Raw genomic sequence first — 71285 nt, forward strand, 5'->3', positions numbered from 1 at the left:
TCCATTCCTATGTGTTAAGGAATTGCATTTCTCCATTCCTATGTGTTAAGAATTTGTATTGCTCCATCCCTATGTGTTAAGAACTTGCTTTGCTTGCTGGATCTGCTCTGTGTGTACCCCTCTAGGGGGGTTTGGCTGCTGGCATCCCGGCCTTATCCACGCGGGCTGCGTGGTTGGCGGGAGAGCTCCAGAACAGAGCCTAACCCCAAACATAACTGTATTGCCTTTATTGTCAATAAAGTTCTACTTTGATGACAGTGGTCCTGACAGAAGTCAGTTCGTGAGTCCACTGGGGTTGAACAATTCAGTTAATTACAAATTAGGATGGGAGAGAGAGATCACATTTATGCGTGAGTTTACAGTTGTATACATATATGCAGGAAAGTTTCAAATATGAATGTACAAATGTTTCACTTGTGTGTGAGTATTTTGTATGTGTGTGTGCGAGTGAACAGCAGTATACATGTATTTGTGTGTTTCATATGTGCGTATGTGAGCAATGTTTGAATAAGATATAACCGTGTTAAAACAACTGTACTATCCCCGCATTTTATCAGCAAATTTATATTGTAGCGAAGCCAAAAAAAATATGAAGAATTATTCTCACAAAGTTAGCTACTAACTGCCAGATCAAATGCGAAAGAATGCTTTCAGGCAATGACACAGAAAGGTGCATCTATCGTCGGAAATAACTAAGCTATGTATTGGTCAAAAATCATGAAAGGAGAATATGCAGGGCTCCAAGAAAGAATGTAAGCTATGTAGAATTAACAGCCCTACACGCAAAGGAGGGGAAATCTGGCATGGAGGTGAATTTTAGCAGAACATCTTGTGCTGAATCTTGTGACCAAGGCAGCGTTCATGTACACATTTAAACAAATTCTTAATACTTTATTTATGTTAAGGTTTACTTACAATTGCAAAAGCAAAACGTCATGGTTCTGTGGTCTGTTTCCTTTTCCGTTTTTGGGCCGCCAGATAGCGGCACTTCAGTTTTTTGTTCTGTCCTTGTACCCCGTCTAATTGTATTATTGTTTTCAATTATTCTATTATTGTTTTTAGGTTGTCTCGTTTTCCCTTCCCTCTCTGTGGCCTGATTGTTCATTGTGCCCTCCTGTGTCTCGTCAGTGTCGTATCTATTTAGTTCCCTTCTCCTTAACTCAGGTGCTGAATCCTTGTTTGTTTTTTGTCTGCGTATTGGATTGTGTTTCGGTTTGTGCTCCTTCTTGTGACTCAGTGTTTTGCCGTGAGTGTCTTCTCTGCCCGTGTTGTGTTTTTGCATTGGTTTTTTTTTTTTTTTTTTCTCCATTGGTTTTTCCCCCCCTGCATTTTCTCCGTTTTTGCGCAGTAAGAACCTTTGTCCTTTTTTGACTTGCTCTGCGCGGCTTCGTTTTTGTTCCATTTTTTGGGTTTTAATTAAAAGCAACAGTCCTGGTTTTGCTTTTACTCTGTGGATTTTTAGTGTTTTGACTCCGCGTTTGGGTCCATTCCCTAGCCCACCCTGACACAAGCTAAAAAGCTTCTTTGAACTCGTCTATGCGAAACGTCTTGGTGCAATTAGTCATTCATATCTGCAATAGTAGGCAACACTAGAAAACAAAAGATGCTTTATTTTGAGATGAGAAAAGTAATGCCATTCAAATGTTCTCTTAAAACATATGTGGTTAACATAAGTTTACATGTAACATTCGCGTAAGACAGCATTGTGCAGCTGGGCTGCCGCCAGCCAGATCAGGCAAGGATCACGCTAAGGTGGGCAGCTGTAATGCGGGGACAAAATGTCCTGTTACCTGAGACCTCATGAATCATTACAAAATGGTTGTAATGCATCATGTATCAAAAGAGAATATGAAAGCAACAATTTAAAAAAAAAAAAAAAAAAAAAAAAAAACCTAAACTATAATACATGGGTCAATCCAAAGACAAGACTGGGCACTCAAAGAGCGATCCTTTCTATTTACTGGCATGACCAGAATGCAGACCCAGAGATAAATAACTACGGAATTGAGATGCCTGTATTATGCGAGACTTGGCCTGTGTCAGAACCAGGAGGAATCACATTTGTCTAAACTGAGAATTATTGTATCTAATAGCACCCTCCATAATACAATACATTTTATACAGATTGTAAATGCGTGAAAATCCCAGGAGAGAAGCTGCTTCTGTGCTGGAACCACCACATCTGGCACAAACAATATCATATGGTAAAACTTAGATCACGCATCTTGCCCATTATAAAGCGTGGTTGGACAAAAAAAAAAACCTCTTGTCTGCACGCTATAGGTCACCCTTTAATTTTTCGCCAAGCATACAATTATGGGACCCCAGGGCTTCGGACTGCAATACGGTCATGTAGCCCAAATTATTGGGGGCTATATGACCGTATTGCCCGAGATTATGAGAAAGACCATTAGCGTGTGCAACAAAAGTCATATAGTTTCCTTGCCTACCAAATCGCCATGCGCAACACAATGCCAAATTTACTGGATTTCCTGGATGACTTTTCCTTTGTAATTCCCTGACATGCGAATGCTCTTCGCAGTCGGTCTGCAAAACTTCCGCGTTGTTTGAGGGAGGGACAAGAAATCACGGAGCATAAATATTAGCTCACAGAGCGTTTGGCGGCAGTTGAGGCGCTGACAAAAACACGCAACATCGGCGGAAAGATGTCTGATACACTGTCTTCATCTTCATCTTCATCTTCACCATCAAGTGATTTCTCCGGCACATGCAGCATTCATGGAAATGCTGTGGTCGTCTACTGCAAAGACTGCGAGGTGACGGTCTGTGGCACCTGCCTGACCGACCGCAGTCATCACAAGCATGAATTTGATACGCTGAAGAGCGGCTTTGAATTACAGATCGTAAGTATTTCGCCATTTACATTCGGTACTAGCCAGTTCATATACTATATGAATGCACACAAACACATCTAAAATCGTTTTTGAAAACGCGTTGATTAACTCGTTTTAAGGTAATGTTACTTTTTGTTGTTTGATATTTGCTGATGACGGTTATATTTTCCGTTATAAATGGTATCTGTGTTGATCATATATGAAGGCTGTTTCTTTGCAATTATGAGTTTTATGTGACTTTCAGGAAGACATAAACCTACAGTTGGTTACAGAAGGTGAAAAACGCACAGTTAAATGTTAGCTATAAAAACCAACTTAATATGCAATGCCCTGTGTTTTTATAGGAGGCAGTAAAAAAACGAGTGAAAAGCCTTAAGACTAGCCTGATGAAGCAGACTGCTATCAAATCTCAGGTGGCTAAAGCGAAGAATGAACTTGAGGTAAGAAATTGAATTCTTCAGACATTCCTATTTGCTGTTCTCTTCAGATGGTTATTTCAATTTCAAGAGCTTTAGCCTTATATCTGAAAAATATTTCTTTTTCCAAACAATTTTTACTCCTAAACTTTTTGTTCATTGTCAGATAGACAAGTTATGTGAAAGTTCTGATAGTTAATGGAAACAAATACTTTTGCTTGATCTTCTACTGCCTGAGATGGTAAATGAAGAATGCCTACGGCAATCTCCTCACTCAAAATACTTTTTTATTATAATAGTAACAGATCATATTGTAGCTAGGTCTCACAGCTACCTCATACATGAGTTTGTGCGAGCCAAAGAACACGTATATTACTGAGAATGTAAAAGAAGCAAAGAAAACAGATACCATGCATTCTGACATCCTCAGAACCTAGACAATTCCTCTTTGGCCTTGTATCAATTAGAGCCAGTCTACAGTGTAACAATTATGTCTTAAAGGAGCAGTGACATGAAAATGACTGTAACAAATTGGTGACTGTGGACCTTCTGACTAACAGTGCATCTTATTTTTTGCTGCAGGAGATGTTCGCCGTGGCAAAAGAAAATGTAGCAGAGCAGTACCGGGAGATACGGGAACTGATGGATCAGAATATGCAGCAGGCGTTCCTGCTGATACAGGCCCTGAACCAGAGCATGATTCAGGACATGGATCAACTAGTTCGATTTGGGGAAGAATACGAGGAGAAGAAGAAATTCGTTCAGCAGACTGTGAAACAGCTCCAAAGAACGCAGGACACAGATGATGCTACCATAATCATGGTGAGGCTTTTCCCTTCTTCATACGCAACCAATTCTTCTATGTAGATCACTTATCTCTCGTCTAGCAAGATACAGGGGTGATACCCCTTTCTGAATCAAAGTGTTTGTATACTGTGCCGTGTGCCATATTCCTCAGCAAATAGCTTGTTTTCAACACAAGCAATGGAGAAATGAATGTGAAGGAACTAACAAAATGTAGTTTTCTGTCCAAAATATTTTTGTAAAGATGTGTGGTCACATTTACATATAAACATGCCAACAGCTCCTGACCCCTCAGGCTTAACTAAAAGTTTACATGTAAACTAAATTTACTGTATGGAATTACCTAATTTTTTAATCCTCACTTTTACTATCACAAAACATTTAAAAGGTTTTTTGTTCAGCTCTTAGCTAAAATTATTTTTTTCTTATTTCACAGAAGATTGAGGAAGTGGATGCAGGGTAAGTCTTAATTTAATCATGCATCTTTTCTTGTTTTTTATTGTAGCTTGAGCCAAGCTTTGGTATAATGTTCTGACAACATATCTATGACATTGTAGAATTTTGGTAGAATTCTTAAAACAATAGGCTATATGTTCACATGTTACTGTTCATTTTATGTGTTTTATGTGTAATGAAGCTGATGCTGATGCATATATACAAACAAACTTTATAATACATTCATTTTGGCTGAATTATGTCTGTAAAAGCTAGCATGATAATTCAAATATAAAATCAATTATATATCATAATTTTATAAGAAGAATCTTTTGTTCAAACATTTTTGAAGATGAATAGATGCATAGAATAGATCTCTGGTTGAATAAATTGTGCATATAAATATTTGGATTTAATGTTATCACAATTGAAAGGAAAACCAGAATAAATGTATTTTAGTGTTTCCGTACTTAGTAAACAAAATATTTTCTTGCCATGTTTTCCTTATCAATCTCCCATGTTTCTGAATTCTGTTTATCCAATAGAATTGAAGAAATAGAAGATTATCACAGAAACTTTTTGGATGTAATAACGTTTGACAACAGAAGACTGAAGGCTCTTGAAGATTCCATTTCAAGGATTGTGCAAATGAACAAGGATCTGCTGCCCCGGCCATGGGAATGTAAGGGACACTTACCACCCGCCTCTTTTTGTAGTCATATGTCATTCCACCAGACTAGATGGTGTGCATTTGCCTCACAGTATAATTCGAAATAATTCAGTCATTAAAAGGTTTTGAGATTTAGCATGAGACATTGGTGTTGGTATTGAACAAGAATGCAATTTGTTTCTCCTTTGTGCTTACAGTTGGAGAGAATATCACTTTTGATGATAGTAGAACTCATGAACACCTGAGGATTTCTGGAGACAAGACCAAGGTGCAATACGGCGTATCGCTTTACCCCAACAAAAGGCAAAAAAGGAAGCAAAAAGAGACTGTGGCCAATGTTCTGGCTTCCCAGTCCTTTACTGAGGGGAGTCACTACTGGGAAGTGAATGTAAGGAACACAGGGCGCTGGACTGTAGGTGTGGTAGATCAGGGCTGGTTGAAGAAGGGTGTCCAGCAGGCTCTGGGCCAAGACAGGCTGTCATGGGCTCTGCAGATGGATGGGGACTCGCTGGCAGCCCTGCACAATGATGACACCATCATGATTAGAGAGTCAGTGATAGAACGGCTGGGAGTCTTCCTTGACTTCAAAAAGGGAAGACTGCAGTTCTTTAATGTTCTCAGCGGAACTGTCCTGCACACGTTTGCGAGTAAGTTCAAGAATCCCCTTTCCCCTGCCTTCAGCATTGAATCTCAAGAAGGCAGCACAGCTGTGATGAGAATTTGTGCCCTCATGCCAAGGGATTTAGAGAGAAGTTATAGCAGAGAGGACCGGAGAATGTCATCAGATTCAGGCATTGGGAGAGCTATGAACGTCCCCATTGGTGCTTTTGTACAAAGCATGGGCGAGGTGAGAGAGGACGGTCAGTCCATTACATCTACAAGCGACGATCCCTCACAGGCCTCAGATCAGTCATCTGACCATGACCATGCCTCTGCCATACTCTGACCCTAATCCTAACCCTAAATTGAGAAGGTGGATGTTTTCAATAGTACATCATGCATTTTAAATAGTAACGGAGATTGAACCAAAATTGAGGCCTTACGTTTTCATCTTGTCATCTTATCTGTAAATCCATTGTATGTGCTGACATGAAGTTTACTGTGTGTGAATGCACGTGACCCAAAAGCACACAAAAAAAGCCATAATTTTGTGTTCATTAAGTTTAAAAGTGTAATCATTTGGTATATTACATGCATATAGAAACAAAGTGATTGTTAACTTTATTGCTCAAACTGGGGTATAGTCCTGTATTTTGCAACTTTAACCCTCTTTTACAGAAAGCACATATTATTTACATTTATATATATACATATATTTATTTTGCACATTGGGGTATTTTGTATCATTTGGGGGTTAAATTCACCATATCATGAATATAATTATATTTGTATTTATTATAATTATTTGTTCTTTATTGGATTTGTATTACAAATATTAATAAAATATGCACTAAGGTATATGTACAATCATATTTACATAAGGGCTGGGAATAATAAATGTTTTTAATTTTTGATGCCCATATGTTTGTCTTGAGGTTTAACCACTGAATTCATCTGCAAATATGTATTATGAATGTCATCTAAAATTAATCACATGTTGAAATAAATTTTACTTGAAATGGAATCAATGTTATACATTTCTAGACATCTGATTTTATTGTAATAATTGTACTGGCTAATAAAATGTTTAATTCACAATTGCATTTGTAGTAATATTTTTACAATAACTGTTTTATGTGGTATATTTATGATTTGGCCAAGGTCATTTTCAAAACATAGTTGCCAGAACTAGGTTGGGTACTAAAGTAAATCTCACTGAGATTTTCACATTATTAATAATATCAAACAGAAACACTAGCCTACAAAAATAATTAAGTGGAGTAACATATTTCTTTGTCTTTAACTGTGAGGGTTGCACATTGCTCTTTGGGCAGGTGGTGGCACATACTGGTGGGAACAATATAGTAATCAAACTGGGTAGGGAAAATTGTTTTACTTTGGAATTGTTAATGAAGCTAAGAGTAAATCAGAAACACTTGAAATCACATTTCTCCGAACGAACTCGAGTAAATATCAGATTTAGTTATTTTCCCAATACGTGAAATCACTTGTCTTTGTCACAGTGAAGTAGGATTTATGAGCTAACACATCTACACTACGTGAAACTACAATTACAGTATGTGCTTATGGCTCTGTTTCCCTGCAACACTTGCGCGCCAGGATGCACATCACAGATGAGTATTCGTAGTCATTGTTTTGGTTCGAGCAGAGCTAGCTGAATTCGTTTTTGCAGTCGGCGTGCAATTATATCGGAGGTAAGGACGTGCAATTTATACAGAATACAGATTATTCTGTAAAAATGACATCGTGTCTAAGTGCTATTAGTTTTTTTTTTCTTCTCCTACCAAATGCTTAGTTTTCCACGGGAATTGTGCGGCCGATAGAAAAAATATCAACCTAAGCTAGCTACCTAGCCAGCACTGTCAATTGTATGTAGCACACTAGTAGCTTCAGTTAAATTTAGCTCTCTTTCGCACTTCGGGCTTTCGAAACATCATAGACGGAGCTTGAAAGTAACCTTGTCTGGCTGCTTATTTCCTAAAATATCGCCATCATATTTGCATATAAGGCTTAAGCACATTTTGCGCAGCAGTGTATTGCTATCGTTAATTCATATTGGAGTAGCCTACTTGTGATAATCGACAGAGTATTTAATTAATTTGCCTTATTTTTCTTTATTTAGTATTGCTTGTTTGCTCCAGGCATTTGAACGTATTACGGTGTGGCAAGCGGAGGAATGATGCTGACGAGATAGCTATCCAATAATGTACACTTCCTGTCTCATGTCCATGGATCCAACACAACTGTAGTGTTCAACCTCGAAAAATAGGATCTTTGCAGCCTAGGCCTTATTTGCGTAATATAGGTACTCATAAAGTAAAACGATTCATTCTTTATGTCTCAGTGACTGTTATCCATAGGAAGTCCCGACTCGTCTTTCCGTTAGCCTGTTTGTTTTGCGTGCTCAGTCTAGCATTCGACAGTTAAGATATGGTTATGGTGATACAGCCCTTGCGCTTCAAAGTTGTACTTAAACTGTATCATAGTTTGCATTTGTATGTAGCCAAAGGCACACAGACGAAATGTCCATTGTTATCACATTTTTAACCTAATGCATGAAAATACATCTGTTTATTGATTTCATTGTATTTGACAAAGTAATCATTCCAGAAGGCTGTGAAGAATCTTTTTTGCCCTCATCTTTCCAATCCAGGGTTATTTACTTATTTTCATTTATTCTTTAATTTTTTGTCTAACTTCTGGCTATACTTCACATTCAACAAACAACAGATGTAAAAGTGTATTATATTTAGCCCCTATGTATAAACCAGTTTACTCCAATCATTATTTAGAAAAGCTTAAAATTACACTGTAAATTACACATTGCAGCAAAAGCTATACACTTTAATATTGTGTTTTGTGTCACTGTGCAGTTTAAATGTATATTTTCTCAATTTTGTTTGATATTATGTTCAGATATTGGCATTTCCCATACCATTAAGCAATAGTGGTGCACAGCGCCTGCAAGAATCAGGAGCGTCACTACACAATATGCACCTGACCGTCACATTTGATTATAGTATGCTTATTTTATTCTGAGGCTCTCATGGTGTGCCAGACGTTGAGCTGTTTCTCCAACGCAAGTGCTTGCTTTATGTTGTCAAGTTTCCCACCGTCCAGCTACATGTTCCCTTTGTACTCTGTTGCCCTTAACTTCCTTTTTATAATGCTGTTCCTGGCGGTGGAAATTCCAAGCAGGAATCATTTAGATACGTACATTTCTAGGTAGGGTTAGGGTTAGGTTAGGGTACGTAACCTGAATTGCTTCTGTATCCAGCTGTATAAATGCATACTATGTAAAAGATTTTAAAAATGCTGAAGTTGTGTAACTCACTGTGGATAACATCACGTGCGGGAAAATACCAGTAAATGCCGGTCAAAAACGAAAGGAAAATGGCGATGATTGATTATGCACATAATAAATCTGATCTCATCATGGGAAGGTAGAATTTTCTTTTGAATTTATCCAGGGTTTGGCCCAATGGCACTTCTTTCAATTGTAAAGCCTCTTAGTCAGAGATGGGTAGTGCAGCTAAAATACATATTGGGAAAACTTGTTTTCATAATTCAGATTTCAAAAGAAATGTTTTATATTGTTAAACAGGCTTTATGTTTCAGAAATCTGTTGTTTTTTTACCATTATTTATTTATTTGTTTTCATGAACAAAGTGATTCACTACAGCTGTTTGCAAAGAATGCGGTCATACAAGTTGTGCATGGGCTTATAAAAAATATAAAAGGCTGTGTTCCCTTACTGGAATCGTACAAGCGTATGTTATTCAACAGTTGTGTGCAGTCATCTGGGGCCCAGTTTGTTCTGTGCGTCTTTGTAATGTGATATCCTTTATCTTAGATTAATTTGCTGCACAAGGTCTAGATTACAGTTATATATTTAAAATATGTTGTAAAGAGTGCATGTATGACAATGACAGTCCTATAGCTGCAATCAGATAATTTACAGACATAAGGTTGAGAGGGCAAGAAGTACTGCTTGAGGAGAAAATAAGAGGGAAGGCAATTTGTCTTGCCTGTCTGTGGTAAGTTCTAATAATGTGTACTAGCAATGCCATTCATTGGAATATGACCCCTATTATGTCATCTACAATGGCTCGCTAACGCATTAGGCAAACATTACACACTGCTTACCGCCACGTTCAGAGGTCTTCTTGATCTTCCTCCCTCGTACCTCTTTGAATTATTCCTTCTACACTTCTTCCCTGAAGAGAGATTAGTCTCAATATTATGGACAAATGCGTGTATCATGATCAATAAATGAGACAAGTCACAAATGTCTTTCACTATCCACAAACAAATATTATTTTGTCTTATTTTGTGTGCATTGTCATTTAAATGAACATGCACTGATTTGTGTAAATGCATACATATTCATGGATACATATTTTCCCTGATGCAGAAATATATCATACTTCGTATCACCGCGTACATTGAAAACCAAAAATATGTTCCCAATTTCTGTGTGTGTTTTTTGCAATAAGATATTCTCAAATGTGAAGTGTTGAATCTGCTTTTGCGGATCATGTGCATTCAGTGATGTAAGTTAGTGAGTTTCCTTTTTTAATTTTTTTGATTTTGAGATTTTCCTCTTCATATGCCCATACCTTTTGGTCCTCTGTATTGGTTTGCTTGTGGTCCCTAAGATGAGGCTATCCACTACAGGCTATTTATTTATTTTATTGTTAACTCACCGAGAGCCAGGCTTTCATTTTTGGGAGTGCCATTTACAATCAGAATTCATTGAAAGAAGCAAAGGGGTCCACACTAAATGGGAAGAAGTCAAATACAATTCCATATCTTTTATATTACAGACAAAAACAAACAATTTATCATTTATAAGTAAAATATAATGTCAAATATATATTTTCAGATAATCTACAGATAAAAAATGTAATTACATATTTAAAACAGCTTTGACATATATACAATTGCACAGAGACTATATAAATAGACATGAAATTGAACATGATGAGTTTAAGAATTATTGAAATAATATTGTGCCTTAAATTCTGAGAGAGGGATAAGAGACTAATTTAAGATGACTATAATTTAAGCTATTCTATCTGTGGGGGGCGTGGTGGTGGAGTGTGGTTTTACCCAGTTTACTGGCAACAAAAGGGGCCTCTAATGTCCAGTAATCCTGAGAGAGTGTTTTGTAATTTGAGGCTTTAATTGTATTTAATTTTAAAACTAATGAATTGAGGTAATGTGGTCACTTCTGTCAGAGAACTTTATAGGTTAAAAATAAGATGATGCTTTTCTCTTCTTAAATGTAAAGGATTGCATCGCAACGACTGGAAGAGTCGAATATCTAGAGTTAGTAATTAACCTTAAATCAGAGTGGTAGAAAAACGTTGTCCGGGGGCATTAATATGGAGTTGGCCCCCCTTTGCTGCCATAAAAGTTTCCACTCTTCTGGGAAGGCTTTCCAGTAGAATTTTGAACATGGCTATATGGATTCACTTCCATTCAGCGACAAGAGTGAAGTTGGGCACTGATGTTGGGCGTAAGGCCAGGTTCACAGTTGGCATTCCAGTTCAGCCCAAAGGTGTTTGATGGAGTAGAGGTCAGGGCTCTGTGCAGGCAAATCCTAACCTGACCAAACTCCGAAAACAGTTTCTTTATGGACCTTGCTTTGTACATGGGGCATTGTCATGTTTAAACAGGAAAGGGCATTCCCCAAACTGTAGCCACAAAGTTTGAAGCACACACTTCGAATGTGATTGCATACTGTAGCATTAAGATTTACCTGCACTAGAGGCCTAGCCCAAACCATGAAAAACACCCCCAGAAATAGGGGGGCTATGTGGCTGAAATAGCCGAAACCACTAATTAAAATGAGTTTCCACATACTTTTGGATATTATTTGTATTTTGGTTTATGTCTCTTGAAATCTGGATTCTTAACACATTAACTACACAAATATAGGTGAGTTAATGCCTGTAAAATTATGTTTTCTCACGGCAATTCATTAAAACATCACACTGAATAGGTCTTTGTTGGGTTTTTGTTGAGCATTGCTTTAAAAATAATGAGGGAGAAATTTCTGTCCATTATGAAACCCATTATGAAAGATGAAAGTGCTCATATATGGGTGGTGCAACAAGTCAAACATTGCAGAAATAGAAACCCATTCATCCCAGCTTGGTGCAGTGGCTCTTGCTCTCTGCCCTTACCCTCACTCCCTGCTTCCGTGTTCGGCTGTCCTTTTTGTCCGTCGTATGTTTTTAAATGAACTTCAAACACTTTTTCTAACCGGTTCCTAATTACAGGTAAAGGTTGCCTTTTGTGTCATTTTGAAAGTGTACGCCGTATTTGGTGCTGCCAAATTGCTGCATTGAGATACGCCTTGGTAATCATCATTTTACTCACATATTTAAATGTAAAGTAATCTGCAGTAATTATACCACGGTGATTCAGCCCTTGATGAGTATGCAGCCCTACGAAGCAAGGAATAATATGGTGGTATAAATATTGCATGACTTTTGCACCCATTCATGTTAATCCCTGATGTAAGCAATCATATTATTCTTTGTCTGCCTCCTTCAGTGTCCCGAACCATCACAGCCAGGAATCAACGACCAACCATGACTCTTCCGGCTGCCCCACCCAGCTACGCTGAGGCTGTAGCAGGGGACAAGGAGCCGCGATTTGGTGCCCCACCTTACACCACCCAACCACCCCCATTTCCACCCTCGTCAGTGCCCATCCATCCAACCTCCTGGGCCTTTGTACATCCAAGCCCAAGTGAGTGTCCTCTCTCAGTGGGGAAACTATGCTTCCCTGGCTATCCGTACTGTTTGATGGTGATGAAGAAGAATAACATTTTATTACTCCTTTATTGTATATTTATTTTTGTCCAACACATGTATATTTAACGAGTGGCATTGCTATGCCAAATGGATTTCCTTACATTGATCAAATGTAGCTTTCAGAGCCTCTCAATGTCTAAGTGTATCTAAAGAGATGCCATTTTGTGATTAAAGCAAACTAACTTTCCTTTCTTGTGATGATTGACTCCAAATGAAGTATGAAACCAGATGAAGTCTCATGATTAGCGTAAAGGGAAAACCCCAAAAAAAACATAGTTCATGCTTCCTTGATCATGGGTGCGTCTGTGGTGAATAAACGCTTCACAGGTTTCCTGGTCACGGGAGGTCATGAAGGAAGAAAAGTCCTTATCAGTAACCCAGCCAAAAGTCTGCTGCCCCTTCTTTACTCCTGATCTCTGTGTGCCAGGCCCCGGCTACGTTAACCCCTATGCCTCAGACGCGCCGTCACCCTTCTCTGACCCCAGCACCAACGGCAGCTGCGATGGGCTCAGCGGAGATGGCTGGGAGGACAAGAACGTCCGGCGGATGTTCATCCGCAAGGTGAGGGGAACCGCAGGTCCGTCTGTCCTCAGCAACGGGCTGCCCAGCGCTCAGTGCTGGGCTTGCAGTTCAGCCAGATTTATAAAGAGCCTCCCCAGTGCACTTTTTTCCTTCCACAATGACAGGCTACAGAAATGGTTGTGGTAATGTTTTCGGGCTGTGCAGCTCCTGTTACACCCAGTGCCAAGGAGGAATTTGGCTCACACGCATAGGTGCATGATATGGTAGCTTCCTTCCCTGGCCTTTACACAATGCCGTGAAAAAATATTTGTTATTAAGTTTAAGAGATAACTTTGATTAAATAAATTAAATAATGATTTTAAACATTTGTTTTTTGTTTAATCAGGATCCCTTTGTCTGATATTACATGTCTGAAGATCTTAAATCAAACCTCCTTGCAATAAAAGAGGAAATCTTGAAGGGGGTAAATACTTTTTCGTGGCACTGTACATATTAAGAGTGCCACATTGGAAAGGCAGTGCTAAGATTTGTATACTATGAAATCTTGGCCTATTATGCAATTGTATGTTGTATATTTTTTCTGTATTCCATTTATTTTGGTATTTTCTATTTTGGTATTATGAAATAGGCATTATTGAACGTGTATTACGCAATATGTACTGTCGGTACAGTGCTACTTCATGTCACATAATCACTGTTTTATGTAAGATGTATGAAAGCTGAATACCTGCAGTAGGATTGTGGGGGTGGGGGTTGAGATTATAGGAAAAGACATGTTTGAACTACACCGGCAAACAGGTTTTACAGTACAGTACTGTACTGTAAATTTACAGGTATTATGCAATGCGATGCAGAGACATGCAAGAAAATTGTATAAGAAGTTTATCACTTGACTGTTTTTTGTCATGTCGTAGGCAGGATTCTGTTACAATATTAGGTCAGAATAGTACAGTTGTTTTCCAGAGTCTTTAAGAGATAGAGACAGTCCAGTTCTAGGGGATAAAATCCAATAAAGAGGAAGCTAATGAAGCAAAGACGAGTTTGTTGTCACTCTAGAATTATCTCCCTTTTGACAGTGGACACACAACTTGGGAGACTTTGTGATTCAGGGTTTCAGTCCATGGACCACTTATGTAAGAGGACACACGGAACTTAAATGTTTTCCATCACATAACTTGAAATCTGCCATAATCTCTGACTGCTGAAATTACTGCTTCATAAGTATAGGATCAAGTGAAATGAAATTTAAGTAGCTTCTTAATTGCTTGTATTGTTCAGTGAGCTGTCATTATATTGGCATTAAAAGCTGCAAGCAAGATTGGCATCATATGCGAGTGACCGGTTGAGCGTGGTTGCCAGCAATGAGAGATGTGTATTCATTTTGGTTTTTGTTGCTGGAACTGGCCATGTAAAAAAAAAATGCTCAAATGCAAAATGTATTAAGCAGTGAGCAGCTGCACTGGAAAATGTATGTGGAGAAAATGGAGATAGATTGGAAACACGGTGGCAAGTGTATTTCAAATGTAGATAAAATTCCACTTTGGAAGCCATTGTCCATCAGGAAAGATCAGGTGGAGAGCCTTGCGCATGATCTCTTTTGACACCGCTGTCTCGTATTCCTTTGGCAGGTCTTCACGATTCTGATGATTCAGCTGATGGTGACCTTTGCCGTTGTGGCCCTCTTTACGTTCTGGTGAGGAGTCAATCGATTTCACCTGTTCAACTTTGAACCTTGAACAAATGTAACCCAGTATTGGTGGTGTTAATGACTTGTCATTCTGCTGTAATTTTAGTTGATTTTTTAATGTTGAAGTGTTCCAAAACATTTATGACACAATTAAGCATTGGTAAATCCTAGTTATGTATGTAATGTAGCTAGAGCAAGTAAAAACAAAGCAAATAGATATAGAATTTCTTAACTTGGTTAATGCTTGTTCCTTGTCTGCACTTTTCTCTTGCCAACTATGAACATTATGAAATATACATATAGTCAATTTACTGTTACGGTAGTAGACTATGAATACATTTAACAAGTTACACAATGTCACTGATAGGGATGGCCAGCTAGATTCCAACAGAGATATTTATTCAATGTTAGTAGCTTCTTAAAATTTCTGTTGATAGACTGAAGTATTTACTCTCTCTCTCTCTCTCTCTCTCTCTCAGTGATGAAGTCAGGCAGTTTGTACAGTACAATCGTGTCCTTTATTTGGCCTCTTAGTAAGTACTTTTATGTTCAAGTTTCATGTTTCAAAATATCATATTTCTTCTGTAATGTTTGTACTCAGTGCAATAGTTCAGTAGGCCTATTTTCACAAATGTTTCACAGCTGTAAAACCCCTTGAGGAGAATGTATGGTATTTGTTTTTTGGCATTCGTATGGTTTACAGCTCATTTTTTGTTTTAGTGGGGTCATACTTTTAAATCCATTAAACATGAACTTTGTTTATTTACTGTAGTAGCTGGTACTGTGAATACCAGTTCATTTTGGTGAATGAGGAACCAGTATTATGTAGGAATGCACAATATATCAGCAACAATATTGGTATTGGCCGATGTTAATTATAATTTTCATTTTCAGTATAGGTCAGATGAAGCCGACATGACAACCAATAATTATTTCTCTATTCCCATGTCTGGTGTATCATCCTTGCACAAGGCTGTGGCTCGAGACAACATAAGACTACAACACATAAATAAAATTTCCTATAATTAGCTAAAAGAAACAATACTAGTATTGATTATACTATTCTTAAACTGTTATTAAGTGCTAACTCAAACATAAGTGCAGTTGGTGTCATTAAGACATTGCAGGCAAAATTAAAAATCAGTGCACCTATTCAGAGACATTTCCAAAAAACCTTTAAACGTTTATGCCATAAATAGCCTATCAATATTTCACAGCAACTAATAAAAACAAATGGGCCTATTTAACAATAACTGCTCAAAACAAGCAGCAAAGTGAATAATGAAGTTCTGTGAGAATGGCGTCTTATACACACGCTACAAATAATTAAACAGGAACTTTTAAATAACACAATGACAAACATTGCACTTTTTAAGCATTTAAAATTGAATCTAGGTGATTTTAAGCAAAATGTATAAAACTGTAAACTTAGCTTAACCTATAAAAATGAAAGTGGTTGAGGCTTCAGATTGCTGGTGTTCGTCATTTAACACAAGTGAGAAATCACTTCATAAACATTTTGAGGCTTGCCTTTTTCTAATTGAAACAACCAAAGGTATAACTCCTTCATTTAAAAATGATATCAACAAAGCACACACATGTTAAGATAAACTAATGAACAATTTGAATTTAAATGAGTTGAATACATAGAGTCAAATAAATAAAACTAAATTAAGTTTGTATTATTAGATAGACTCACATTAACAATCACTTATTTGATGTATTTTGTGGGCAAATTATATTATTTGACCATTTAAAGTGACAATCTCGAAGATTTCAGTTTTGTTCTCTATGGCGGTGCCAATGGTGAGAAGCGGTAATTGCAGGTGTGTTTTTGGACCTCACTTCCCATAGATCCAACCGGATCCAACCAGTATCGCCTGTGTGACGTCAGTCAGTTGGCAAACCAACTATAACACTTACTATTTTCTGAATAAAAAACGGTTGTTATAAAAGTAACGTTATGTACATACTCATTCGTTGTCTAACATTAGGCTAACTCAAGATGTCTTTACACTGCCGAGCCGGGTTAAAATGCTGTAGCAAACCTGGGGTAGAATTAGTGATGATCAATTTCTGCAGACGTTCTTTATCCACCTTTTGCCCGGTATGAACGTCTTTACACTGCAGAGAAGAATTCGCGGGATTCGCTGTGGCTCGTGCAATTATGTATCTCGTGCACAATAAGCAGTCTTTTTCGTGAATGATTGTTGTGTGGTATTTTTGAAACAACTGCCTTGCAAAATGTTACCCCTGGTGTTTCTGGTTTTGCTAGCTAAACTGTTCGAGAATAAAGCTGAGCTGGGTGTTAAATTAGCAATCAGAACAAGAAGAATAAAACAAAAACAAAGGAGATTTCATAAAAATGGGCATAAGGCTGAAGGAACATATGAGGAAGCGTAATAAAATAATAACAATGCTAATCCATACTGCCGTATTCTTTTATTTAGTTTTCTCCTGCATGACGTCTTCAGAAATCAGACCCGGCTCTGCTCCACATACCCCGGCTTTATTCCGATCATTATAATATATAGATGAACTCGATGGCAATGTAAATAACGGTAACGTTAAGGCCAGTTCAGATCAATGATTCGCAACGAGGCGAAACGGTTTTAGAATGTTGCAGAGAAAATTGCAGCGGTGTGAACTGGCTAGTAGCAGAGCCGTTGCCTGCCCTGAGGTTTTAAAAGACCGTCCTTGTCAAATCGCCAAGTGCCGTTTTAGAACGTTTACAATCAGACGTCTTGGAATTTTGCAAGTTGCACCCAGTCTCATTGCGAATCATTGATCTGAACTGGCCTTAAGTTAGCTACACTGAAACGTTGCAGCAAGGTAGCATTGCATTCGAGAGACGGTTTGCGACGTCGGTACCGGTCGGTAGCGTTAACTAGCATTTTTTTCAAATTGTTAGCCGACATTAGATTGTGTTAATTACATTAGCTAGCTAGCTAACGCAAAGTTACCTGATATGAGAGATGGATACTGTGTGGAACGTTGTCTAAACTAATGTTGTCTTTCTTGGCATGGTCCGGTAGCTAGCGTTAGCTGTGCAAATAGCTATGTAATTTAGTAAAGTTACATTGTCATTAAATGTAATACGAGATCTACATCAACAAATAATATGATCTCTGTTACACAAAACCTTTTTAGGGTTCCATAACTCCCCAACCCCCCCTTTCTCTGTTATTGTAACGCATGCAGACACCGGAAAAAACAGTACGCCGCTCACACACAAGTGAGTTGAAGAGCCTGTTGCGTTAGTTCCGCCTACCCTCTCTGGCGGGCCAACTTTTTTTTACTTTTTCTATCAGCACTAGTTCCTTGGTCCTAAACTTGCTACTCTCTCCTCATTCTCTTTGGTGAATTGTATTGCACTGCAATGACAACCAGTAATTTAGCTTCAAAGAGACACGTGGGGAGAGAGTGTCAGTTTGTGTACAGCCCACTCGCTTCATCTTCTAATGCAGGCTATCTGGCCAGTGTATTTGGGCCGACTGCCATCAGTATAATGACAGGGAAAATACGATAACCCTATTACCCTGTTTATTTATCACCCTGGTGTCATTACCACGGTAACCAGTAATACGAGATACTGGCACAGTCCTTGTTGCAAGTTAGTAAAACTACTCCTTTATGTTGTTTGGCTTAGCCTACCGATGGCCTTGCAAGAAACTTTTTGGCAAAGCTACGGTTTATGTTTTGGCCTGGTCCAAAAGTAGGAAACTATAGAGCTTTTTTTCCCCTTATGGTGATTTGACAGTGATCGTCATTCCTGGTCCTGAAGAGTCGCAGGGATTTAGTTATTATTCAACATCTAATTGACCAATTAAAGCAGTTGATTACTCACCTCAGGCTGGTTTCTTGGGTCTGAATTGGTTGTTGGTGAAAACAAACAAAAAAACAGCAAATCCCACGAAATGCCAGAACTAGGAATGAAGATCACTACTCTAGATTATGGTATGAACATATTTCTCATACAGACCAAATTAATTGACGCAGATTGTCTGCAATTATCAGTATGGGTCATGGCAGGGAGATTGTCGGTTATCGGTATGGTATGTTTATATCAGTGCATCCATAATATTTTGTGTTCCTCAGTATCACTTTCATGGGGACGTACCTGGTACTGGTGTGCAGTACAACTATCAGGTAAGTGCAAGGCCCTCCGGTTTTATTACCTCTGTGACTCATGTATTTTTCAATATTTTTCAAAAGTCAATAGGACAAATATCTCCTAAAAGGACAAATTGTGAAGGACACATATTGATTTAATCCAGGCAGTAGACTGGAGGCAATAATTGTTATCCAGTTGCGTAGGTATGAAGATATTTCACTTGCGTGATGAGAGCATAGCAAGGTTATCACTTAGTGAGTCCTGGCTGTAAAAATAAAGAAAAAAACATTCTTCTTATTTCTGAGGGTGTGCATGGGACCAAATCAGGTAACTAAAGCCTTAGGCAACCTACCTCAGAACTTACCCATGATGCATCACCCAGCTAGGTGCAGTGCGCGAAAGTGACTATGATATACATGAAGGGCTGCACCATAGCTCTTGTCTTTGCTTAATTATAAAAGGGTGCAAATCGTCCATTATCCAGTTTTTTCGGATATCTAAAAGAAACAGTCTTTTACCACAAAGATTCAAATATATACCTTCCCTGTGATTGACATGAAGCAGCATTGGTTCTTACTGGATTCTTCTTGCATTATCACTGGAGGCCATAGATGGGGTCTAAATGGGGTCATTAATGAGGATGAGGTAGTCTATGGTAAGCAGGTGCATTCATTTATCAAATAATAATTTAGACAGTCCTCCTCCAGTGACTAAGAAAAGCATGACATTGCATTTCAAGCATTCTTCTCTGTGACAGCTCCGGTGATGACTTGAAGTCATGGCAGCTCAGTGCTTTTTGGGATGTTTATTATAGCTTGAGCTATTGGTCTTATTTAAATCTTGACAATTTGGTGTTTTTTCTGGTATTTTTGGACCTGCTAAATCAGTCCACATGCTTACAGTAAACCTTAACTTGTATCTCCTCCATTAAGTCTTCTGAAACCAAGGAAGATTTGGCTCTACGTACCTGTCACTGTCTTGCTCACAAATTGACTTGTAATGCTAAGAAATGCTGCCATGCCAACACTTTGTGACTCTCTTTTCTTTTCAGACGGCAATACCCCACAAATCTCATTCTGCTCGGCATCTTTGTAAGTGTCCACGAGCATTTTTTTTTCTTCATTTTTTGTATGTTAAACTGATAAATGGAGAAGTTATTATAATTACTAGGGAGCATAAGAGATGTAGGGCAGTGAGGTGGTGCAGTGAGTAGCACTGTCGCTTCACAGCAAGAACGTGTGAAGGTCGAATCCCGTCCGAGGGCCTTTCTGTGTGGGGTTTGCATATTCTCCCCACATCCGCATGGGTTTCCTTCCCACAGTCCGAAGACATGCAGGTTAGGTTAATTAGAGAGTCTAAGACTACGTTTGCACCGCAGGTCTTGATGCCCAGTTCCGATTTTTTGCCTATATCCTATTTTTTTTGACCGCCTGTTTACATCTACTATTAAAAGTGACCCATATCCAGTACCTTTGCCCACACAGTTCACACTTGAAACAACCCGCATTTGTACACAAGGGTTTGGTTATCGGTATGAAAGCAAACAATCAGGCCGCCACGGGCATATTATCATCTACAATGGACACAAAACGAGGCAGAAATAATAATTCAAGATATTGCTTGTTGAAGCGTCTTGGGTCCTCTACGAACATCCCCTGTGTTTTGGCCCAGACCGATTCTTCGCCCCACAGTCCAAACTGGTTATTGCTGGCTCTTTGTGTATATCATGCCCCGTTTTGCGACCAAAATATTAAAAAAAAAAGTTAACCAAATTCTGTTGTTGATTGGTGCCAATGATCTCCTCATTTTCATTTTAGACTTTAGCAATGTCCTATATGGCAGGAATGCTGGCAAGGTAAGCTGTGAATGCGTGTGTACAATTCCAAATGTACATACTAATATCTTGCATGCTAATTAACTTCTGTGCCTGGGGTCATAGTACAAATTAACATTTGATAGGTGCCACGTTAAAAAAAAAGATAATTCGTGATTATCACTGTGATGCGAGCAGTTTTGTTTGTCACTTGGGCGTGGGCTACTGCTCTGATGGTAGAACTGGTGATTAAGGCTTACGTTCCAAACAGCTCTTGTTTATTTTTGTAGTTACCACAATACGAAGGTGGTGATGTTGTGTGTCGGGATCACGGCTGCAGTATGCCTAGCAGTGACTCTCTTCTGCTTCCAGACAAAGGTCGGGTTAAAAATGCGCTCGGGTAAAAAAGATAAGATCATGTGCTTTGACGTGTTCTCACATGCGTGTAAATTGCTCCTGTCAACCTTTCCCCCTTGGCCATTTAATTCTTCCGTGGTGTGTGCTGCAGCCTATAGCATGAAATTCTTGTTCAGTAATACAGGTAATTCAGCATTCAGCAAGGAGTAGGTCTCTTACTTAATGGTACAAAATCGCATTGTCACTCAACTGAGAGAATATGTGTCTTGTCCTGATCTGTCATTTACCGTTATGGTTTTCCTTTCTACAAACTGACCTCTGCCTTCACCCAGAATACGTGTTACCTCCCGACCAAATGTCATGGCGACCTGAAAGTCGTCTTATGGTATGGTTCTCATAGACTGCCTCAGTGAAACTCCTCCCTGCTGGTTATTGAAGGGTTAACCAATGGCTTCTGTATGGATTGGCGACTGATTAACTGACTCGATGGCGACTGGTCAATTGACTCGATGGCGACTGGTTAACTGACTTGATGGCGAGTGATTAACTGACTCGATAGCGACTGGTTAACTGACTTGATGGCAAGTGATTAACTGACTCGATGGCGAGTGATTAACTGACTCGATGGCGACTGGTTAACTGACTTGATGGCGAGTGATTAACTGACTCGATGGCGAGTGATTAACTGACTCGATGGCGACTGGTTAACTGACTTGATGGCGAGTGATTAACTGACTCGATGGCGACTGGTTAACTGACTCGATGGCGAGTGATTAACTGACTCGATGGCGACTGGTTAACTGACTTGATGGCGAGTGATTAACTGAATCGATGACTTCCTTGCCGCAGTTTGACTTCACCCCGTGCCACGGCCTCATGTTCTCCCTCATGATGGTGCTGATGGTGACCAGCCTGCTGCTCATCTTCATCGCCCCCTTCGGATATGTGAGTGACTCCCCCCCCCCCATTGACGCATGCATTGGCCCCCCAGTCACAGCCCCCCCAAAACACTCCGCCCCTCCAATGAGACGTGCTGTAGGAGGATGCTTCATGCTGTTCCTCTCACATGTTCGACACTCATAGCAACTGCATGGAATTGTGTGAAAACCAGTAATACAAAGCGAAATGTTGAACACGTGTATTGTAAAATAAGGATGCAGGGTGTTGTATTGGAAGTACTATGGGCTGGGTTTTTCCCATTGTGGGGGACAGAGGCGAAAGGTTTAAATATGGCTGTGCTCTGTACGTCTTTACAGATTCCCTGGCTACAGACAGCCTATGCCGGACTGGGGGCTCTGGTCTTCACACTGGTAGGAATCCTTTATTGAAGTCCTGTGTATACCTAGAGGGTTAGCACTGTGATTTAAAAAAAAAATCCATACATAATATACAACATTAATGAGCCTTGTGGGGTTTGTACTGCATTCAAGAATCCCATTAGATCCTTGGAGACTGTTATATGAATCGCTTTCTAAGGAGCAATGGTTTTCCAGTTTTTCCCAAACTGGCTCAACTGGGTTTGTTTCTCTGACTGGAAAACACCCAATGTGAAGCCTTGGATAGCAACGTGTTTTGTAAATATTGCTTAGCAAAAATGAAGATTCCTTCATAGATTGCACGTCAGCAAACTCATCAAAGAATAGGATTCATATATACATCTCACTGTGTTAAATTAGAATCAAAGTAGAACTGATGTAACAGCAAGTGTGGAATGTTAAAGAACAATAACTGCAAGATTTTTGATGAAATGGTAACAGTCCTCTTTCCTTTTAACCTCCTATGGAATTATTTTTTGTAATATGTTGATGGAGAGTTGAGGAGCAGTGCATAGTGTATCTGGATCAGAGTTGACCCATTTATGCCCTTGCTTTTCTCTACAGTTCCTGGCATTTGATGTGCAGCTTCTAATGGGGAACAGGCGGTATTCCTTAAGCCCGGAGGAGCATGTGTTTGGGGCTATTTGCCTGTACATGGACATCGTCTACATCTTCTTCTTCCTCCTTCAGCTGTTTGGCAGCCGAGAGTGACTCCGCATGCACACCCCGTGCAGGCACCCTTCACGTGTGCCAACCCAGCACATACCGGTTCAGTAAGCAGGTTGTACGACTGCCAACGAGAGCGCATGGGAACCGGTGCGATTCAGCGAGTCCTTGGATTCTTTTTACATTTTTATCAAGATACCCTTTATATCTTGATTCCTGTTATTCGCTGGGCATGTTGTTATACAATCACTTCCTTGTTTTTGTTGCAATGCAAGATTCAAGGCTATCAGGTCTGCAAGGGTGACTGACACACTGGCCACACCTCCAGCCTTGCAGTACAACAGCCCCCTCTGGTAGCTATTACAATGTGGTGCAGGGCCACCCAATCGCATCAGTTTGGATTTTTTTTATTTATCCAGACGTGATATTTCCAACTTTTGTTACAGAAGCTGAAACTGGAAATGCTAGCTTGAGTGTAATCAACTAAATCACACAAATAGCTTTTCTGTACCTACCCTCAGTTCAACGATGCAATGATAAAGCATAAAAGTGTTTTAAAAGTCAACCCAAATACCAAGGGAAAGGGCTAAATATCAAAGCAATAATATGGCCCTGTTTAGGAGTGTCTATGCAGACCTGCTGTTGCCAGTGGGTACAGCTTTAGCTTAGCTGAAATATAATAGTCATAGTCCTAAAGAATGACTTTTGTTTAACTGACAGTGTGCCCCATTGTTCACCACTGGTGTGGGTTGAAAAAAAGAAAAAACAGACAGGCTGTTCCTGTCCTTTTTATGGGAAGCCCAACTTCCCAGTCTTAGTAAATGGGAATATCTGGCAGGTGTGTTCTAATTAACAATGGGGCTTTAACAGCCATAATTCCAAACAGAAGTCTTTGATAATTTACCTGAAGGTAAATTTAGTCCTCCTGATTGGCTGTTTAATATTTACCAGCTGCCATCTAAAGTGGAAGCCTTGATCATGTCTTTTTGGTGTCTATTTACAGTTAGAACTGATCCTCACAAGACAGGATGTTGGGTTTTAGTTTGGTGACAGATACTGTAAAAACTATTTATGACCATCAGTAAATGTGTTTATTACAATCATGGCACGAAGACTGCAGTCCAACCATTCAAGAAAGGAGTTCATAAAGATTTTTAGTTTTAGCATGTCATTGTTTTTTTTTTATAATAACATCTTGTCCAGAAAGAGACAACCACACACATCATCTGTTACGATCACTGTGTGCCACCCAGACTACCACAATCGAGGTGGACATGAATATCCTTTGGATCCTGTCTCTAAAATATGGTGTAGACAATTCAGCCATCTCTTGTTTCTTGCATATGCAATATCATTACACTGGTTTTCATATGGGAACAGCTGCAGTAGTGTGAGACTTTTGGTCCACAAAAGCAAAAGCAAATCATTGAAATCCATAATCATTCCACCCTTACATGACAATGCTAAACGCAAATGATTATTTTGCGTTTTACACTTTTGTTGGAAAATGTGTAATAGACAAAGTGTTAAAATTAAGTGTTCAGGTATATAGTGTAGACATGAGTGTAACTGAAGTGACTGCTTTGTATTCAAAGAAAGGGCAGTTTGATTTACTTTTGGATTGATTATGTAAGATTTATCTGTCGTGTGCCAAATGCATGAATGTTTATACAAAATTTGTGAAATGTTTCTTGCTGTAAATGAACACACACACACACACACATATATATATATATATATATATATATATATATATATATATATATAGTATGTGTGGTTTGAAATACAAATATGTAAGTATGTTCCCTTAAGTTTAAAAAAATAATTTTAATAACACAATGGTAACAGCTGGGGTGGCCAACCCAGGTCCTGGAGAGCCACAGGGTCTGCTGGTTTTTGTTTTTACTTGGCACTTAATTGATCACTTAAAGCAGGCGATTACACAGTTAACTCTCCTCACTTGGTTTCTTTGGTTTAAGTGTTTCTTGTGTTTAGGGTGAAAACAAAAACCAGCAGGCCATGTGGCTTCCCTGGATCAGGGTTGGCCACCTCTGGGTGACAGTATTTTCCTTGGTACTGTACATTAAGGTGACCAGATTTCAAATCACGGTCCTCAAGGGTTGTGCTGGTTTTCCAGCCTCCCTTTATCTGGGAGTCAGGTGTGAAGATGGTCTGGCCAATCAGTAGTACATTGTACATTTCCCTAGGTTTGTGTAGAACAGTGGTAATCAACCCTGTTCCTGGAAATCGACTATCCTGTAGGTCTTCATTCCGACCGTAACAAAGCACACCTCATTCGATAGCTGTTGGTCTTGTTGAGCTGTTAATTAGGTGTGAGCTGTTGATTAGGATCTTGTATTTAGGTTGAAATGAAAACCAAAAGGTAAATCTCCAGCAACAGGGTTGGCTACCACTGGTTTAGAATAAGGACTGTTGAGTAGCCTCAATTATGAGCTGTGCATCTCACCGCGATAGCCATTCTTTGAACCAATATTATGTATGCACAAAGGCACGGCAATCAACAGCAGCAGTAAATTCATTTAAGCAGTCAGTGTACAGCGGTGGTTTCTGATTACATAAAGAACACGGGCGTAACAACCCGCAGTCAGGCACGGTCCATGCACATTTATAATTAAATGCGCAGTTGTCACTTGAAGTATTATGTAAGCCACGTGAAACGAGGCAGGCCCGGCCCGGCCCGGCACCGATAAGGAAGGCGAGCCATTAACTGTCCAAAGACCCCCTTTTGGCTGTGCTGTTCCCAGCATTTCTTTCCTCGGTGTACACCGTGTTTACTCTTGTGTCCATGACGCACTCAGACTATAGAAGCGTTCGGCTCCAGTAGTGAGTGCAGTGAGTCCTGGTGGCAGCCTGCACCACCCCCTTCTCTATACACAAAATATGACCCCTTCTGGCTGTCATCTGGATGATTCATTTTTACTGTTGTTATGACTGCTGTTATTGTATATCTTTTGTATCATCCTCTGATGAATGATTAAAACAATACATTCAATAAAAATTTCAGTAAAGCTGCTGGAAGGCCTTGTTATTTAATGTCATCATTATACTGTAATATAATACAACTGAATTGACTAAAGTTCACGCAGTTTACAAGGGTTGATTTTTATGTAAAATTTGTCCGCCTTTAACAGGCAGGTGTAATCAAAAAGCAAGCAAGAAGGAGACACAGGTACAGGCCTCGAAGATGAATTGAGAGAATCTTTGCAACAACGCTACTTCAACTCCCTGAGAAAGAAGTCCTCAAACGGATCATTTCTAACCAGTCACGCAATAGGACTGGGTGTTTGTCAAGGAAAATATTGGCTGAAGTCACAGCGAAAAAATTACTCTTCTGGAAGAAAATTAGGACGGCCATCTCCCAATACAACGTTTCCATTCTGTCCTGGTAATAGTCGGCTTCTGGCAACACTGCAATCTTTCGCATCTAGTCATTTCAACAGATAACTGCCGCTGCAGCTGGAGTATCAGTCCACGTTTTGTTGTGTGCTGTCCGCAGTGCTGCATACACTCTCACAGGGCATCAGCAGATACATAAATATCTACTGATGTGCATAAAGATATTCAACGCACTAAACAGATTTCTTTAACTGCACTAAAACCGAAATCAAGAGTTAATTCAGGAATGTTGGAATTCTACAGTAAATACAACAATGCAAGAAGGTCAAAATGTATTTTTTAATAAGCACTTTCCATGTGCAGAGCACTTCAGTTGTTCCAGTACATATTTTGAAAAATAAACAGTACTTTACATCTCAGTGCAGTACAACAAAGAGGCAAAACTACAGAAGTTTGAGTCATCTGCTTTGGACATGCACCACAGTGCACTGTAGAACCCAAATATGCACCAAAATATGAGTTATAAGCCTACTCTTTGACAGTAGGTGCTTCAGAAATAGAGTGCCATGCCGACCTACATTTACACCCAACAGGAGTGCAGCAAGCTCCATCACAAAGTGCAAGGTGCTGAACTCACTGGATGCCTTCACTATTTTGCTGCTGATTGGACCATTTTCTGTGGAGGTGAGGTGTGCCAGTGACACACCAGAAACCATTTTCCAAAAATAAAGGCAATAAAAACTGTAAAACAAATTATTTTTTGTCCAAAACAGGACGAGGCTAACATGGGAGGCTAATTGGAAACGATACACTAATTTGCTGGTCCTTTGCCTATTTTCCACCTTGTCAAGAACAGTCACTCTGAAAAACTATTGTTTGAAAATGCTTCAAAATCAGATGCAACATGTAGCAGTAATTTAACAAAAAGACTCCTCTTACAGGGTTTAGTGCTAGCAGTGTAACACCACTGCATGTGTGATTACTACAAGCAATCAGAGCAATATTCATTGCTCTGATTGCTTGTAGTAATCAGAGCAATATTCATTTTGGTAGACTAAATTTTAGCCATCTTGTCCACAGAAAAGATTGGTGGTGTATAGAGATAAATCAGTCTTTTTTTTGTTGAAATATAAAAAGCAATGCAACACTTTTAAGTTGATAACAAGAGCATAGTGTGTGTGTGTGTGTGGGGGGGGGGGCAACTGTTCAGGAGGTCACTCTAAAACCATTAACTACCTGGCAACAAAAAACAACACTGGATTAACTCCATGTGTAACCATGGATGAAAAAACTATTTTTCATTCCAGAGAGTTGGACCAACACCTTCATCCTCTCTGGTATGAAGACATTGCACATTGCCTATCTCAAACTGAATCTAATTTCTAACTGACACAGCCAAAGTGTATTAGACAATACCTAACAGTAACAAAGAATAAAGAGACAAAGTATCAACATTATAATTATCATATAGTTCAGACCCTTTTATGGGAAACCTGACGTCCGTCCGAAACAGATTGTACGAGCAGTAAGCCTCATTTATGTCTACATGAAATATTTTTTCCGATGTTAACTTGGTATCCATTCACATATTAACCAATCATTTTTGGTAATTGCAGGCCCTGTCCAGCATAGGCCAGTGGCCTGTTTTGAAAGTAATAGAATGCAGACTTATCATTCACCAGTTAAGAGAGGGTTATATACAATGCTAGTGCAGGCGCTTTATGCATAAGAAAATAATGGGACATGTCAGCATTAGGAAGTGCATGCATATTCCAGCAGATTTTGGGGAAACGGTAGACATTTTCATGTCCTGTGGAAAGGACAGATATTAATAGACTTGAATTGACTGTAGACTATAATAATAATATACTCGCATGGACTACAGCGCTTTGATATGGGGGCCAGACCTGACCCTCTGACAATCCTTTGTATGTCATTTCCCAAGGTGCTCAATACGGGTTTTATCTACAGCAGTAGCAGGGGTTCGTCTGTATGCGTCAGGGCTTCATTTTCCCGGGGTTGGTGCGCCGTAGATGGTCGAGGCGGTTACCCCGTCGCCGCGTCCGGGTGATTCCGCGACGCGGTCTCCCGCCTCACCCCTCGGACGGTGACGTCTCCGCGGCGACCTTGCGTGCAGGGGGGGGGGGGGGGGGGGGGGGAGGGGGGAGTGTGAGGCCTCAAGGCTGGAGGCTGCCGTCGTCGTTCCCGTCGCCGCCGTCATCGTCGTCGTCAGAGACCTGGTCCGGGGGGATGACCCGGGTGTGGCTCGCCCGGATGCTGGCGGTGTGGGGGCAGGAGGAAACGAGGCCGGCGAACCCCGAGAGGGTGACCCCGGTCCAGTCCAGGTTGACCTGGCTCAAGTGCATCTGCCGCAGGAACTTCAGACCTGAGGGCGAGAGAGGGTGAGAGGGCGTCGCCATTCCTGCGGGTGAGTCGCCGAGTTCACACCCGACGCGGAAAGGCGGCACGCGGACAACGTCACTGAACAAAACACCGCTACCGTGTGTCACAGCTTGAACCAGATAATTAAATTCCAGCGAAGGCAAAACCCCAGAAGGGAATATAGCATGACTACATATGTTTTCACCTTTTATATGTGAGGTGATCCTATCAAAATTCCCATGAGTGCATTTCCTCATTCCGCACTTCCGCGAAACAAGGTAGGATTATCCTTTCTTATAAACCCATCATTAAATTTCAGCGAGGTAATTTCCTCATTCTGGACCTTAGTATGACAGTGCAGGATCTCCTCACTTATAAAACATGAAGAACATACCAGAAAATTCAACCATGTTCATATACTCATTCTGGACTTTCGCATGACAGGGCAGGATCAATTATAAAACGTGAAATCAGCTGGAAATAAGCAAGTGGCACCAGGTGGTAACTGTTGTCAGGATTCCCGCAACACCGCCACGAGGGGAGGGGGGGGGTAGTGCGGTGCTGGGGTGGCGCTGCTCACCGCGGTCGGTGATCCGCGTGCGGCTCAGGTTGAGCTTGACGAGCTGCTTGCAGTGGATCAGGCCGCACCTCACCACCGAGTCGCCCACCTGGGTGCTGGCCAGACCTAGGACCTGCGGGCACATAACACGCCGTGCTCACCAAACACTGGCAACGCGGGGACGTGATCGCATGACAAGCGCCATACCGGCACAGCCCATGTGTTATTTCACTCATGAAATCACAGGATATACACGCAGTATGAAAAGCTGACTGCTGTCTTCATTCTGCCACTCTGTGTGTGTGTGTGTGTGTGCGTGTGTGTGTGCGTGAGTGTATGCATGTGTGTGTGAGTGCGTGCTTGAGTGCGTGTGTGTGCATGCGCGTGTGTATGTGTGCGTGTGTGTGAGTGTGCATGCATGTATGTGTGTGTGTGAGTGTGTGTGTGTGTTTGCGTGCGTGCGTGCGTGTGTATGAGTGTGTTTGTGTGTACCTGCAGCTGAGGCAGGCAGGTGACGCAGGCAGCCACGCCTCGGCTGGTTACAGCTGTGCGGTCCAGGCAGAGCTCCAGCAGCTCCCGCAGGCTGCGCAGCGGAAGCAGGCCCCGGTCTGTCACCAGGGTGTTGCTAAGAGACAGTTTCTTCAGCCTGAGGAAGAGGAGAGGTCATATAGACTCAAAGAAAATGTAAATTACATCCTATTTTATAGGTATAATTACCATCAATTGCCATCAGTTTTATGTTTCGACAGATGAAGGATAGCTTTAAATGAAAGAGTGAAACAGTGGCCATTTTGAAAGAGGGTCTCGGGCTGCTGCACATGCAGCACATGGCACCACTGACCTGGTCATGGTGGCGAGGTGGACGGTGCCCTGGTCGGTGACGTGCGTGTAGTCGGTCAGGTCCAGCTCCGACAGCAGGGACAATCTGGACAGGAAGGCCAGCCCACTGTCCGTCACGGAGTGTCTCCCAGGAAGGGTCAGCTGGGTCAGTCTCAGATCTTTGGGATCGGATGTAATAACAAAACAAAACCCAGTCAGTGACGGAACACGTGGAGTGGCGCATGTGCACACGCCCTCTAGTGGCTGCGTCTGGAACAGAATAAAACTGAGGGACGGGGGCTGTCTGATTTGCAGTCGAGGTTAACGTTCACGCAGGTGGATTGTTCTGGTAACCCCCGGTCTCGTCAAACCCCTGTGCTTATGACCTACAAAGCAGTCTTATCCTTCCTTTCTGAAGCCCAGCTACTTGGCCCTGGATCTCTGCTGTTTTTCCAACTACCTTCTTACCATATTACCAGACCCAATGGAACTAATCTAATTTGAAGAACAGGCATTTTGGAATGCTTTTTCAAACTTCTAAGTCAGTGTTCTAGAACTCCAAGTGCTTCCAAATACCAGCAGTCATTGTGACATCAGCATTAGAATGTTCAGTTAATAACGGGATGCGAGAGCTCACCGGAGATGATTTGGAGGGCATGGTTGCCGTCAGCGATGGGGATTCCAGCCAGGCTGAGGGAAGACAGGGTTGGGTGGGTGGCCAGGTGTTCCAGGGACTCCTCCTTCACGCCTGTCCCATCTAGGTACAGCGTCTGCAGGCTGAGCAGCTCTGCCAGGGCCGAGGCGTCCCTGACCTGGGCGAGGCAGAGCCGAACCATTCACACTTAGACAATACAGTATAACCCCCCCCCCCCTCACCTGTACCCAGCTCATCCACCCACTCGTTATCTATACCGGCTTATACTGGGCAGGGTCACGGGGGATGCTGGAGCCTATCCCAGCATGCATTGAGCAAGAGGCAGGATTACACCCTGGACAGGTCGCCAATCTATCACAGCGCACACACACCATTCGCTCACACACTCATACCTATGGGCAATTTACAGTCGCCAATTAGCCAACCTGTATGTAAATGCACAAGGACAGAGAGAACATGCAAACTCCACACAGAAAGGCCCAGGACGGGATTCAAACCCAGGATATTCTTGCCCTACCCTGTTCACATGGTTTAAAAAAAAAAATTTTTAATTGAATATTGGTACCCAACCAGAGGCGGTCCAATTCCCACCCTAATTTGGAAGGTCCACTTATCTGCTTGCAACCGCAGCTGCGTTCATACACGAGCCTCACTGCCAATTCGGGAGTGTAGACATTCATGGTTCTCCTCAGAAATGTGTGGCTCCTTTTCAAGGTCACCACAGTATGTGAACTCAACCACCTTTTCAAGGTCATCCCAATGCGTGAACACAGCCGCATTCACAAGGTCACCACAATGTGAACACAACCATCTTTTCAAGGTCACCACAATGCGTGAACACAGCCGCATTCACAAGGTCACCACAATGCGTGAACACAACCATCTTTTCAAGGTCACCACAATACGTGAACACAACCACATTCACAAGGTCACCACAATGTGTGAACACAACCGCATTCACAAGGTCACCACAACGTGTGAACACAACCACCTTTTCATGGAGCTGAAGGTCACCGATGAGCACTATTCATTTCTGGTACTGACTGGAGGTTCCCTTAACTACACGCCTGGAGAACTGGTGAGCGAGGGAATCCACACACGTGTGAATGTGCCAGTTTAAAGGTACAGACTAATCAAGCTCAGGGAGAGGCACTGTCGTGTACTTGATTCCAAGCCATCGCATCTTGGCTGAGCCGTCCAATGTAATCCAACCCATTTGAACCGACTCAGCGTTAGTTCTTGGGCTCGCGGAGCAACGGTTACCTTGGTGTGCTTGATGCTGAGTAACCGCAGCTGTGGCACGCTGGTGGGCAGTGCCACCAGGGTGAGCTCGGTCACGCCCGTCTGGTTCAGGCTGAGCTGGGTGAGAGACGTGGGGGCCGACTGGAGGTATGTCACCATCCCCGCGTCGCTCACTTTGGTATGGTCCAGCGACAGGAAGGAGAGTGACTTGAGGCCTGCGAGGATGTGGGGTTTAAGGGGAACTGTTTGTCAGATTGCTTTTATATACAAGGGGCTGCTACAGAAAGCGTTGGGAAATCCAATTCATTAACTGAATTCTATAAGGTAATCTTAGTCTATATTTATCTGTATCTAAGCTGTAAAAATATTTGTATTACAGCAGCTTGAGAAACTGAAAATACAAACTCTACCAGAAGGAAATACAATCTTCAAGGTGGAAGATCAACACCGTAGTTATGCTCGGTAGGTATTATGCGAGCAAGTTATTTTTCGCGATCAGAATTTCCTTGTTGTTCTTTATCAGACATGCTTACCGTTCGCTTCATTGCACGTGCAGCCCTGACGCAGTCACGCTAGCTATTCAAGGTGCTACTGACAAGATCACCTGCTAAATGACCGACGTGAAGATGTAATATGCTGACGTACGTACCCGCACGGGCCGTAAATGCGAGAGCGTTTACCTGTGATGTGCTGCAGACAGGAGTCGGTTAGCTTGCTGCAGGAGGCCAGGTTAAGGTGCTGGAGTTTCTGTAGGCTGGAAAGCACCGAGAGGCCCGAGTCTGGAAGACAAAAGCAGCCTCATGTGCCACAGCCCTGAAGCACATACGACTCTGGACACTGACTCCGACTCAGGGTTCCCACTCATTTTAGGAAATCATTTTCCAGGACTTTTCAAGGACAATTTCCATGACTCAGACTTACAGACATGAAACATGGACAATGGTAGCCCAAAGCCGGTGGTGGACCGGGGGGGTGGGGCATGGCAATGTGCAAGTACCATGACCATTCAAAACTCTGTGCTGTCGTGTAATCTCAGCAGCTAATAAAAATGAGAAAAGCAGAGAAAAAGGCGTAGCCTACAATTTTCCAGGACCTCACAAATATTTCCAGGACATTTTGTAAATTTTCTCATTTTCCAGGTGTTTTCCATGACTGGAAAACTGGTCGATAAATTTCCAGGTTTTCAAGGTTATCCAGGACGAGTGGGACTGCGACTCCAGAATTTTTTTATTGTTTTTAGCGAAATACTGCCGTCTCAGGAGTAATAGTTCTACTACTTTTTGGATTTTAAAATTTATTTATTTTTGTGATGATAAAAAAAATAAATGAGAGAAGGACATTTTCAAATGTACTGTCATGCTAAAATCGGAGAGATGTTGAGCAACGCATTCGGAATGAGGCCGTCTGAAGTAAAATATCATGACGGGATTTCGGTTTCTCCGCTTTTCAAGTCTGTAAAACCAATTAAGCTCTCTTCAATGCAAATGCCTGAAGCGGCCTTTTAATAACAAGAAAAGTACACCGCTTCGAAGCCGCAGCGTAATCGGTTTAATTAACACAGTGTAACGCGTGCAGCGGTGGCTTAAGAGAAGCCCGTGACTGACATGGGGCTAGGCGACGTGACGACAGTATTTGATTATGGACGGTGATTAACAGTTGTCACAATGGGAGCTGGGTGGTGTGCCGCGATTTCCAGATAATGGCCTACCTACCAGCAGGCGCCACGCCTTGAAAAAGCAGTCACGCGTAGCGGAACACCCGCCAAAAATACATTCCTGAGTAATAACCGGCTCAGGGTAAACAAACCTGCGCTATAGGAGGCCAGCCAGGCGTGGAATTGGACAAATAGGGCAACGCCACAGCCCATCGGCACACTTTCTGTTTCTTTCTCTCACCGATACCTCGCCAATCAAGCGTTTTGGAATTTTGTAAACAAAACATTTCTAAATTTATATTTAAAAGGACTTTCACAGTAAGCTCTAATCCCCTCACGAATGCGGCTAATTAATCATCATCACATGCAAAACATTCGGCAGTGCCGCCAAAAATAACTCCAACACTGCGTGAGAATGGCAACATGCCTTACAGGCTTCAAATAAAGTAAAAAATGGTAATCCTATTATTTCAATACCTACTGTATAGCCTGCCGATAATTAACACACAAAGACTTTGTTGGATCATTACGCTACGAAGACTAAAAGAATATAATGAGCTTCAGGTGCAATAAGTTACAAGCTAAATATTATTTCAGAACAATGGTTTACCAATAAATAAATTTAAACATATATATAACACATTTAAAATACAGGCAATTTATAAAAACAAATGAATGAGTGTAGTAGTGTTCATGCGTCCATTTTAATAAACATTTTGGGTCATCTTAAAACTCAATGCTTCATCTTGATTAAAAAAAACAAAAACATAATGGCCAGTAACACTTGGGAAGGCCATTACATATTATTTTTCTAAAAAGCAAAAATAAACAAGCTAATGTAAAATGGCAATAATAGGGGTAATTTAACAGCTAAAACCAGGATTGGGCTAAAAGGATAATGAAAATGTAAATTTAAATTGAATTGGCACATTTTATGGACAAGGAAACTGCTGAAGGGCCCTGAACAATTTAAATTACAGCAGAACCTTGACTATCCAGCATTGTACTTTCTGGAATGTTCTACTCCCCTACCCATTTTTTCCCTACTAAAAGTGACCTATGTAATCAGCCCACTGCAATCATCTCCTATAGACTCACGGGTGGTGGAGGTGAGGTAATAATCAATGCACTAGTATTTTTACATTATAAATTTTTTTTTTTTTTAAATTTAAATCCACAATATGCCCAGGCTTGCAAGTTCAAACTTTTCGTACTGATCAGGAGCTTAGTAAACAAATATGTCACCAACCCGACACCAAATGCATGTCGTCGGACCTTTATTCTGTTGTAGCAGACTGTATTCTCCTGAAGAGAGTTTATGAAATGTCAATTTGTTCTTTGAAAATAGCAAGTGCCATTAAGTCATTCGGCCACCAGGTGGGGCCCTAGGGCAACAGAATAATGAATAAATCTTTTTATTTTTTAATTTTTATAATAGATTGGCTTTTTAAACAACAAAAATAACGGCACTAATATGTCTCCTATATAATATTTGGCTACTATACAGAGCTTTCTACTTTCTGGCAGCACTGATTCCCTCAGGATGGTGGATAGCAGAGGTTCTACTGTACTATAAAGAGAGATGTTTTTCCAGTAGGGGGGGCAATAGTTTCATATATCACGATTTTTAACAACCGTATCGTGATATTTTTACAGACATCGCCCAGCCCTACTGTCGCGGTCTGTGGCTGTGTACCTGTGATGAGAGGGGAGTTGACCAGGCTCAGGTGCTTTAGGGCTGTGAAGGCCCTCAGCTGCCGCAGCAGCTCGTTCGTCGAGTACGGGTAGCAGTTGAGGACAAACTTCTGAAGCGGGCAGCCGAAGAAGAGCTCCAGAGTGCGCGGGCGCAGGAGCCTCTCGCGGGACATGTGGTTGAGCAGGAGCTCTGCCAGCTCTGGGGTCAGGCAGGCGAGACTGCTGCTGTACTGCATACTGGGGGCTGAGGAGAGGGAGAGGGAGAGGGAGAGGGAGAGTTGGTGTCTCAGCTAGAAAGGTTAACTCGGTGTTATATGCTTACAGAGACAGCGCAAGCAGGATCTTTGTTGTACTGTTTTGTTGTGATTGCGTCTTTATTGTACACGTAGCAGTTTTAAAGCCCGAACATACACATAGAACTCAGGATATCTGCATGCGGTAGTCACTCGCCTATCGTAGCAGGATACACAACTGTATTTATGCAGGATATACAAGCCAAAGACATGGCTGCGTCTGCCAACACAGATAGCGATCCGTATACAGAAACACTACTGGACAGCACTCTCCTCTGTCTACGCATTACAGAGAAAAACACTATTTCAGAGTCAGATAATGAAGATAACAGCTCCGGGTAAGACTACGGGATAGTAGCTCCAGGTAAGACTACAGGCGTTCCTTCGCCACTCAAATACTTCTGTGGTTGCGTTTGGGTGACCACAACGAATCATTTGGTGTATCTGAGGGGTTTCGTACACTTACATTCATGCTTGTAGAGAATTACTTGATGGGACATAACTAATTCAGGTTAACTATGTCCATTTAGTGTTTAATATAATGGTTTTGGGCTGGATAAGATCCTAAATGAGCACATTCAGGCATCATCTACCCGGAGTGTGATGACCTTGCGGTGACTGTGAGCACTGACCTGTCATTAAGGTGACGGTGGCTCGGGTTGCCATGACACAGAGAGAGGGCACGCTGGGTGTCCTGAAAGGTCTCTTCGGGGGAGACGGCTGTCCTGTGGAGCCCGAGGGGTCGTCCTGTCGAGCGGCCCTTTGGAGGCGCTCCACAGCAGCCTGACCCGCTGCCCCAGGGGCCACCCGCCTCTCTTCTGGTGCTACCACTTCCTCTGGCGCCCCCTCTCTGCGGCAGAAAGAAACGCAACAGTAAGTAACACCAGCCCTGCACTTGTCTGGCTCCCTTTAAACTACTAACATTCACAAGAACTGGGAAGGGATGCTAAAATGCTAAAAAGGTTTCATCGAGACAATGACTGCTAGAATTAGTTCTCATCTCGGCCTGGAATGAAATCCTGGCACTGCAGCCCTCAGTGCCGTAGTATTGGAAGTAAAATAAGTAATAACAAGGCTTTATGTATAATTACTCCCCAATGACATTGAGTTAAGACGTTCACAAGGCAGACACACACCACTTTTTTTCCTGAATGACCATACCCTCCAAAACAGCTGAAGTTGGCTAGCCCAGACACTGAAATTGAAAAAAAAATTTTTTTAGTCATTTAGTTTAGTTTAGGACGGAGTGTGGCACAGTGGGTAAGGAACTGCGCTTGTAACCGAAAGGTCGCAGGTTCGATTCCCGGGTAAGGACACTGCCGTTGTACCCTTGAGCAAGGTACTTAACCTGCATTGCTTCAGTATATATCCAGCTGTATAAATGGATACAATGTAAAGTGCTATGTAAAAAGTTGTGTAAGTCGCTCTGGATAAGAGCGTCTGCTAAATGCCTGTAATGTAATGTAATGTAGTTGCTCGCTGCTAGACAGTGCGGGGAGCCCCGCACCGAAGCAAAATCTCCTCTGATCCACGGTGCAATGACCAGCGATCACCAGGTGTCTGGTCAGGGACGGGAAGGGGGATGCCCCGGACCCTCACCTGAGCCTGTTGCCCTGGTTGGGCCAGCGGTGGCCGGGGTCCATCGATCCGCGGCCTCGGTTGTCCGGGAGGAAGGGCAGCCTGGGAAGACCTGCTGGGATCATCAGCGAGATATCAACCCCCAAGTGCCTCTGTGCTACCGCACTCAAAACACAGCCCTCTAAAGGCTGTACTCATAGACACAATCACAGACACTGGCATTCCCTGATTAAACAAAGGTAACTGACACAATGCAGGCGGTGCAAGACAAATATAAATATATATTTAATAAATATTTTCACTTAGCAGGAAGCACTCGAACCCTGACACCACACATTCACTGCTTTAGACTAGAGTTCAAACAAATAACTCAACTTTCACACACTCACTCTCACACTGGCGACAGACTGCAGTGCTTACAGCGTTCACACACTCAGCAACTTAAAGAGAAGGGCAGCCCTGGCCCTTGAGTCAAAATACATTTCACATTCATTCCACTGTTGAAAACACATTACCAAAACTATTTTATGGTCAATGCTTACATAACATGATGAAATGTATGATGCATTATTTTGTGGTGGCAAAGGGGAAACACTTCAATAGCAAGATAGGGAGAGGCTGCTCAACAACCTCTTCAAGAAAACCACAGGGATGACCTCAGGGATATCCGCTTAGGAATATGCCACGCGGAATAACCTTTCTTATTCAGTTTCTGACATTGTAGAGTATGGCTGGATGTGTACATACAGATTTTTCTAGTAATTAAATCTCCTCAACAACATCTGTGGCTGAAATACAGTGAATATGAAGACATGTGTTAAAGGCCTTCTGCAGCCAACAGCTGAACCCCTGTGGAAGGGCTAACCGTAGCATGCGAGCGCTCCACTGCATATTAGCAGCCATCACTGAACGCCTCGCTCACGCGAGGAGACGGATGGAAACGGAAGAAGGGCAAAGGCCGAGCGGTACCAGGAAAAGGGAAGTTTGGCTCTTCGTTCCCCTCGTCCGGCGGAGCTTCCTCGTCGGAGCTGGACCCCTCTTCCCCTCCGCCTGCCACCAGTTTCTGGCCCCGCCCTGCCCAGGGAAAGAAGACGTCGAAACATGCACCTCTTAACCAAAAGGATGAAATAATGTCCGACTGGCATCTGTGCCAAAAACAGGGTTTAGCCTCCACTGCAGTCAGGATTTTTATTCCTCCCCCCCCCCCTTCCAGCTGTTGGGGAAGTCTCTTCAGTAGACCTACGCCAGTTCAATCACGTTAAAGCACTGAAAGGTGATTATGTCTCCATTTTACATCTTACAAAATGACTCAGCAGTACATTAAAGGGATAGTTCTCCCTGAAAGACACATTTATCTTCTGGCCTGATGAAGACAGCTTTCTACATTATATTTTTTAAAGATTTGATAAGGAAATCACAAAACCAATTTCTAAAGGAATGGAAATCTAAGAAAGAGGTCAATTCAACTGCGGTTCTGCTTTAAAATCATAAAAAATACCAAAAAAAAAAAAGTTTCTGCTAGCATTAGTCATTCAGAGGCTGAGACAGAGGCGTCTCAGCCTATAAAATCTATGAAAAGAGAAGTCATGGACTGTGAATGACTAATGATCATTCAGAATAATGAACATGATGGGTACAGTGCTGTGGAAAGGAATTTCCCCTTGGGGACAATAAAGTCTACGTCTAAAGTCATAAGATCCGAGAGAGAAGCTGGATGGTGCTGGACTCACCCCAGAAGTGGGAGGGCCCAGACAGCGGTGGAGGCACACCGGGGATCCCAGCATAGCCCACCGCCTCCTCCCACAGCTGCTGGGGCAGGGGCGGAGGCAGCGGTGGGGGCAGCGCCGGCTCCTCTGCCTCCTCTTCCCTCGCGGCATTATTGGGGTGCGCTGGCAACCCGTCGGGGGGCGCCGCCGCCTCCACCCGCCCCCAGCCCTGCTGGGCGCCCGGGCTGGGCGGGTCCTGGGGCGTCTCCGGGGGCGTGGTCTGGATGCAGAGGGCGGCGTTGGGGGTGAGGCCCAGGGAGCGCAGCGAGCAGGCCAGCTCCGCCTCCCCGAAGCGCTTGCGCGGGAAGCCCTGGAGCAGCGAGAACGACGGCAGGGAGGGGTGGCGCCCGGAGATGTGCTCCACGACGCGGCGGAGGGGCGCGTCCGCGGGGAAGCGCTCCCGCATGGACTCCCCGGAGGGCAGGCGGATCTGCGGAGGACAGAGAAGGAGAACAGTCTTTATTACGGCAGCGCAGTGCTGGGGAAAGTACTCACAAAGCATAGCTGTACAAACTACTGACTACTTCACACTGAAAGTAGATTAACCACAGTCAAGCTGCCGTAAAGAGAAATGTAGCTTCTGAAACTAGAATTACTCAACAAAAAAAAAAGTACTTTAAAAAAATACATCATTGTCACGTTCCCCAGACATGATGCACGTGTGTTTTTGCACATGGGGTGAGCCACTATACAGCTCACTTGGGAGAATCAGCAATGTGATGGCAATTGGCAGTTGACCATTAGCAACTACAGTGGAGCACAGTGCTTCTCACCACTCCGTATTAGAGGGGAAAAGAGAGAGGAGGTGGTATTTGGTCAAACGGTTTTGAAAAAATCCATCTTAGAGTCAAAAGTAGTTTGTAGTTCCAGTAGTTTACTACACCTCAAATTGGCAGTGTCGTTTAACAACCAGAAAACAGTAAATAAACTGCTAGTTTAACTACATGTAGTTGAACTACTTCCCAACACTGGCTATGTGTTAGCTGGGTGGGTCATACTATACAGGGAGTGCAGGAAGTGTTGGGATCGAATCCTTCTCTGTTGCTTAACATTCATTCACATAAGTCATTAATGCGACTGTTGCCTAGAGCTGCTCTGGTGTCAATGATTCAGTCAATGTTCAAGTGATCAACGCGTGGATAATGACCCAGGCAGAGGAACTCCACAGGCACGTGCGGTTAAGGGGGCACCAGCTCACCATGAGGATGCAGTGGTTGTCCATGCTGGTCTGCGCCCTGCCCCCCAGACGCTGCCCCCCCCCAGGCGAGGTGGAGAGCTCCGGCTGGCCAGCGGGCTGGGCCTTCTGCTGCAGGCTCCTCCTGTCCTCTGCAATCCGCTTCAGCACGAGCTCCCTCTCCTGTCGGGACAGAAGGATATCTGTCAATCATACCGGCAGAGGGGTTCTGAACGGGAACGGGACACGCACGCTGAACGCCACGCCAGTCAGAGAAACTGGCCGTAGTACGCTTTACATTTGCAGTCACTGTTCCAGAGTGATTTGGGAAGGAGGAGAACGTCGGTGATGCTCTGAGGAATACAAAAGGGCAATATCGCCACAGAATGTACAGAAGGCCCATTTATAATCAATAAGTGTAAAGTTAGCCAAACAAGCAAACAATTTGCATTGTAAACTAAAGTAAAAATCTATATACAGAAACCTACCTTTACACAGCTATACCTATAACAGTACTATCCCAGAAGGAAATTCAAGAAGAAAGAGGATGGCCAAAGAGGGTCAGGGGAGCCAAGATGCAGGCTATAGAGGTGTCAGAAGATGGCTAGGGTGTCTTAACGAAATGCGAAGAAATGCGATTCCTCTTCTTAACGCAATTCACAGGATGGGAGTCACAGACGTTTGTGAAAGCAACCCTGTGTGCCAAGTGGAGGCCACTGACAGTGTAGTTGTGGATACCTGGCTAAAGACTGATTTGATTATCCAACTAAGTCAGGGCTGCCCAATCCCATTCCTGGAGATATACAGGGCTGGAATGAAATCCTACCAGACTAACAAAGCACACCTCATTCTACAGCAAGAGAGCTCATTGAGCTGTTAATTTGTAGAATTGGATGTGTCAAGTTCTTAGAGTATATAATAAGTAGAGACAGCAATGCCAATAGAAACATATGGGGAGCACATCAGAATCAGAAGTTCAATTTTTTCTCTCAACAGACATGTTCAGTTGTGTCTGTGGTCAGGTGCCTATAGCACGTGTACGAGGATAGTACAGACAAAATAAAGAATAAATAAGAAATTCATGTGTCTGTGTGGTAGGAAAAAAAAATATTTTACCTTGGAAAAACTATAAGGGATTTTTCTTCTTAACATAATGCATGGAGTTTACATCAATATTTGAGTGGAAGTATTTCATTGTTGCTGTCAAAAATAAATGGAGCTCAATGGAGAAACTTGCTTTTTGAGTGATAATCATAGACACCAGCAGGGGGCGACATTACATCTGGTGTTGAGGCTGAGAACCGAAAGCTGGCCCCTTGGTCAAGTTAGGGTCGAAATGGAAACCCTAGATCTCCAGGAACAGGACAGGGCAGCCCTGAACTAAGGGTTAAAGGACTGATTTGTAGGATGGATACCAAAGTAAGTTACTTTATTTAATTATTAAACCATTTTGAGTGAATGTAAATAGGGGTCTTGTAATGGAAGATAAAGGGGACGGCTACCTGCTTCTTCTGCCTCTTCTCGGCTCTGGCCTCCTGGGCCACGCGGTGCCTCTGCTGCTCCTGGAAGTCGTTCTTATCCTGCTTAATACGCGACTCCAGGGGAGCGGGAGGGGACGTGCCTGGGGGCAGAGGATGACCTTCAGGCACAGGATGCCAAAATCAACAATCTTACGCTTCCTTCTGCTCACATCCCAGACAGCCAGCGACTCCGAGCCAGATCTGAGCCAATTCAGTACTTGCACCGGCAGGACTGATTCTGGGCCAGAACCGGCGCAGGTCTGCCCCAAAGTCGCTGGCTATCTGGGATTTTTTTGCCTAATTTTATTTCTTGGACCGTCAGCTGAACATTTATGGTTTGATCGTTACATGACAGCGATGCAGAGAAATGTTATTTGGAAGGACCTGGGTAACCAGAAGCACGGAGCTCCTTAATTCTGGAAAATTCCAAACTTGATTTGGTAAATTTGGCTATAAGCAGAAACTCTGCCGTGCATTTGTTCTGTTGTGGCTGAACAGAGCTATGAGAAGTAAAGTAGAACAGAGACATCTCATGCACCCTTTTGCTTGCCCTTCTGGCATGCAGCAAGCACTTCATCCATTCAGGGAAAGGAGTCATGTGGTTTTGTCACCAGGTTCTCTGCTTGTACCTGGACTGTGGGAGTCGTGTGGTACTTCCTGTGATGAGCCTGCAGTGGGCGGGGCATCCTGGCCTATAGGGGGATTGAAAGCAGAGAAGGCAGTCTCAAGTGGCTGGGAAGACTGCTTGACAAGCTTGTGCCTTGGACTTCCACCTTGTAACAGCCTGTAGCAGGGACGGAAGGAAGGAAGGAAGGAAGGAAAAGAGAAAGAGAGAGAGATGGAGAGGGAGAGAGAGAAAATCACTAATTGGTAACAAATCAAGCTGATCAAAGCACTTTATTGTTGAGAACATTGATTGGCCAATCACTAGCCAGTCAAAAAGCACACATTTTACCAAATGGTTATTTTTGGGGCAATAAGCAAAGATGTGATTAAACAGCAGACGCACAGTGTCAGGCTGGCGGCCGTACATTCTGGGGTTTATTTATGAATGAGTGTGTGTTGCGGGATGGCCGCCCGCCGCCCGCCGCGCGAGCGTGTGCACAGCGGGGCGTCTCACCACTCGGCAGCCTCGGGCACGGAGAAGTGCCCCGCCTGCACGGCGGCCTGGATCTGCGCCTCGCTGAAGCCCATCTCGCACAGCGTGCTGAAGAACTCCCCGATGGTCTATAACAGACAAAGGGGGACCGGGAGTCACACACACGGCTCTGACTGACAAAAGCGACGTGGACTGAGGGGAAACCCCACTATGCCACAGCGTTGGGTCTACTGCCACTACTGAACATCAGGGTGGGATTGCGAGAAAAACACTTTTTTTTTCGACAACCCAGCACATTAGTCCAGCATTACAAGGGACAAACCTACACTGTATGACTGCTGCAAAACATTTCAGTTTCATAATTCCTACACATGTAATGTAATACAATGTCATGTGATATAATGAATTCGTTATGGTTTCTGAAGCATGCGCAGTGCTATTTTGTGCAATAATAAATTGTTTAGAAAACAGCTATGGCACATATGTCAGCAAAAAAGGGGTAGTGCAACATGTGATCATACTGATGGACAACATGGATGCATTGCTGTTTGCCAGCCCCGCGATGGGACAGACACATCCTATAATGAAAAAAGTCTAATTACTTATGCGAGTGTGGAGGGATGGTGTGGTTAGGGCGCCATCTACAGGCGGAGAGGGAGCAGTTTAGCTGGCCTACAACCACGGCGATTTGCAATTACGATTGACTGGTAATTGTTTATATGCTCTGCCCGCAGTGAGGCTGGGTCGCTGGAATGAGAGACGCACGCGGGAGCAACGTGCTGCGTAATCCCCTTCCTCACAGAGTGTGTTTTGTTTTGTTTGTGTACCCGTGTTAATGTAACCAGCGCACATTAAAACCCGTGTGCATCCCAGAACTGCAGACTGTGTGATTTGTGGGGAGAAGTACTGCAGAACCTGTTACAGTGAGGTACAGAGAAAGCAAGTGCTTTAAAATGTGGATTTACAGTAGATTTTAGCATGAGGATATAAGGAAAAACTCAGCCTAGAATTAATGTAATCTTGCTGCTAATGTGCCCCTTACATTACTTTTGTAATGTAAGGGGTGCAGAGCTAGGTCCAAAATTGCAGTAAAATGCATTGCATCCACTATACAATAAAGTTGATCAAACAAAACAAAAACACAATATGCACAACAACTGACAAATCAAATGGAAAACACAGCTTATGTTATATTTTGGTAGAGAGAGAGAAAGAGAGTTTTTATAGTGGCAATATGGTGTGGCAAGGTGTGTTCAATTACACACATTATTTAACTGACTAGTACTGATAGTTTAACTTAAGGCACAGTGGTGGCTGCAGAGCTAAAAATCGAGGAGGCAGAAAACTTCCCGATTACTAGTCTCGACTTTAAATAATTTTCCTTGATTAAGAAGTCTGCCCACGAACCGAATAATTCAATTGTAGATACACAGTTTCCTTCATCACGCCAAGCTATGACCATCAAATAAATTCAAAATAAATTATACACTCAAAAATGCCATCTAACCTGTGCTCGTTCAAATTACAATCTATTAAAATCTACGTATTCCACATCTTTGCCATGAACATTTTCGGAGTGTGTACGTTTATAGTTTAATATGCGATTGAAATGTGCTCAATTTTGCGAATAGAATCTTTTTCTCGTCTAAACTAATGGAGAACTGTCTCTATCATATTTAGTAATATGTCATTTCTAATCAAGCACAATAATTAAAAACAAGTTGACCCCAATAATAACGTTAATCCATTTAAGGGATTTTCTGCCTGCTCATTTATCAGCTCAGCATCTGTCACTAGGGCACCCAGTGGTTTTCTTTCACTTTAAAAACAAGACCAGGTCAAAGCCTAGTAGGTTTTGAGGACTGCCCCGCTATTGTGGTCCAGCCAAAAATAACCAGCACTTTGCTGTAAGCGGTGGGTACAGACAATTTGACAATTAGGACGTTGGCTCTTCTCCATTGCTCTTAATGGTCTACAAGAATACAAATAATTCGAAATCCACGCCTGCAAATCCATTATTAAAATACTTGGTAGATTTGTTAATCACCGCTGGTGGCGCTAATTTCTACTTGTCTAACGTGACTTTCGAAAGGTTAGCTAGCGTTGTCGTAAAATTTAGTGTTAACACATTACTACGATTGCGGGTCAGGCACTTTCACAGTAAGAAGAAATTTCAGGATAGCGCTTCCAATATTGCTTGTGTCGAAAGTGCTGCGACGAAAACAGCGATAGATTTACCCACGAGCCACATCTGTCCAAAATGTAAACAAGTAAGGCAGTCTTCACGGTCCGGGAAAATTTTATGACAGCGTCACCTAGCGAGTGAACACCACAAACGGCGGTGGTGTAAGAGCTTTTGGCTCATTACTAGTAACTGATTGTGGCGAAATCCCCCCCCCCCCTCATCGGATCTACATGAATCACACAAATGACCTATTTTGGATTCAAAACGGCTAATTTCGCCAAAAAGCGACTAGTTTGCAGGTATGACGAGGTAATATTCACAATATATACATTTAAAAATGTCATGGCAGTTGTCATGTTGACCTTAACAATGACAAACAAAATTTGATTACTACCCTTCTTAACGGTGCCTAGGGAATTTCACATGGTTTAAAAGTGAATACAAAACGTGTTACTCACATCCATGTTTAATTTATATGGCCCACTCCGTTCCTTTAATTTCAAGACATATTTGAGTCACAAGATAAAACCATGGATCCGACCATGAATTATTTTAATTCAGAGATTAAAGAGCTCAAGCATAACGGACGTCTGGAAAGCTCTGGCACACGGAGCTGAGCAAAAAAATAAATGAATACGCATGATGAAAGGTCATCTTCCAGGGGACCAGCCCCCCCAAGACTGCCACACTCACACACAGTCAGAGCCCCTTGACACTCACTGTGCACAGTGCATATGTGCATGCACAATAGATACAAAACACGCACTGACCCCGAGGTCACCTGTGGGAATAACCTCTTTGTGTTGGTCCGTGAGAGGATGTGTCCCAATGAACAATCATAAGGTCATAGTTCCTCAGGGTCATTGAGTCAGTAGAATGGGTCCTTCTACAACATGACAGCTGAAGAGATCAAGCCACTTTGATGCTTTGAAGACCCTTTTGGCGATTTTGACAGTTATCGCTATTGGTCATGACTCATGATGTCTTTCAGCTCTTCACAATTCTGCAGGTCATATATACAGTGATCTCCATACTGTTTGGAACAAAGACATTTTTTCTTGAATTTGGCTCTGTGCTCCACAATTCTAGTTTTGTAATCAAACAATTCACACATGGTTAAAGTACATATTCTTTCTTTAAGGGACTGGGGTTCACAGATGAGGGGGGGGGGGGGTGCTTTGAATCTTGGGCAGTTCTTTTTGGCCTGCACACTTTGCTCTTGCCATGATATACGTCAGTCTTAGTCTCCTCTGTCCACAAGACCTTTTCCTAGATCTCTGCAGGCACTTTTAGGTACATCTTAGGCAAATGTAACAAGGAAAACCAGTTTTTGCAGCTAACTACTGGTTTGCATATTGCACTGTAGCATCTTTAGTTCTGTTGTGAAGTCTTCTGTGGACAGTAGTCACTGACACATCCATGTCTGCCTGCATCCCATATACACACACCAGCCACTTCATTAGGTGACAGGAGTGGCACACGGTGTGGTCTTCTGCTGCTGTAGCCCATCTGCTTCAAGGTTTGACGTGGTGTGCGTTCAGAGATGCTCTTCTGCATACCTCAGTTGTAACAAGTGGTTATTTGAGTTACTGTTGCCTTTCTATCAGCTCAAACCAGTCTGGCCATTCTCCTCTGACCTCTGCCATCAACAAGGCATTTTCACCCAGAGAACTGCCGCTCACTGGATATTTTTTCTTTTTCGGAGCATTCTCTGTAAACCCTAGAGATGGTTTGCGTGAGAATCCCAGTAGATCAGCAGTTTCTGAAATACTCAAACCAGCCCGTCTGGCACCAACAACCATGCCACGTTCAAAGTCACTTAAATCACCTTTCTTCCCCATTCTGATGCTTGGTTTGAACTTCAGCAGATCGTCTTGACCATGTCTACATGCCTAAATGCATTGAGTTGCTGCCACGTGATTGGCTGATTAGATATTTGCGTTAACGGGTGCAGTTTGCAGTTGAACAGGTGTACCTAATGAAGTGGCCAGTGAGTGTATACCCCACATCCAATATAATGCAACAGAAGTGATCGCGTAAACATCATGCAGTTTTCATTGAGTGCAGTTAATAATTTAGGCCTACGTCAAGCATGCACGGCCACACGGAAATGGTAAAACTCTGCCTAACTCCTAGCATTCTACTGCGTAAAAGAGATTGTCACGTTTATGATCATTAAACAGCAAGCGCGAATGTTAATGGAACTATTCTTCCTTTGCATTACATGTGCATGCAACATTATTAACATTCCTCACATCATTGGCATCAATTAGGCAAAACTTCCAATTGATAATCTATTTATAGAGCCACTAGCGAATGCGTTTTAAAATGGATGCTACTGTAAGTGTAACGTTACTAGCTAGCGCTAGCAAGCTATTCGTTCAGGTATTTCGAGCACACTCAATAGGTCAGTACAAGTTGAGGTGTTGGACGTTTCATACTTTATGCCAATTTAAGTTCCAATCTAGCCTTTTAGGTGGCAATTAACTAGCTAGATAACTTGATGGGTTGCAACAAGAGATTAATAAAATGAGGAATGATGCATGCACGTATGACGCTGTGTGCAACACGGCTGTGATGCAGCAAAATCGAGCAACGTTGTCGTCGTTATTACGTTAGAGCTAGTTAAGGTCAGCTGACTAACAATTAACTAACGTCACCGAACTAGCAAGTACTCTATTTTCTTAAATCTGTGTAGCTAACTTCACATGCACCTTAGCAAAGCAATGCAATTCAGGTAGGTTAGCTAACAATGTAGCCGACTCGAAAATATCACAAAAGTTGTCGGAACAACTATCGATAGAGCCAACTTAGACTGCTACCATTATCTGACTTGTAATAAACTCGATATGGACGGCGCTAGCTTAATTCTCCCCCCCCCCCCCCCCCCCCCATCATAGCCTAGCTAGCTTGTTAGCAAGTACTTTAGATCTGCTACGTTTAGCACGAAGGACGCTCTTAGCAACGTAATATGTGAGCAAGCGTGTTAACAAGTTAGGCAACTACACTGTCGTCTTTGGAGTGATTTTTTTATTAAGTATGTTGTCGCTAGCTAAAAACACCACCACCAAAAGGAAGCACAAACAAATCATTCAACAAGGAAAAACTAACTTTCAGTTAGGTCTACGGCCTATGATTATTCACGTTAGCTGTCAGCATAGAGAGCTTGCTAGGCACCGCAATAGTAGGCTATTCACTAGCTGCCTAGAAAAATAAGTATTAGCTACTTTCTAACAACCGAAATCGTATTTTTCGAACTACCTAATGTGCACCTTACCGGAGAGGAATCCATTTCTTTCGTGCAACAGAGCCCTCTGTACCCCTGACTTCAGAACTGAGGTGTTCGGATTTTCTGTTTACTCCCCCTGTTGATTGCCCCGTCAGAGAACGGCAGCGATAACGCAAGGAGGGACGGAAGCTTTGCAAGCTCGATCAACAAACTGGCTTGTGACTGGCGTGCTGATGGCCAGTAGGAAACACCCCCAAACAAAATATTGTCTGCCAATCATCATCTTTATCCACCCTCTTAAAGGAGCAGTCCAGTGTATATTTAATTTACTTCTACACGCCGTATTCGTGGCTATACTGATCATAGATTTGTTTTGTTTCCAAGACGCACTGCTGTCCTTAACTTTTAATAATCTCTATGTAAAATGGGGGACTGCGGGTGAAATAAAATAATAGACAACGTGTCCATTAGAGAACCGAATTCAGATTCAGATATTACTTTTCAAATGATACATTGGTAATTCAATTTCAGCCACAGAAACAACACTTTTGTTCACGCCTTTCTTATGCTTTTACGTGACATGAACGGTAGAGGCCACAGTTGACCATGGTATGACATCTGTGTATTGTAAAAATGACGGATTGATGCAATGCTCTCTTGATTTGTCTTGCTGTATATTGTGGATAAGGAATAGTAATTTCTCCGTAAATAAAGTCTCTTATAATTAGCCATTTATCAGTGTGTATAAACAGTATATTTACTCTGGCCAATTAATAAATACACAAGTTTAAATATTGTATACAGTACAAACTCTGTAGGAATGCCATCATAAACCAAAACTGATTGCTGGATATGGAACTTGTTTATATGCTTTCTCTTAAGTTTTTTATTTCTCTCCAGTGGTTATGAACAGAACTAAGCTGTGCATATAGCAAAATTCTGTGAGAGACTGTGTGTTTTGCATGTTCACAATGAGAATAGCCTTGTATTGTTGGTAGGGGATTTTGTATAGACAGTGTTTTCTACCAGTACAGCATGCAATTGGAAAATTGGAAAATGGCCTCTACTATGGCTGGGTAAATGCACGCTTTTGTTTTTTCCACTAAAAAAATCACAAATAAACCATTGATGTGGATATTTTATTGGTTTTATTATTCACAGTGATCAATGAAAACCACACATTACAGTAAGTTACTACAGAATTACTGGGACTCTTTTTTTTTTAACTGTTGAAGACATTACATTAAATAATGTACAGTTTTGAACTTATTTACTGTCTACTCTGATTATGGCTTCTGCCCCATCTTAAGAATGGCTTTGAAGGAGTCTACACTTGACAGCAGATTGTAGTAAGTAGCTACTTTGTGGAAATACGGAGAAAATGATGAAACCCCAATTAAGGATTATATGAATATATTTGGTGAGATTAAGTTTAGAGCAATGCAAATAATAATAATAATAATAATATTATCATTTTGAGTTGTTCTGTTGAATATTGGTTCTGATTAATCTTGTCTTTAGTCATAAAAAATGTAAAAATATGTATATTGGCAAATAAGGGCTTCTTTCTATATCTCATAAGGGATCAATTAGGCCTACTCTCATTGATAAATGAATCATTTAAGTAATGTCATGGCTTCTGCGGTTTAGGAGTTAGGTTAAGATAGGAGCTCACTGACACCTGGAGTCACAGGTGATTCCACCACATCATTGGCTGCAGTGAAAAAGAAACCCATGGAAGTGGACCCTCTGTTGTAAAATGCATGCCACAGCTTCCTAAATGTGTTTGTTCAGTCCTAAACATAACTGATCATATTCCCTCATTAATACATGTAAGTTATGCTATTCATTATCTAGATCTAACATATATTTCGTTTTTCAAGACCATCACAAGCAGTCATTAGCCTACACGTGGAGGTAGACTAGTGGTATTCCCCCCTCACACACAGCAGCTTGGGTTTAATTGATCAGAAGCAAGAGGGCAACTCGCATGCACGCGTTCAACTTGTAGTTATTTATGCTGTCCTTGAAATGGGTAAGTAAATAAATTAGTGCTCGAATTATAAATCGCATACGTTCCTATAGGCAGAACTGTTGCCATCGTTCATGGTATGAATTTGAAATCTAGGCTACCAATCTTGTAATTAAATTTGAAAAGCCTGGAATGTGGTATATTTTGAATAGCAAATAGATCCTTGCTTGATTTCCATTAGGTCACTGGTGACTTTACACTAGCTTTGTGGAAATGAATGTTGAATGAAACCAAGTATGATAACATAGTTGCAATACCTACAGAAAATCCAAAGGACGGAAAAACAAAAGGAACGTTTACGCTAATGGAATGTTCCTGGCATGAGTGCCAGTCAGTAAAGATTACATTTGCGGACGAGATTGCGAACGTTGCCTGTTTAAATTTATATAATGATGGTATATCTCCGACCGTGTACAAAACTACGTGTGATGTAAGTGTTTGCTGAATTCTAAGGCACAGGTTCATTCAGATCTAAAATTTGATAGCTTGTTTAATTTTTTTTTTCTCATTCTTTGTAAATGTCAGCGACCGCCAAATAATATTCAAATATTTGAAGCATATAAAGCCGACCTGAACACTTGCTTGAATTTAGTTCCGTCTCTTCAAGCATTAGCCTAAATATAATAGTGGACGCCACGGCACTGAAACTATGTCTCGGGCGACAAGTGCATTCAAAAGTAAATGTGTCAAAGTAAATTGCTACAGCTGGCGAGTTGAAATATCATCGCATAAGTTAGTTTTCCCACACATTGAATTGGTGATCTGGCAAAACAAGGGTCAAGTTGGGTTAAATACAACTTGTAGGGAACAGAGTACCTAAAATGTCTATAGTTGTATGGACCTTGGGTACGTCTTTCCAAATCTGTAGCACTTATTTTTTTCATGCTGCACCAGTCTCTCAGTTCAGACAGAATTTTAGCTCCATGCGTATGAAACTCCACAGGTCACTTTTCCTTGCAAAACCTCAGGGCTGGGCAATAGCACTTGATGGTGATTGATATTTTAATGAACTAACCCATTAAATAAGAAACTCTGAGTATTTCAGAGGCCATGGGCTCAATCCTAGGACCCGTCCTGTTTAGTTTAGACATGCTCCTGTTAGGGATTATTATCCGGAAACATAAATTACCACTGTTATGAGGATGATATACAGTATATGTATATGTGACTGTCATGCCTAATGATCTTTGTCCTATTGTCGCTCTTGTAATTTGCATCTCAGACACACATGGATGTCTCATAACTTTCTACAACTGATCTACAACAATCTTGGTCATGGTAATTGATGATGAGACCAAGTGGAAAATGTATGTATCTCATCTTAAAACTCAGGCTTTAAGATGCCTTGGGTGTTTTATTTAATGGCAACTTTGTGCCAAAACTGCTTCATACCATTTAAAGTATTTCCAAAGTTGGGCCCTTCTTTTGCACAAAAGATTCTGAAAAACTGCTGCATGCATCTGTGAGAAGTTGTCAGGATTGTTGTAATAGTTTATTAATGACCTTCCTGGCAAAGTAATACTGTAAATAAACTGACTAGTTCACAATGCTGTAGCCAGGATACTAACTAGAACCTAGGAATCATTTGGATATTTCTAACAGAAATGTAAAGACCTGCCTCTATAAATGTGTGCTTTTCCTTTCCATACTTAACTTTTTAATATAAACTTTTATTTAAAAAATGTTATTGCCATTATACTGCATTTTTATTTCATTGCTATATATAATAGTTCCTATTCCTAAGGAAAAATACATTTTATTTTACTTTCGTTTAGATTTCTTTTAAAATATCCAAAGATTCAGATTCCCTCAGATCTAAAGGAAGCTTATTCCACAGTCTGTGAGCTTATGAACTAAAGCAGATACGTTTTAGTCCTAGCCTTTCCCAAACCGTTGCCACAAAGTTGGAAGCACACAATTCTATAGAATGTCATTGTGTGCTGCAGCATTAAGATTTCCCTTCACTGGAACTATGGGGCCTAGCCCAAACCATGAAAGACAGGCCCAGACCATTATTCCTTTTCCACCAAACCTTACAGCTGTACATCTATTTACTGTGCTTCTGCTAAATCTAAATTTTAGCAGCAAAGGTCATAGATACTACTTTGATTGGGAGATCCAGATAAAGTAAGTTGGTGTTTGTGAGCCAGTAGGGGGCAGTGTCTTCCTCCTCCAATGCCTCTGCAGTAAATGGGGTAATGTGCTTTAGAAGATTCCATCTTCAGGTAAGAAATTAAAATGAGGTCTTGACCCACTGCGGTCATTGAAGTTCTCATGGCACTTATTGCAGAAAGTAGGGGATTTTTCTGACGTTCTGGCTAATTTCCCAACTGGGAACGTTCTCAGCCCGGCCATCAAATTATCCTTCAGTTTAATTTCCTTCTTCTCCACTTAAGCTAATGTCTGATGCTCTGCGGTGAGGATGACCTGTAATTTAAATAAAATATCAGCACTGTGCAGTGTGTAGCAGATTCATTTTTTACACACCCTGCTGGTGGCCAAGTCTTACCCTACTACTTAGTCACAGAACAAGAGGCAAGGAAGGAATGAAGCAGATGCCACACCCAATTTATCAAGTTTCCCTCTCCTATGGTTTGTTTTTTTCCTTCTGCTTTCTGCCCATGGATGAATTGACAGAGTTATCAGATAAGGAAGCTTGTTAAGTTTCCTTCTATTACTACAGCATGTATGCTTGTCTTTGTTCTTTGAAAACCGGCTCACTCAGCTGCAGCAACACATTGTTACTCAAACGTTATGGAAAATGTGTGTACTAGTCTGCCTGTGTCCAATGCAGTTTTTTTTTAAAACTGTGAGGTGGCTTCCTAAGCAGACATTAGTTTTAACTTTTTGTCTTGCAGCTGAAAATGTCCTCAGCCACACATTTTGGCTTTTTCCTCCTGTGATTAATTATTTTGAAATAAAACCTGCCATACATTCTAAGCTCAAGGACAAAGGTCAGATGGCAAGATTTTGGACTGCAAAAGTTGGGCATTTTGTATGTGAAGACTTGAATCTATGAAAATCCCTTGATTTTGGCCAACTGACAGAACTCTGTGCCAGCCTGTCTGAGAGCAAGTTTGGCTCTGTCTGTGTCCTTGTGCTGCCTTTTTCCAGGGAGATGCTTAATCACACTGCCTCTGTGAATAATGCCCATGCCCACTGAGGTCTCGGGACATGTTCTTATTCAGGGCTGGGCCAACTTCTGTCAGCCTCAATTGTTCCTTCAGTGTGGTCCTCTTGCAAGTTCTCGGAATTGCAGAGCGTTGTGGCACTATGTATGGGGGACTTGTTTTATGGAACTGGAATGATTTGATTTTCAAAAGATCTGAAATTGCCCTGTGTATTTTGGCATTTTACAGCAATATAGTTTAGCTGTTTAGACCAATACTCTTTAACTCTGCCGCACTGTTCATTTAAACTCGCAATAGACATTTTATGTAATTAATTTCGCTTCATTGTCCAAATGAAACTAGACCAGGGGTGCAGAACAAGGGCCAATCAGTTTCAGGATTTTGTCAACTTCTGCTTTTAATTAATTGGCTCAGTCATATCAAGTCAACCAGAAAAATCTTATAAGGGCTTTGCAACTTTAGACAAAAGATAAGTGGTAATCCAAAGCGTGAAATTGGGCAGATATCACTGTTAACGTTGAGGTGTGCATGGCCAGGAATGGAAATTTGCATGCTTTAAATGTACATTTTTTTTACATAAGACAGACAAAAAAAGGAATCCAGTGCTGTTGTGCTGCTAGTCACTGCAGGAAGCTGGTCATCCTCAATGTTTCAGGGTCTGTCACTAACGTCATCTGTTTTTCACGACCGAGATGTGGGCATACTGAACTGCAACCTCCACAGCAAATGTGGTTAAATCTTACAAAAGCAAACTGTGGCAGTAATAAGCGTATGGATGGAGTGATGAGTCTTAATGACTATGATTAAGCCTACTTTGGTGTTAGTGCAGAGGCGAATGATGGTAATAAGGCTATGAATGTAGTAACAGTGCTTTAAAACAATGTTTGTGTGTGATCTTATTAAAAGGACCAAAAATACTTTCACATTTCGATTTAATTTTTAAAAATTAGCTATGTAATTTCTAGGCCTGACTTTCAGCGGCGTATAAATTAAAAGCCAGTATGTGTGGATTTTAGGGCATTCTGCTGCATTTATGCTGTCTGTATGCTGTGGGTTGTGTGTTCTAGGGCCTGGACTGGGGATGACCTACACCACTTTTAAAAATGATTTGGCTTTTGACATTGTTTGCAGGTTTGCCCATGTGCAAAGAAATCAGGTGGATGTGAATTATGTTTATTGGATCCACACTGACATTTGAAAAACACTGACATCGATACTTGGAGCATTGATGTCTGTGCCATAGCTATCTTGGACACACTGTGAGCAGCTGATTCTATTTGGGAGGTATTGGCTACTACTTTTGGCTAAAGTGAGATCATTCTCTAGGAGAAGCCTCTGGCACAGCCAGAGTTTTTTCAATCAATTGGTCACGATGATGTAATCGTGAGCTCGGCCTTTAAGATCTTCAGCGTGCTCTGTTACGGCTCATTGGCACATGGAGCGCTGTGCTGAAACCTTTTTAAGTTATAGCACGCTGCTTTTTTAATGTACTGTAAAGTCTGTCCAAAAGCTCATTTGCTGTGTCATGTCACCACCTAAAAAATGCAAAACCACTTGGCACCAAGACAGTGTAGCAAAGCGACCATTTTCCCTCTGCTAATGTTATCCAGATGGATTGCTAGCAATCAAGTTGAAAATGAAAGTTGCTTGCGGTCCCATGGGACTGCTGATTCACTTGTGTGTGGGAGGAACAGATCAGGTGGAGGTAGTGATATTTTGGGAACACTTAGCCATCCTCTTTCTCCAATTATTGCATTGGGGGTGGGGGGCGGGGGAACAAAATGATACAACTGTTCAGTTCCGTCTCACATTTACTTCAGTATTCTCAGACTCAGTGTAAAACAAAATTGTGCTGTCACTTTTTTATTGCGACAGTCACATGTAACCAACAGGCAGTGTACTGTAACTGTTCTGAAAACTTGAAGCAATACTATATGGAATGCGTACTTTGCTACTGACAATGCAGATTGAGCGCAACCAATTAAAATAAGCACTGCTAGTGATCTGGGATCTACTGGCACTTGAAATACTTTAATTGCTTGAAGAACCCCTGATGTAATTATTTGTTCACTGTTCTGGTCTTTGAGGCTGCCTCTAGTGTATTTGTGTGATACTGGAATTGAATCGGGGAAGATAGATCTGAATGTGAGATTTGTCAGAGAAATAACCATAAGTATCAGCCTATACATGGTGTAAGAATGGAAAGTACATAGCTAAGATATTAAATAACAGATGATTTTCACTTGCTGTGAGATCTGAAGGCCATAGCTGTAGTCAAGGTCATAGCTGTTAGTTAATGAGGCTTTTCTCTCTCACTAATTGGCAAGTTGATTGTATAGCATAACACATCTACAGTGCGTGCAGTGTGTGGGTATCATCTTCTGCTTTTCATTTTTAGTTTGTTTTCGTCTATACTACTTTGGGAGATCTGATTTGGGAGCTTTGACTCAGCTGGATCAGATGTCTGTTGGCATGCAGAGGATTATCTTGAAGGGTCTGTATGATCTGGTCCTACTTATAGCTCATAGTCCAGAAATGTTGGGTTGTTTCCCCTTCCTGCTTGAAGTCAGACCGTTTCTTCAGGTCAACAGCTCTTCCCAATGTGTAAGTCCGGAAATGTGGCTGTTCAGAACTCTTCAGCCTTTATGGTATGGAGCTAGATCTTTGTACCCCTTGCTGACAAAAACTGCACTTGTAAGCTTGTAGGGTTTGTAAAGAATCTCCTCCCACCTTGCTTAGGATGTGGAAAGTTAACTTAATTGTCTCTGGTCAGTCACAACCAGCGGATGACATTATTTAACCAAAAAAGAGCTTGTATTCTTTTTTTCAACATGCTGTCTAAAGATCTGATGTGATGGATGAATGTTACCCCATGGAATTTCGTAATATACGTGTTTAACGCGTTTTGGTCATACTGCCTGGTAGCTTTTGAGAGTCTTGGGTGTGGCTACTTGCAGGTCAGACTGGCACGATCTGATCCACAGTGTGACAGTTTATAATGGTAAATCTCAACAGCTATTATTTTTACTTCTTTGTTATAAATGTTTGAATTAAGTCGCCCCATCCCACACTGCAGTACCAGTTTGTGAGATCAAGGAGTAGCACAGGTCCTCCATATTGTCCTGAATCTTTTCACGGGGTTGCAGGTTGACTGCCAATCCATGGCCTGGCAGGAAATTGTGAATGTGAGATCAGGTGGGTAATATCCTGCCGACTGTGGGTCATGTTATGGCTCAGGGTTACCACTCTGTCTCCACCATGTGACCTGCAGGGATTAAAACTTGTATTTCAATGGTTATCCTCCAGGGGTCCCCATAGGCACTCCAATGGCATGGTTATGTGACTAATTGCGCAATTGATTTTCTAATTAAATTCATATATAAAAAAACAATTAGTTGATCTGATATGGGGAGAGTCAGGAAGGAAAGTTCGTTGTAACTCAGCACTTGAGTAGCAGAGCAATTGATCAGTTAAAGCAGAGTATTACACAGTTAACAAGCCAACAGACCCTACAGCTGTCCAGAACCAGGAGCAAGAGCCACTGCCTCAAAGACATGCTTTTTGTAGCATTTAAACTTACACCCATGTTCACTTTCCTTCCTGATGGGCAACTAAAAGGACTGCACATTCTCTAGTTCTTGCAGTTACTGTGTACGTGAAACTTGCTATGGCTGTGTTGAATGTAGTAGAAATGTTAGCCCTGGCAACTAGCACAGGACATGTCAAGTCTGGACACTGGCCTGTGATTGTTTCCAAGGGAAGATATCTGCATGCCAGGAAATCACTGGCAAAGATTTCACTGCATTGCAGCTTGGCTAAACAGTTGAATGAATTGCTCTTGAAAAATGGAAAAGGACATTAAGCTATCGAATGAAATCCCTTGTCTAATCCAAAATCATAGAGCCGATCACCAATTTCACCGAACAAGCTCTTGACACAAAGGACTACCTTTGCTGACAAGTTCAGTGTACTGGTCTGTGTTTATGGGAGTATATCCCATTCAAGGTATCATTTTATTTTTATCTGAATTCTTCTAAGATCCAGCAATAGTTAAGTGCACTGAAACTACACAGAAAAGGTTTTAGGATCCACATACTTTGTCTTGAGTGCATGATCATGGGATTATTTCTTTTTTCATATATTCTTCTAAAAGTGGAAGGGATAGTTTACAGTATGCAGAACTGGCAAGTTTTTGCTTTAGATTGTCAGATGGGCATCTAAGCACTTTCTTATTTTAAAATGCAATGGAAATGATTGCTGCTGTTTTGCCTAGCAGTAACTAAGTACCTTGAAATAACTGAAATAATGAACCTTACAATCAGTGCAGGAATTAATTTCTGTCTCTCCTGTGATGGACTGAAACAGTTAGAAAGAGCTTATAAACTGACCATTGAACAGCTGTTGAAATGCTATCAATGCTTCAGTCCAGCTTAAACACTAATTGATTGAACAAAAAAAAACAAGTTTACGACTGCAAGGGTTCTAGGTAGCAATGATATCTGCTTGTGCAGGTCCCCACATTAACTAGGAAGAACAGAATAACAGGAAGGTGCAAAACTGCTGCTGTAAGGGATTCATGGGTATTTTCAGCAAAGACCACAGATGACAGGATGCTGAAAGGTAGCTTCATGTTCTACAAGCTACAATGGAAGGAAAAGGCTTTTCAGTGGCAAAACCACAATATTAGCTGCTGGACAATACGCTTTGATTGTTTGTTAGGCATGTGTATTTGCTTGAGTGTTGAAGCATTATCAGATTTGTAAGTGAACAAGAAATTGGCAGTCTGAATTTGGAATACTGTGTGGAGGCTATATTTGTGTGTGTGTATTTATGATGCATGCAAATATATGCTATATAGAATATGCACTCACAGACTTAACATCAGAAAATGCAACGCAGCTGTTGTAACACTCATAGCTGGTTTTTCTATATGAACTTATGTTGAAGTGGTTTTTTGGCCCCAATGCATTCTCCCTGGATGTGCAGAAATGATCCATGACATGAATGAAATATTAATCATCATCAAGGTAACCCATCTCTGAATCCCTTGGACCAGGTCTCCTTTTGTCTCAGGTTCCACTTGGATAAATACTTACCTGAATAAAAACTGCATTAAAACAATTTTCTGCACTTTTTCTCAATACAAATTATAAATAAAATAAAATAAATATTTTTTGTTAAATTAAGATATTCCATAAACCATATTCTGATGGGATTAGTTTCCCCAAGAATGTCCTGTGATTGGAATCATTATTACATCTGTGATTTTAATCCCCTCAGAATCAGTAGAGCAAATATACGAATATACAATGTTTTAACTAAATCACAGGATCCAATGTAAACTCAACATCCAACACTTTGTATAATTTCGCCCCTGTGTATTTTCGAGGGAAGGAAATGTGAATCATTCATCAAGTGTGTGGTGTTGGAATTTTGTATAAATTCATAATGCCAAAGTAAATTAGACTGTAGTTACATATGGTAAACATATTTTCTGCCCTGTGGTGAATGTGTTTTCAGCAGTAGCACCCATTCTTGGTTTTTATAAGGTTGCTGTGGCCTAGGAGACTGTCTCTGTTGGCTGGCAGACATCGTAAATTGCTGCTTGAAAATTAGATGTTTTCATCAAATGGGCAGACTTTCAAAAAGACAGCAGTTGGCGTGTTGCTTTTATAAGTTTGCTTTTCATTCTCCAAAGGCCATAAAATGATTCAAAACAATTGTAATGAGCATAACATTTTTTCTGAGTTTAGTAGGAGGGTGCAGTGCATGTTATTTGTCTCTTGTTGATCCTTCCTGGGAGTGGCGCATCTCTGCAATTAGTGCCAGTTTTATGTTCCTCAGCACAATGAAAGGGTCTACTCTTAATTGTCATGAACAATTACTTACTAAAATATATTTACATGTATATATATTGTGACCGGAATATGGAACAATACAATCATGGTTCCAGGTCTGCAGCCTATTCTCTTACTGAATGGGTACGGATTGTAAATGTTCTGAAGCGTCAGCCACCCCCAATAAATCCTATTGGTCCATTCCTCACTTTGTTCTGACATGTTTGATGCAAAATGATTGCCTGAATTGACAGTTGACCATCACCATACAATGCACTGGTGGAGATTTCATGAACCACTGAGCATTGCAGGTAAATGATATTAATAAAAGGATATCTTCCTCTTCAGTAAAGCCCCTTTCCACCAACCCGGAGCTCTGGTTAAAGCAGGGATGTACAACTCCTTTCCTGGAAGGTGGTCTTTGTGTTGGTTTTTGTTCCAACTGATTACCTTATTTTTTGTGTACAGCTTTGTGTACTATACTTATACCTCTGTACTTGAGGATAGTAAAATGTGGGATACACTTGCAGTCTGTGCCTGCAGCCGGTGCTGGTACAAAGGTCAGATCAAGATATGATTGAGCTAATTAAATAAGAGCCTTGTTAGAGACTTAAGAGACTTGTTGTGTACCCCTGGTTTATGGTCATCTGTCAATGAGAGTTCATTTCTGAACTGGTGTTCAGAAGGTGGAATAATGGTTATCAAATGAATGAAATTTGCTTTGTGAATGTACTGAATTCTTTGGATTAAGCTGATGAAGGGTCTATGCATGGCCTCTGAAAGAGTATGTGCTCTACCTCTCATTTACAGTCGCATCTGAGATGCAAATGAAACTGTAACGGACTGTGGTTTAGAAGGCTTACAGTAAATGTTTGTAACTTCGAAAGTGCTGGCAAAGTATGCCAATTTAAAGACTAACTGTATATTAACTGGACTTCTTATGCTTTGCTGTAAATAACCTTAACAGCACTCAAGGCCTCATTGCAATTTATTTTGTATGTGTTATGAATAGCTTGAGGTTTGTTATTAGCAATAGCACCAACACACCTTTTGTCGAATTTCAATAGCATTTTTATTTTAATTTCTTTCATAAATGGAAAGTGATAAAGAGCTTGATGATGTAATTGCACATGGCTTTCCAGTTTGATACCTGTTTGGTTGGCTGGTCAGTCTGAGATTTTCGCTAAAGTATAAACCACTAAATTCTTAACTGGGAAAATAAGTTTTGTTTTTCTCCTGTTAAATAGCCATTAGCAGAGTGGTTCCCGCTGGAGCAAGGCAAAGTGCAGTGACTGCAAATTCACCAGCACAGGCTTGTCGTTGTCACAGACTGCACTGTGGAAATGTGCACATAGTGAAAGCCCACTAATCCAGTGGCAGGTCTGTGGAATGTTGCCTGCAGTGCTCTGCTAATGTCCTGCACCATCTCCCCTACCTGCTGTCCTTGCCTTAGGATTTGAAACTCCCAACAATAAATCCCCCCCCTAAAAACACATTGGAAGTGACTGCCCCCTCTCCCATTCCTTTATAGATGCCGTTCTGGGACACTCCAGCCTTGGGTTCTTGCTTGCCTCTGGCAAACTGGTTCACACTGGGAGCTGGTTCTGAAGTATCACCTTTACTATTGGTATACAGCTCTCGGACGTCCAGAGAAGCACACTGGGTCATTAAGAGATCAGCTGACTTTGATTCACTTTAGTTGGGTAAATGGGGGAGACGCAAAAATAAGATTTTAATTTGAAAGTATTTCTTAAAGGTATTCAATGTGGGGTTTCTTAACAGCAAATTGCAGGGCGGAAAATCAATTTTTTGTTAACTGGACAGTGGAATTGCTAGAAATGATTTGAGAATTTCTCCTGTGAAATTTGACTTCAAAAAAAATTTGTTGGAACAAAGGATGTTGCAAAGAGGTGAGTTGTCCTCGTCATGGACGTTATTTTGTTCCTACCTTGGTGTCCAACCGTTATAATTGCATGACAATGTGACATCAGCTTTTAACTACCTTTTTGAAATATGTTTGTATTATTTCAGGTTTCAGTGTGCTATTATGTCCTTTATCTACTCGTGCAACTGTTCCACTTTTGAGAAAAATGATGTTGAGCCTTGGTTTGCTGATTTTTGGTTTTGTTGCTGTCATGAGTATTTTTTTCCTTTTTATCTCCAACATTGAGACCTACAAATGCATACAGCCCCACACTCTTACAACTAGAGATGCCATAGTAACTGATCCAAGATCTTTACTATTCTGGTCAACAGAATATTGTCTAGGCCATGTGCCTGATCTCCTTGGATATGTACAAAGCTGTACAAATCTAAATGGCCTTGACTGAGGTCTTTGGAAGAGAGGGTGAGTGTGAACTAGTGCCACTATACTAGGGTTGCCAGATTTTTAAAACTGGCTGTACATAAAAGTATCTTTGCCGTATAAATTGCTGGCAATGTAGAATTTGAGTTGGCCATGCTTTACCAAATGTCTCTTTCCAAAAATCCATGTAGCAAAACAATAAACCGTAGATAAAGACAGTGAGTCCACTATATCTACTTAAGTAATTCTTGGCTTCATGATATGCAGAACTTTTTTTGTGTTATTATATTGTCATTAGTGTGTATGAGCACAGGCATGGGCACATGCATGTAGAGCTTGTTCATAAAAATTAGCATTTTGTGAAAGAAAAAGGGAGGGGGTGGGGGCTTTTTCCAGAATTTGAGCTTGGGGCTCACTTTTCTGTCATTTCCATGCGATCCAAAAAAAACAGTCTTGTGTACCTATTTAACACAAATCTAGATAGTGCTCAATAGGACCTATTGTATTGACTTGTGTTTTTATCGCTGCTCATCATGATCAAAGAGGGTATGGGGCTGTTTTTGTAATGTAACTATATGCAGCCTTATCAAATGCCACAAAATAAAGAAAACCAATACATTTTCCATAATGTTATTGATATTTACAGTAAATTTTACAATTTTTAAAATAGATTTTAGTTGACTTGTCATTAACCATTGACTGGAATTTAAATCAATATAAACTCAGTTAAATTGTTTTTTGGTGTGTAAATGATTTGGTCTGTAGTCTTATGTCATCTACACCCCCATTTCCTTCCTCCTTTGTTTTCAGTGTGCTTTTACCTCTAATGATTGAAGCGATCCCACTGTGTAATTTAAGGAAAACCACATTATCCCACACAGTCAAAAAAAAAAAAAGGAAAACAACTTCACCATAAAGTTGTGACGGTACTTTCTGCGGTTTCTATTTTACTCATAAACATTTATGAAGCTTTTTCAGGGTTGTATTGCAACCCTGTGTGTGTTCTGTGGAACTACACACTTATTTTTCAGCATGACTTCAATCCACCTTGTGCACCCCTGGGGGCTGCTTTTCCTAGTCATTGCCAGTCTAAATATGGAAAGGCACGTCCTCATCCATACTCTGAATAACTTTGGTGGCTTTACCCTTCGGATACAGAGAGAATTTAGATTGTGCATGTGAAATTTTCCAGTTCCTTGCTTTCTTGCCATTTTGGTTATGATTTTTAAGGTAAATTGTAATTTGAATAATTTTCAGTGGAAAAGTACAGTGGGGAGAGCATAGGCCGCCCATGAGCCCTGTCTTTTAACAAGTCTGACTTGGTATATTGTGGAGAAGGGCCAAAAATAATTACTTTCTAACTCCTTTTACTACAGTCTGTAATAAAATTTCAGCTGCTGTCTTTAGTTTAAAAAAATGGGTGCTCTGCTCTGTTTACTACTTTTGCAAACTTGTTTCTATTTAAAATGTATGGTGCAGTTTCACAGCAGCACAGGCTAAATATCAGTGATTGAGACAGCAGATGTCCTTACTGCACTTCTGTGCTAACCATATTCCAATTAGAAATTCAACCTTAGGTCCTCTCAAAGCTTTTAGAAGCCTAGTGACATTTTTGCAGTTATTTGCAAAAATGTACACAAACAATATTTATGCTTTATATAAGTGCTTTGGTATGCTCTAACATAGATTAGAATAATATTATAGAATATTAGAATAAGAATTATATTTTTGAACAGTGTCTGCACACACAAAACTGTTCAATGTTTGTTAATCTTTTTGCTTTGTATTTCCAAGACAAACTTTCTTCTCCCTAAAAAAAAAAAAAGAAAGAAATAAAAATAAAATTTTTTTGGTTAATGCCATCCACAGCATGACAACACTCATCATAAATGAGCTAATATGAGGTCAACTCTAACTACCTCTTACTTTCCTCATTCAAAAATTAATATTGGACAGGAAATTATTAAGGATTTACAATTTAATTTGTAGTTGTATTTTGTCCAACTGAGATTACTAAAATTGAAGATTAAGGATGAGTAAAACATACATTTAGCAGTTTCATAACACAAAATACATCCATTTAAAAAATAAATAAATAAAAAAGTATCCCTGAGTTACTGTAATAATCATAGCCTGCTTTAACTGACTTATGTCAGCACTGGATTGTGAGCAATAGAATATTCAAACTAAACCTTGACTGCGCCTAGTAATTACAGAGCATGTGCCAAGTTTAGTATAATCCAGGTTAGGGCACAGTATAATTTGAATTCCTAGAATGTTACAAAGTGAGCATCGGTATAATGCAATTGTTTGTGTGTCTGAGGTTTTGGATTCAGTGCTGTTGAGTCATCTCTGGTCACATGGCTACTTGTCAGAGGGCTGGAGGAGGAAACCTAATCCAGAGGAGGAAGGCTTGAATTATCAGTTGGTATTTCAAGCCGACAAGCGCATGGACTGTGTTAGCGAGGGACTGTGTGCACAAAGCCGACAGAGACTGCACTCTAACCACAGGCTTTTCTCTTTCTCCTGCTCTCCCTCCGCCTCCTCTTCTCTCCTCGCGGTGGCTTTTGGTTTTCCACTATGATGTCAGCTGTAGCCCTTCTGCAGTAAGCAATAAAGGTAACTACTTCTCTGTACAGTGCACTGTGATTCACAGTCTGGCATCTTTTAATGTTTTATTTTTCATACTGTCTTTGTAAATGAGTTTTAATTTACTAATGGGATGTTTTTTCTAAAGTGATTTGTTTGTTTTTTTGTTCATGCCTCTTGAGGAAAACTAATGTGTGCTTTCTTTGTCTCTCTGAGACAGGTTTCTGTCGTTTAGTATTGTGCTGCATGGAAATTCTATCATGAAGGAATCTGTGTCACTAAGGGAGGGGGGTGGGGAGATGGGGGGGGGGGTTATCAACTGATCCAGGTTTTTCTTTTGGATAGTTTCCTGTGAGACATTCCTCTTCCAGTTCAGCATTCTTTCACACATGCGCATGCAAACTGAACTCTCTGAATACACATGGCAAGCTATGACTTATGACTCTATGAATTATGAGACTCTTTTTTTTGCTGCTCTCTGAAATGTGTGAAGTCTTGGATCCCTCCCTTTCTCCAGCTCTCTGGGAAAGGAGGATATTGCAAGGTCTTGCAATATCAGTTTGCAAGTTATAGGAAAGCATTTGAGCACAACTTTTTTCATCCTGTGATTCCTCCAGGAAAGACGTGAAAGGTAATTGTTCTTTGTAACCTGAGCTTTAGCTTTAAATGTTAGGTAAGAGTGAATTTTGTGACCTGTAGTCCATGTATTTAGTATTGGTGAAATGGAAACCAAATTAAGAATTTGAACATTGAGAGATTCACTATCTCCATTTTCTTTAGCTGAGGTTCTAACAGGTTCTGCAACAGGAAACTTTGCTTTACATTCAATGCCTATGCCACCTCACTACTTTCTGAAATATTTTTGTGTTTGGGTTAATTTTCCTGAGTATCACTCGGTAGCCGACTGATTTGTACTGCCTTCTGGAGCCATTTGATAATGTTGTAACTTGTCTACCCTGCAACTGTCTGCTGAGAGGAGACAAAACAACTCTGGCTTGTGACTCCAGTTATGCTGTCAAACCATAAATATCTTTTTTTGAATAGCTCTCAGACCATCGTGATGTGCCACTTAATGTTTTAAAAGCTGAACTGTGCAATACACATTACCATGTATTTCCTTGAGCGGACTGGTCAGAGGGGCCAGGGAAAAGGCTTTGTTGTGTGGCTAGATCTCGATGCAGAGGAGTGAAATGCTGAGTTGACACTGTCCTGTCTTTCCAAAATCAGAAGCCCTATAAGGCTTTATGGCCTATTTAAGGTGTATTGATTTGAATGCTGAGGAAATTCATAAGCACTTCAAAAGGAACTATTAATAAACTGGAAAACCTTCCTGACGACCATTTTATTGATTCCATTGCGGGCTATTTTTAGTTGAGGGGCATGGACTGCTGCCCTGGTCAACTGTCAGATAGGATTTGCGACTGTCTGATTGTACTCTCTTATCTTGCTTATATTTAATCCTGGCATTGGAAATAACAGCAAGTATATAATTGCAAACAGAGAGACTTTGTTAAGGGTTATGAAAAATGCAGATCTAGGGCAATGATTGCATTGATGTGTGCATTTGATGGGGAAACTTAATTGCTGTTGGAATGAATGTGTACAGCTGCCAGCATAAACATTACATTTTGTTGAAAATGGGTAGGTTATGAGCTTTTGAGATTATGGCCATAGAATACAGAGAAAGCTAATGGTTTCTTGAGGAAGTATCCTAAAACAGTCCTCATTTTATTTTTGTGAAGGAGGAACTTCTCTTAGTTAAAGTCTTTTACAGTGGCAACACTTGCTTACCGAAGACACACCTATCAGGGACACACACTGTCATGCAGAAGTTTTCCTGATGATCTGGTCATCTGTACACAATGGTTGCTTATAGGCGTTGTTACCATTTTGTCATTTGTTTGCATCATTTATCCATGTGAAGTGTATATGCTATCAATTTTGCACTACAGAATATTTCCATATATATATATTTAAATCAAGTTACATTTCAAATGCTTATCCATGCAGCACAGCAGCACATGGTTGTATACAGTTTGAAAGGGTCTTCTCCGCAGTACATTTTCTGTCAGATGCCTGGCTGTCATGTTTGAGGAGGGGGCTGGGGGGTTTAAGATCAGCTAGTTATGTTTCAGGCAGTCTTTGCTGAGTCATTCTGTCCAGCTTCACAGCAAGTGATGCAAGAAAGTAAGCTGAAGGAAGGAGCCGGGTGTGGCCAGTCTGTCCTGTTGCTGTTGCGTCTTGTACACCACCTACTTACTTGAGCGATTGAATCCTTTGTTTCTGTTTCAACAGCTGTTAGAGTAGGTTTCCTTTTACCATGGGGGCTTTTTATGCCTGACCTAGACATTTGTAGTAACCTAATTGAGTATTTGGTTCAAATCTTTAAAAAAATGAAAAATAAATAAATACAAATTCCCCTCTAACACAAGCCTTTATTTGGGAGACTTAAAAACAAGTAATTTAAGTCATACGGTTAGCACACAATTCATCTGCTCATGCCATCTAATGTCCTAATGTCTACTAAGTCCCTTCCAGTCCCAGAATTATTTGTTGATGTGCAATATAAAAGGCACTGCTTGTACAAATATTCTGTCAAATACCATGCTGCACCCCGCCCTACACACACTCGCACACACACACACCTGAACCCATAGCAGCTCTTACACCCTTGAGGCATACTTTTAAATTGCTTACAACTGAATATGAATGAATTCTATGAATTGCCATAAGGAATTTCCAGGTATATCTGACTGATCTAGGCCAAATGTAACTAGAAGTGAACAGCACCCACCCATCCAACCAGTCCAGGTGGCTCATGCTAACCAAATTGAATTGAAATGAACAGTGAGCTCTGCTCTGTCTTTTCAGTTTTTTGTTTTAAATTCAAGCATGCCAATAAAAATGTAGCATGGGAGTCCACCCACGGCACAAACCACCATAAATGGGAAAGATATTCCACAAAACCACATTATAAAATGGCATGCACTGAACATGTGCATTAAGGTACCTAGTGCCACCACTGAATATACCTACGTAGGTCTCTTCACCCAAAAAGTTAATTTTAAAAGACAAGTAATCAAGTAGAGTCAGGGATCAGCAACTCACGGTCCTCATGGGCCAAGAACTGCTGGTTTTCCACCCTCCCTTTGCCTGGGACTCAGGTGTGAAGACAGTCTGGCCAATCAGTAGCACTAACTACCTGGGAGAAAAGAAAACCAGGGCTGGATTTGGATTCGAGGGCCAGAGTTGATGATCCCTGAAGTAGACCCTGTGTACAAATCAAAAATGTTTACTAGTGAACTACATTAGTAGTATGACAAATATTATCTTTGCCAAATAAAAATGTTATTACCTACACAAACCTCCTAGAAGCTCTCCAGTTTACAGTACGCCATGAGGTACTGTGCTCCTTCCAAAAGAGATCGTCCTCTCCCCTATGTCCGGACCACATTTTTTTTTGCTCGAGGGTCATCTCTGCTGGGAATTTTTGGCATGCCTAAAAATATAATGTCACAAGAAGAAAATATTGATTGTACATTGTATGATGGATTACCAGTTTGTATAAGTGCAATTAAGAAACCCAATGTCGACTCCAAAGTGCTCCATACTAAACTGTCATACTGAATTGATCGTCATTGTGATTTATGGTATTGCCATTGATGTCAAAGTTGCATTTCATTGCTGTAATAAATACCAGAATAAATTCTTGAACTTGATTATCATTACAAAACTTTGCTCAACTGCTGGTTCCCATGCCCCAGTATCAAATGCCTCAATTTTCACTTCCAAAGTTTGGGGTAATTTTCCATTTTGGTTAAACTGATTCCCACTTGCATCAGATCAAATGCTAATATAATTGCTGCTAGCAATTCAACTTTGAAAAAAGCCCAATGAATTCCCCAGTTCTGCAGCCTCTTTCTGCATTTCACAAACTGCCAGCAGACCATACAATGCACAGCATAAGTAGATACATGAGTATTTTATGTTGAAATACCTGGCACATGGGGACAATTGCTGCTTCTCTACTCAACTCTTCTTGATTAGATGACTTTAGCAGCCTTGCTGGCATGACCAGAGTAATTAAATAGCGGCTGTATCCCTACTGCTTGGGACTTGCATCGTGCTGCCCTAATGCTCTTTTGTGGGTTATAAATAAGCTGAAATCACTTCCAGGCTTCAGTTATTAGTTTTTGCTCTGCGGAGCCTGAGAGGGTCACCAATCTTTATCCGACCCTCTTACTCACGTATTACTTCATCTCCTCCACATTTATGCCTCATGCCTAGAACCACAAGAAAGGGTTAGTTCTACCTGAAGGAACCTCCACTGGTGCCTTTCAAACAGCTAAAGTTTTAAAAAGCATAAGCAAACTTAACATTAAGTTGTTTTAAACCCAAGTTTCACTGTACCAAGAATGTGGAAGATTCTGAATAGGCTGACCGTCCAGTCACTGGTTGACTTTTATTTTGATATAAATGGCATGACATTAATGAGCTCCCTGCACTTTTACTAAGCTGTACCATCCTGCGCACGGCAGTGATGACCTTGCTAAAGTAAATATTGTTCTGGCAGTCCTGTTGTGGAATGCTAAGGAGGTGTTTAGCTAATTCCAAAATATTGTTCAGGAGTAGTAGAACACTCTTTACAAGTATGTTAAGTGCTAGGAGTCCTATTTTACTTGTATTAAAAAACACATCTATTGAGAACTAGAGGCATTCCCAGAACTAGAAATGATCTTAAAGTACACCAGGATCAATGACAGTGCAAGCAAATTTTTCCCTGATCTTAAGGAAAAAACAAGAATCTGCAGACGCTGTAGCTCTCCAGGATGAGGATTGAGTATCACTGCAGTAAAATGAAATGCATTCGTATGAAGCAGAGTTGTCCAATCTTATCCGAAAAGGTCTACTGTGGGATCAGGTCCCAACCCTTAGCCCGTTTGTTGCTATTTTTCTGTCTGGTCCCAAAATGAGAGAAACATTTGCTTCTCTCTGGTTTAGTGTCTGCCGCGACTTCCCATCTGAGTAAGAACAAAGGCCCGGCCCCATTCCCCTCCATTATTACAGCTCCTTCAAATGTAACTGCAAGGTCTCTGCCAGTTTCATCAGCTCTAATGCATACCGCACGTAGAGTTAAATCAGGACCACGTGCTGAATCTTATCTGAGTAATTTCACCACAGTAGCAGTCTTATCTTGTTATCAAATAGGCCTTCCATAACCTTCCATGATTGTGGGGGAGTGTTGTTGGGCCGGTACCACTTTCGCCTCTCCAGAAGTAATCAACCATGCTCAGAGGTGACAGAACTGACAGTTTGCCAGCCAAGCTTTAGTGGAGCAGCACTTTTTTTTGTATTCGCAGTAGTTTGTCTGTAGTGAGCAGTTTAACTGTTGCTTCCATATGCATGCCATAAAGCTGCAGTAATGGTCTGATTCTTCCAAATTAGGGGAAGATCTCTATTTAATCCAGCATTAAGATTATTTGTGTGTGAAGTGTAATGAGAATATTTTCCAAAGTTCATGTAAATTATTGGACTAGGAGGTTCCAAGTAGTTGAGTGAGAGTAAGGGAATCATTACTTTTTTTTTTTTTTACACATTACATTTATTTAGCAGATGCTTTTATCCAAAGCGACGTACAAAAATGCATATCATGGTCATTGGACAACTACAAAACACAGGTTCAATAAGGTACAAACTGTCCTTAAATTAAAATGTATGTCTGTCTGTCTTCAGGTTATGCTGCCCAAAGGTTCCCCGTTGAGTCAGAGTGAGAAAGAAAAAGGCTAAAAGACCCTATCCCCTGTACCTACGCTACTTCAAGAACAACCACAGAGACCAGAGGAGCCATGAGTACCTCGAAGGTTACCAGTGAGGTCACCGGTGCTGTGGCTTCTGTCATCCTCAATGTGAGTACACCTTAATCCTCTACCTCTGATACCATTTCATTCTACACTAGCAAGAAAAACCACAGTGTGGAAATCCAAGCGGTAGCCCACAAAACTTGTAACGCTTGTTTTTGTAAAATTGGAAAAATGCCCATCTGAGTACACCAGATTACATCAACATTTGAGCAACTTTTGTGACCTTTCCACCCGTTCACAATTGATATTACACCTGAAAACTAGTCACCTTGACTACACCTGCTCTCCCCCTTTAATAAGCTAGGAATACAACAACAAAATAGAATTTATTGTAGTACTTCATGTTCTCATGATTTCAGTACCATAAACATATTTGGCGATGGAGAACAATGTCCCATTTAAAACCAATTAACTCTGCTTCCTTTACTCTGAAAGGTCCATCATATCCATGGTAGGTTACATGAGGTGTTCATTCTCAGTAGAGGGGTAAAGGGAATATGTAATATTTGACAAAATGGTTTGTATTTGTGCTTCTTTTACAAGCTTGTCTTGGAAGGGAAAAGCAACAGCCATGCAAAGAAAACTATTGTGACAGTCATGTGATGGGCAATTGACTTTTTTTATAGGCTACTGAAAGTCATTGTTTCAGTCTTTTTCAATTGCCTTTTTACTTTCTTTTTCCAAGGTCACCTCATGACTTTCACTTTCCCCTTGGACTAGACTTGTCCAAGTTTGCAGGAGTCATTCAAACCTCTCACCTTTCCTGTGCATGAATGCAGTTTTTGTCCCTTCCCCTTCACTGCTAGTGTTTTATTTTTTATTATTTTTTATATTTAAACATTTTGAGAGTAAGATCAAGATTAATGCTTCTGAACAGTTTGGTTGCTTTTCACTGGATGGTGAAGCTTTGAGCCAATAAATCAAAATTAATTTGGGGCCAGTTACAAAATATCTTGAGGACTGGTTATCCAAGACCCCATTCAAGTCAGAGCATTTGGTCTCAAAGTTATTTCTGTTTAGCACACAGCAGGGTCATTCCTCTTACCGACATGATGATGAATGTACAGCTATGTGTTGTTCTCAGGTCCCCTAATTTCATCAGCACCATGTCGAAGAAAAGCCAGGAAGGCATTTGTGCTTTTTTTTTTGAGTCTTTGCAGTGGAAGCAGGAAGTGAAAGCATTTGTGGATGAAGCCGTTCCTCCCTGGCGCTTCCTGCAA

At 41.2% G+C, this 71285-nt stretch overlaps 4 protein-coding genes across 14 annotated transcripts in view; 3 read left to right on the forward strand and 1 right to left on the reverse strand.

The window, feature by feature from the left end:
• The first annotated feature begins 2317 nt into the window (after positions 1 to 2317).
• Positions 2318 to 6878, forward strand: LOC118226421 (E3 ubiquitin-protein ligase TRIM39-like). 2 transcript variants are annotated; one of them, XM_035416022.1, is made up of 6 exons: positions 2318 to 2864; positions 3200 to 3295; positions 3854 to 4093; positions 4515 to 4534; positions 5056 to 5192; positions 5378 to 6878. In XM_035416022.1, the coding sequence occupies exons 1-6, from the start codon at positions 2667 to 2669 to the stop codon at positions 6124 to 6126; spliced, it is 1440 nt and encodes a 479-aa protein (XP_035271913.1). In that variant the 5' UTR covers positions 2318 to 2666; the 3' UTR covers positions 6127 to 6878. The 2 variants fall into 2 exon arrangements, with proteins under 2 accessions (XP_035271913.1, XP_035271912.1); XM_035416021.1 differs by having other exon boundaries at positions 2325 to 2864; positions 4512 to 4534.
• A 508-nt stretch (positions 6879 to 7386) lies between these two features.
• On the forward strand, positions 7387 to 24304 carry faim2a (Fas apoptotic inhibitory molecule 2a). Of its 3 annotated transcripts, XM_035412437.1 has the most exons (12): positions 7387 to 7495; positions 12366 to 12563; positions 13056 to 13189; positions 14779 to 14843; positions 15317 to 15370; positions 18936 to 18986; positions 20003 to 20042; positions 20769 to 20806; positions 21055 to 21142; positions 21971 to 22066; positions 22378 to 22431; positions 23002 to 24304. In XM_035412437.1, exons 2-12 carry the CDS (start codon positions 12404 to 12406, stop codon positions 23146 to 23148), a joined length of 927 nt encoding a protein of 308 aa, XP_035268328.1. In that variant the 5' UTR covers positions 7387 to 7495; positions 12366 to 12403; the 3' UTR covers positions 23149 to 24304. The 3 variants fall into 3 exon arrangements, 2 of the variants coding, with proteins under 2 accessions (XP_035268328.1, XP_035268329.1); XR_004764696.1 differs by lacking the exons at positions 22378 to 22431; positions 23002 to 24304 and having other exon boundaries at positions 21055 to 21506; XM_035412438.1 differs by lacking the exons at positions 20769 to 20806; positions 21055 to 21142.
• A 2476-nt stretch (positions 24305 to 26780) lies between these two features.
• si:ch73-173p19.1 lies at positions 26781 to 48532 on the reverse strand. 2 transcript variants are annotated; one of them, XM_035412440.1, is made up of 17 exons: positions 48359 to 48532; positions 42918 to 43024; positions 42427 to 42581; positions 41780 to 41898; positions 40302 to 40460; positions 39068 to 39533; positions 38307 to 38411; positions 37359 to 37449; positions 36392 to 36609; positions 35468 to 35710; positions 32798 to 32896; positions 32139 to 32332; positions 30858 to 31032; positions 30243 to 30399; positions 29894 to 30047; positions 29423 to 29534; positions 26781 to 28846 (listed from the first exon to the last, which is right to left on the reverse strand). In XM_035412440.1, exons 1-17 carry the CDS (start codon positions 48371 to 48373, stop codon positions 28638 to 28640), a joined length of 2778 nt encoding a protein of 925 aa, XP_035268331.1. In that variant the 5' UTR covers positions 48374 to 48532; the 3' UTR covers positions 26781 to 28637. The 2 variants fall into 2 exon arrangements, with proteins under 2 accessions (XP_035268331.1, XP_035268330.1); XM_035412439.1 differs by having other exon boundaries at positions 37359 to 37452.
• Positions 48533 to 50067: 1535 nt separating this feature from the next.
• The window catches only part of slc4a2b (solute carrier family 4 member 2b), a 57475-nt gene continuing 36257 nt past the window's right edge, over positions 50068 to 71285 (forward strand). For 2 of the 7 annotated variants that reach the window (XM_035412590.1, XM_035412581.1), the window contains exons 1-2: positions 64033 to 64234; positions 69938 to 70110. In XM_035412590.1, the coding sequence (XP_035268481.1) occupies positions 70051 to 70110 (60 nt within the window). In that variant the 5' untranslated portion in view covers positions 64033 to 64234; positions 69938 to 70050. Of the gene's footprint in view, positions 50346 to 60950; positions 61221 to 64031; positions 64235 to 64815; positions 64836 to 69937; positions 70111 to 71285 lie in introns of those variants that run through there. The other 5 variants (XM_035412582.1, XM_035412583.1, XM_035412585.1 and 2 more) reach the window with 5 other exon arrangements.

Source organism: Anguilla anguilla, chromosome 4 (assembly GCF_013347855.1).
Source record: "Anguilla anguilla isolate fAngAng1 chromosome 4, fAngAng1.pri, whole genome shotgun sequence".
In the NCBI taxonomy this organism is placed as follows: Eukaryota; Metazoa; Chordata; class Actinopteri; order Anguilliformes; family Anguillidae; genus Anguilla; species Anguilla anguilla.

Coding starts and splice junctions, on each gene's coding strand:
- faim2a (XM_035412437.1), top strand. CDS start 12,404: ATGACTCTTCCGGCTGCCCCACCCAGCTACGCTGAGGCTGTAGCAGGG. Junction 13,190..14,778: donor GGCGGATGTTCATCCGCAAG/GTGAGGGGAACC, acceptor TTCCTTTGGCAG/GTCTTCACGATTCTGATGAT. Junction 15,371..18,935: donor GTCCTTTATTTGGCCTCTTA/GTAAGTACTTTT, acceptor TGTGTTCCTCAG/TATCACTTTCATGGGGACGT.
- LOC118226421 (XM_035416021.1), top strand. CDS start 2,667: ATGTCTGATACACTGTCTTCATCTTCATCTTCATCTTCACCATCAAGT. Junction 2,865..3,199: donor GCGGCTTTGAATTACAGATC/GTAAGTATTTCG, acceptor GTGTTTTTATAG/GAGGCAGTAAAAAAACGAGT. Junction 3,296..3,853: donor AAGCGAAGAATGAACTTGAG/GTAAGAAATTGA, acceptor TTTTTGCTGCAG/GAGATGTTCGCCGTGGCAAA.
- si:ch73-173p19.1 (XM_035412439.1), bottom strand. Junction 39,534..40,301: donor ACAACCACTGCATCCTCATG/GTGAGCTGGTGC, acceptor TGTCCTCCGCAG/ATCCGCCTGCCCTCCGGGGA. Junction 32,333..32,797: donor CTGTCTGCAGCACATCACAG/GTAAACGCTCTC, acceptor ACATCCTCGCAG/GCCTCAAGTCACTCTCCTTC.